Genomic DNA, 51,604 nt, shown 5'->3' on the forward strand with positions numbered 1-51,604 from the left:
CAACTGTAATATGATGCAAGATATTGGTAATAAAAGGGCAGTGAGGCTACATTGATATCTTTATTGTATCAATAAAAATTTTATCTACCATGTTGAAAGTATATTGTAAGTTTTAAAATATGCAAATGTCAGAGGTCACTACGATACCTGCTCCAATTGATTGAATTATAGAAGCCTGATTGCCTTTTGGCCTCAATAGCAAGCTTGAAACTGAAGAGGCAGGTAAGAGACTTAGTGTTAATTTCAATAGATTGTGTATTGAACATCCTTGTGCAAATGTAATATCAACAGTGTTAGCAGTGTTGGCAGTTTGAGTTCAGTATTAGAGTTTTAAGGATGAAACATTCGCTCAGAACCTTGCTGTGCTATGAAATTCTATGAAACATCTGTAGAAGTGTTTGCTGTTTTTATAATAAGTACACGACGAAGGACAGAAAAGAGAAGTTTTCAAATACTTCAATTGTTCATTACTGTGCTTATGTAATGCATTAAGTCAGTATGTTTTTTCTTTCTCTTACTAAGCCAGTACTTTTATCTCCATGTAATATTTATTACTTGATTGCTTTTATTATTTGCACGGCAGTAGATAGCGACTGACAGGATCTGACTCCAGGGAGCAAACAAGGAAAGGCCCTAGCAAATAGCAAGTTAGCCAAGGACATTTGGTGTCAGGAGGAAATTTTTTATGGTTTTAAGAAAAAGCTTGCTTTTTAGTAATCTTTATGAGACTTTTACAGATCATAGAAGGAGAAGATTGTTCAGCTAGGAGCCCTGAAAATGATCCCACTTGACTGGTGCAAAATTCAAAGTCAGCTGTCTGGTGTGTAACTCTGTCTCATGACATAGATAAGTTAATGTCTCTGGAGATTTTATGGATAACTTTTACCACCACATCAGCTGTTATAACTCTTTACCTCCACAAACATACATGCACAAACAAGCATTCTCACGCATACGCCCCCACGCACGGACACGCCCACACACAAGCACATATTGTAGGTTTTTCTATCTTCACAGGGACCTAACATGGACTTCTATTCCTGTTTCATTCTTTTCTACAGCCTAACTCTGATCCTACTCTAAACCTAACCCTAACCAGTAAATGCTTAATCCTAAATCTGACCTAAACTCAATTCACTTGATGGTCCTGAACCTTCTCCCTTTCCCCATAACAGCACCTTTTCTTATGGGAGTGGGCCCAATAAGGAACAGTCCGTCCTTACAACATTGTATTTGTTGGAAAAATGGTCCTTACACTGTAGCAAATAGAAGGCCACACTTACGCACACGCACACACACCCCCACACGCACACACACACACATGCACACACGCTCCTCTGTCCAGTTTTTTATTAGCTTTTTAAGGTGTATGACCGGGTCATTTCATGAAGTCTGACTCCTTTTTACAACCAAAGTCACATCATCTGCCTTACTGTCTCGTGCAGCCATTAAAGCACCAAACCCATGACTCCACTCTAGGATTCTATATAACTTGTGCAATTCTGGTTTTACTTTGAGAGCAGGCTGGGGATTTTTATATTAAATAATATGATATAGCTTAACTTATGAAGTTTGGGAAATTTGCAGTGTTTAGAATGGCACAGAATAGTCATCACATTTGGAGTTGTCTAGGTTTTTTTGTTTGTTTCTTTGTCACCATATAAAATTTCCTTACCCATCATATTTATTCAAAGACATTTCACGAGACTATAAATAACTCTAGAAATAACACTGAATAAACACAATTTGGACTGTGTAAAATGTGCAACTTCTATAAGAGATCACAAGCAATCTTGTCCTGTTGTCCTAGAATATATCAGTAAAAGTTTAATGAAAAGATGCTCAAATCAGAGCTTTTGTCTTATTTCCAATATGCAGCTTATCAACATTTGGACCTTCAGATACCTTTCTTTTTTCTTTCACAGCTGGACTTTGATTGACAAATCAAAATACTTTGATCTAAAATATTCTGCTGTAGCTCTGTCTATTAACTTAGGCTCGTTTCCCCACTGGAAGATGAGCTTCCACTTCACTCTCACGTCATTTACAGCCTCAAATTGGCTTTGTTCTGGGATTCCCCTGTATTTATCTTCATCCGTCTACCAATTAACTCTGACCAGCTTCCCTGTTCTTGCAGAACAAAAAAGTGTCCATAGCATCATGCTTCCACCACCATATGTCATGGTGTGTCCAGATGTACAATGCTTCAATATTTTTATTTTTTCACATTAAAATTGGTTGCTCTGGATTTTAATTAAGAGGTGTCAGAGTAAACCAGTATTATCATGTTTTGGGTTTTTTTTGTGCTATTTTTTCTTTTTCTTTTTACATGTGAATAATTTTTTTCCCCACTTCACAACTATGCACTACTTGTTTAGTGAAGGTGTCTTTTATGAAATGGAAAATTACCAAGAAACTGGACTTGGGTCTGGGGGGTAGTGAGGGTCATCCTTTGTGGTGTGAATTGAAGGGACAACCCCTGCAGATGAACCAGCAGGATTTCGTCGGGGGAGGGGAGGACAACTTGTGGAAGCACTGGCATCTGGCCATTCACGCTATTCAAGTCCTGAGAGCACGAACTGTGGTGGAGCTGGAAAGAAGGGTTTGTGACTGGAACAATTAATGAACAGAGAATGTCAAAGGTCCTCAAGGTTAATTTCAGATTCCATGGACGACGGATAATTTGTTTTAGTAACAAAGGAAAACAAAAGCACAAAAATGCCTGGTTGGCTGATTGCATTATTCAAAGGTTATTCAAGTGTAAGGAGTTTAAATTCGGCCCTGCAGTCCAAGCGGGTCATTGAAAACTGTGCCAGAACATGTAGTCTACACCTTTTAATTTTTTTTATCCTTTAAATACAGTAGATTTCCTTCTTCTCTTTACTTCTGTTTCACCTTATTTACTAAAAAATAACATGTCTATGATCCCCTTGTCTCTACATACCCAGAAACAAAGGCAGACTTTTTCTGAGCTGCAAGCATTGCGTTCAAAACTGTGTCACTATGTCATGCAAAACAAAGGACCAATCACAGCCCAGGTAGGGACGAGTGGTTTATCTCTCCCCTTATTTACAGCGTTTATCTTCAGCTCTGTCATGCTTTGCCTCTCAGCCAATCCGGATCCCCGTATCCTACAAGAATCTGTGTGCTTCATATCAGTGACTCAAACAGATTGTATTTCTTAAACAATTTGTTTCTGCTTTTGCAGACAGGTTTTTGTAAGAAATCACCAGAGCAAGTATGCATAGATTCAGTTTGGGTGAAAATACATTTGAGAATATGTTTTTTTTATTATCAGAGATTCAGCCTAAACATTTGTTTTCCAATTAAATAAATCCAACATTTTCTATTTTATATAAAACAGATTTGAACCCTAATTTAGGTATCGCATCTCCTTCCTGTTTTCTGCTCCGCGTCAGGATTCCTCATGCTTTTTATTAAGATGTGAGCCATGAAAAAGCCCCAGACTGTATATTTTTGCAAGAAAACAATCTGGAGACAATTTTTTCTTTCAAAGCTGTTCTCCAAATTTCATCACTCCCCCCATTCTCTACCAGTCATGACTTTACTGTGCAGATCTCCTCCTCTGTACGGTGTGCTCCAGAGAAGAGCCCATTCTGGTTTGAACCAGTGTGATTTGTTACACAACACAGCAGTTTCAAGGCAGGGACTTTGGTGGACATACACTGGCAAGGATGTTACAACACTTATGTAAAAAGTCTTTATTTAATCACATTTTTGTGCATACAATATTCACTATGTTTTGTCCAAAATTGTTTCATTTATATGCAAGATTTTTAAAAGATTATGGGTATTTGATGCAGCAGTGTGAATAAATGCAAACTAACTTGAATCTTAAAGCTGTATATGACCTAGGGGTGTATTGTGCAGCTCCACTTATTAAACCCCATTTCATGTTTTTCCTCCTTACATAATCTCAATGTTTTTTTTTTGTTTTTTTCAACCACGATCCAGCCTGTACATTCCGGTGGTTGTCATAGCAACAGGGCAGCATCCCTCTCCATCCTTTGTCCAGTGTCTCCCCCGTTCGTTTGAGCTTCCCAGGCAGAGAGAGGCTTGGATTCTGCATGCAAATAGAACCCCCTTATTTCGGCTTCAAAAGCGAGGAAGCGGAAAGATTTTACTTGGTGACTGAATGTCAGCGAGCCGCTTTCACAGATCGTCGCAGGGTGGTGATCCCCACATCCTGGGTTGGCGGTTACAGCACCCGAGTTGCAAACAAGGGGAACAGTGCTGCCAACAGAGAGCCAAGAGCAACAGTTTTGAATCTTGAAAAAGAGATGTTATTTGAAAGCTGACATTTCATACTTTCAGGCACACAAAAAACATGAGCACAGACGACATGATGGCTTAAGAAAAGTGGACACTGTGTCCTTCTTTTACCCTGTAAGCTTCACTGGGAAAACTGGCCTGACAGTAGCTTGTAGTGGTTAGATTCAAGGTTTGGATTCTGGATCTTACACACCCTGGTCACTTTGCTTTTAACATAAATGGTATTTCTGCCAAGCACACGGAACAACTTCTTTGCATTCAGGCATCTAGATGTAGGTTCTTACCAGGACTATTTAACTGGTAAGAAATATAAAATATCCAGAGTGGCAGTTGGTGGCAGACAAAATGTCTTGATAATATCAGAGATGAATAGGCTGGAGATTATAGAAACAGTAGCTCAAAAAACTTCCTGTCACAACTGAGTGGAAGTCCGTCTCTGAACACACACATTGAACTTTGAAGCAGAAGGGAGACAACAGAAGAAAAACACAACAGATGATGCTCCTGTCTGCCTGGTCTGACGAGTCTTTGACGTAAACAACATGAAAACATGGATCCACCCTTCCTTGTGTCAATGCTTCAGACTGACTGTGGTAGCTCAATAATTTGGAAAAATTATCTTAGCATATTTCCTTAGAACACTCGGTCATTGTTTGAATGCTTTAGTCATTTTATGACCACAGTGTACCCACCTTCTAATGGTTACGTCTGACAAGACAATGCATGACCTCACAAAGCTCAAATCATCTCAAACTGGTTTCTTGACATGTGTTCACAGTGGCCATCCTCACCAAATTTGCATCTGATAGAGCAACTACATCACTGGGACATGGTGAAACGCTGAATATGCATTATGGATGCACAGCTAAAACATTTGAAGCAATTAGGAGATAATATGTCAACAAGGACTTAAATAGATAAGACATGTTATAGACACATTTTTAATTATTTACTGCAAAGAATTGAAGGCAAAAGAGAGTCAAACCTGTAACTAGAAAGATGTGATCACCTAGAGTTTAATCTTTGTCAGAGTCTACATTTAATTTTGCTGTTTTTTTCCCTCCAAGGGTGAGTTTACAATCTCCACCATGACATCATCTGTTTTGAACCTGCACTGTAGAACGGTAGGCTATATTAGCTTGGAGCGCACTGTAATGCCTGTTTGTTCAGGCACATGTGTGTGCAGATAGTCTGGGAATTCAGCAAAGTCATGTACACAACAAGTGAAGGGTAGAACATGGTTTATGAGTTAAAGAACAGCAGCAACAAAAAAAAGATAGAGAACACTTGTTAGCTTCGGGCCAGCTGTCCAGATCCTTACACAGGATCCAGCCCTTCACTTTGAGATTGGCTAGCTTGTTCCAGTGAGAGCCAATCAGTGCACTGACTAACATCTTTATAGTGTGAAGCAGCTGGGATCTAGGTGAAAGGTCTCAGAAACAAACTCAGTGGCCCTTCCCCCTGGAAGGGAGAGCATAGCAGAAATGGACGTTTATGTCTCGTGCAAATATGGGAAAAAAATGTTCTGAAAGTCCAAAACCAGCTAGCAGATACAAGGACTGAGTACTCCTTGTATCCATTAAGAGTTTGTATCACTTGAAGGTTAGAGTTTGTATCACTCGAAATCCCATGTTAGAAATACAGATATCTGTAATTCTGAAAGTTAAAACCAGTATTACAGATGGCTCTGACAAAATAAGTCAGAGCCATCACCCATAACAATCAGTGTAAAGGAGTTTAACAGAGAACCGACAGGGAGATTGTGCTCCGGCCATAGCATTGAAAGAGCCTAATATGAGTGCCTCACTATCCAGTTTCCACCCACAGGAGATGGAAGAAAAACCATGAGAACAAAAAACTGCCGTTGAGCGGTTGGTTAGAAATATGCCAAGCTGAAACCACAAAATGTTTTGGCATATGAGAAGGTGCAGCCCGTTTAACTTGACTTGTTCCATTTGGGGGCATTTAATTTTGCTGTTCTGTGTTTAGTTTCTGCAAAATGGGATGTTTGAAGGGTTTGAGCAAATTGGAGCAGATATTCTGCAATTTGCAGACCAGCCTGTATCTCTCTAGATGGCTACTTGAAACCAGTTTTCTGTATGTTTGTCATGTCCAACAGTATGGACGCTTCACTCAGCTTTGCTAAAAAAAAAAAAAACTAAAAATAAAGTCTTAATTTTCCAAATCCTCTTCATTTAAAAAAGTGAATCTTGCCTCATTTCACAGGTTTATGCAATGCATCATTAAATCTTGCCATCGGCATGGCAAATCCAAAATAAAACAATTTGATACAAGACTCAAACACATGTATTTGTGATAAAAATAAATGTTTTAAATCTATCAATAAAAATCACCAGGTTCAGTAAACTTGACGTTTTACAAAATCAGGTGCATTACAATATATTGCAGTTAACAAAAGGATAAAACTCCTTGAGGAAACTACAAATGGCATTATGGAAAGAGCCACCACTTTATAACAACTCATGTCAGGGACATCTACTAGTCTTTACAAATTGACCAAAATGTGCCAGAATTTGAGGACATCAAACATCATTAAAAAACAGACATTTCATAGAATGAGAACATTAGTAACATTGAGGACTGGATAGTCAGGTCAACACATATCAACAGCACAAGAACTAGTCACATTTATACATTTTACACAAGTTGTCCAGCATTAACTGCCCTACTATGCAATGTCCTTGTGATTTAGTTTGTTTTAGTCTCAGACAGACAAAGAGGGAATGATATGGCATGGGCTAAGAACAGTGTTACAAAAGCCAATCCCTGTTTCATGACACAAGGAGAGGTGTACCCTGACATCACCAGCTCATAACTACCAAGTATCTCATTACCTTGTTTCAAGTTGACCAGCCAACTTTAAATTATTATCATTGCAAGTTAAAAATCATCCTAGTGGGAGAAAAACATAAAAATACAGTACTAGTACATTTTAAAGAAATTTGGGAGGGCGGCAAAAGTCAGTCTGGGAGTTGCAGGTTTAGTAATCCGTCGGTTCCTCGCCCTCTTCACTCAGCAGACAAGTGCGGATCAGAGCTTCGGTCACACCGTATGGATCACAGTTGGCTGACGGGCGTCGGTCTTCAAAGTAGCCCCTCTTCTCCTGGCCGACGCTGCGGGGAATGCGAATGCTGGCACCACGGTTGGCCACGCCTGCGGAGAATTCATGAATGTTTGACGTTTCATGGCGGCCAGTGAGGCGGCGGGCATTGTCAAGACCCCCTTTAGGATCATAGGCACGTATGTGGTACTCGTGACGCTTTCCAAGCTTCTCGATGGACTCTTCAATAGCTCTGGAAGCAGAACGGCAACATGAGTGTCAGATATAACAAACAAATGTACAACTACTCTTAGAAAGATACAAATCGTCTTTGCAACTCACTTTAGTCCGCCGTCTTCCCTCATTTCTTTTGTACTGAAGTTTGTATGGCAACCTGCGCCGTTCCAGTTTCCTGGGATGGGCTTGGGGTCGAACGATGCCACAACACCAAAATCTTCGCAGACACGATGCAAGATGAAGCGCGCCACCCACAGATGATCACCCATGTCAATCCCCTCACATGGTCCAACCTGAAACTCCCACTAGAACACACAAGCAAACAATCATTTCATAACTCGGTGGGAAAAACAAGACAAACATTAAAGCATATATTGGGCTCATATTATTACCTGGGCAGGCATCACTTCTGCATTTGTTCCACAGATGTTGACACCAGCATACAAACATGCTCTGTAATGAGCCTCTACAATATCTCTGCCATAGGCTTTGTCAGCTCCAACTCCACAGTAATATGGACCTACAAAGATTTTTTAAAAAAAGTGTTAAAAAAATATACAATGTAGCCTTCATGCAGACAGAACTAAGCAGACAACTTGCTCACCTTGTGGTCCAGGAAATCCGTTGGACGGCCAGCCGAAGGGATGTCCATCTGTGCCCAGTATGGTGTACTCCTGCTCCATACCAAACCAGGGATGCTGGTCTCTCACCATCTCCATCACCTTATTACATGTGATGCGAAGGTTGGTTTCTGCAGAAAGGAAGTTAGGTTGAGCAAATTATTCAACTTTTACATTCACACAATTCAAACAGCATTTAAAGACTGAGTTACTTAATGTTGGGTCCTCTAAATATAAAAAGATCAACTTTGTACAAGTGATTTTAAGTACTTTTGTGATTGTCATACAGGCTTACTAACCAGCAGGTTTGCGGTTGTACTTCTGGACTTCACACAGGATCAGCTTGTTGGGATCTTTGCGGAATGGATCGCGAAACATGGCAGCAGGAATCAGATACATGTCGCTGTTGGAGCCTTCTGCCTGGTAGGTACTGGACCCATCAAAGTTCCACTCAGGGAGATCTGCAAGAACATGAGAGCAACTATTACACTTTGTCATACTCTGATTGGGGTCACTGGGATCATTGTGTACAGCTGCTTGAATAGGTTCATGAGACTGACGCTTACCTTCAATACTTTTGGGCTCAAAATCAAGAGTTCTTGTTTTGCACCGGAGCCCCTCTCCTGTTCCATCAACCCAAATGTACATGGCCTGGACTTTATCCCCCTGGGGGAGCTCCATGTACTGCTGCTTGATAGTTTTACTCAAGCTGGCGCTGGCGGACGTGGCCATCTTAACTGATACTATAACACACCTGAGAGTGCGAGGAGGAGAGAGTAAATATGTGAGAGGAGCAGAGATGGATCACATGTTGCGTAACTAGCTGGGCTTCGGGGTGGGGAGCGCAAAAGCACAAAAAAACAGCACCATTGTTATTTTGGTTTTCTAGAAGGGGAGGTGGGCGCGGGGTTGAAAAACATGTTGAGGATGTGGAAGGGAAAAAAACATTTCCAGTTTTATCCGCCTGGTAAACAAAAGGAGGGGCGATTTTCTCACACAGATGCTGACTAATAAATTTAGGACCGAGACGAGAACAGCGCAAATAAGATAACTCGAGGACAATCCATTTTAACTGATTACTGCTCTGCGTCTTGTTGCTTTCAACATGGTTACTATTGTTGACTGCAAGAGAGCGGCACGATTACATCATTCCCTTTTTGGTTAGAACTAAATACTAATAACTAACAGATAGTGTAAGTCTAAAACACTGAAACGGACCCAATACCTTCTGCTACAGCACAGAAAACAAGTTGAGTAAAAACTACCGAAATAATACATGTAACAACGAAAGGTCTGCCGCAGTTTTAACTTCCCAGTCTGACTAATTAAACAAAGCTGCAGAATAAGAGAAAAATGTGTAGACATACCTGGAGAAACAAGGAAATTTAAATAAAAACTAAAGGACTGACAGGTCCAATGTGTGGTTCGATGATGGTTCTTTAGTATCTCTCTCATTCTCCGATACCACCGCTAAAGATCGAGCTACTTTTATAAGAGCAGGAACTGGGACGCCTCACTTCTTTGATTGGTCGACTGGGCGGAGAGAGCGCGGGAGAGGAGGGCACGCCGCTCCTTGATTGGTCAGCCTCAAGGCTCCCTAGCAGCACCTGAACTATTATCTCTCATCGGGGAGGGAGCTCCCGTCTTATGAAGAAACTCAATCTAAAGGGATAAACCGAGAACAAAAAGATAAGTGTCTGGTATTCGGTGCTAGGAACGTATCGCTGTGTGGAACAAAATGTCCAACGGCAGATGGACAAATCCTAAAGCGTGGTCCACTTCAGGATTTGATGAATCCAAGGCGACACCGTGTGGCAGATATTAGTATGACAGTGTTTTGCTTTTTAATTAAAGGTTATATAATGAAAACAATAGAAATGTACAGGTGCAGTTAACTTTTTTTAGAACACGAATATGAGAATAAAAAAAAACACAAGATGAATTAATACATTCCTTTAAAAAGATTCTGTCATGTACTTTACTTTATCGTCTTGTATAGAGATGCACTAGTGCATTAGTGTTTTCCCTGAATGATACCAGTTTCTGGTTGTATTTGAGGTCTTATTTTGACTTCTTCCGTTATATTTTTTGCCTACTTAAAATGAAAGACATGCTTTGTAAGTACTTTGATGGTGGTAGTAATTTTGTGTCTTAATTAGAATACATGTTAAACTATGTCCCTCACTTAAGTTTGTATTAAACTCAAAAGAAGCTATTAGAAGTGCATGGTCTTGTATGGTGCATTCATTGACATTCAAAAGGTTTAACCATTCATAAGGTATTTTTCTTACAAGACTTTATGATTTCCTGTGTGTGGAGATTTTTAACCATTCTGAAATGATTTATAGGTATTTATCTGTGCATAATAACTACAGTAGCTGTTCATATGAAGATACAAACTCTCCACAAGGTAAACACATTTTGTAAACTAATAAGTATTTTCAACACCTATCCCATTACATGGAGAAAATGTTGTACCTCAAAGTCAACAAACAAACTGCGCTTTCTGGCTGTTTTATACTGTTTAATCAGAATTAACGGACATTAAATTTAAATTGCAGACACTGTTCCTTTAAAAACTTCAAATGGAATATGGTCCTATTAGGAATCAAGAAGAAGCAGGTGTTAATGTTGCCATGTATCAGGGTGAGTAAAGAGACTTTGCACACATATTTTTGGTAAACAGTCATTTCTCATATGTTACATAATTGCTTTAATTTAGTGCTGTTTTTGGCTGAGGATTCACGTTGCCCTTCCACTAAAACTTGCTGCTTTTTCTTAGCTTACAAATACCCCCATAAATGGCAGGAGTGTGATTGTTGTAAAATAAATGTTTCCTGTAGACCACTGTTTCTAAACCGTGGTCCTCAAGGAACACTGACCTGCATGTTTTAGATGTTTCCCCCCTTCAATAAACCACATTCAGATGAATACAATTCAGCAAAAACCTGTGAATCAGCCATCAATTGAAATCATGTGTGCAGAAGCACGGAAAGCAAATTGCTTGACTGGTCGCTTATTGTACGTGATCAAAACCCACAGAACAAAATTTCTGAGTAATCTCACAAGTTAAACTTCTGCAGCAAGGCCATGACTCTGTTTAGTTCAGCTTTTTCTGCAACTGAAAAGATTGAGGTTAAAACTCAAGAAAGAGCAATTTGACTCCCTCCACACTGGGGATGAGTTGTAATGGACCATCACTGGTTCTGTGTTTGCTGTGTTTGATTAACACAGAACCAAACGTTTCTGGTTGACATTTCTGCTTCCTCTCAGTCTGTATCCCTCTGGTTGTACTCTGTCCTGGATTCAAAGTGGGGAATTCATCACACTGATTCCTCTTTTCTATTTACATGAAAGCACATTTACTTATTTTAAACAGAGGTATTTGTAAGCAAATCCTGACTGTCCCATATGTCATTATTTAATTTAAAAAAAAAGTGTTTTCATCCATGCTATACTTAAGTCTGAACCCCAATGATCTTTCTGTACATCAGACTTATTGATGTCTCTCAAAGGGGATTTTACACTTAGCTTTCCTTACAGTGCCACCTGCTGGACTGAGTGATTGAGCAGCGAAGAAGATAAGAATAAATTGCAGAAGTTGTCAAAGTACAACCTTAGATGAGTGTTTAAAAATAGCAGTACAGCACCTCTTTAACTTTTTTCAATTGTTGGGTTTCTTGTCTAAAATAGAGAAAAATAAGCATATAGGGAGCACAGGTCAGACCTACCACACACTACAGCCTCTTGGCTCTTACTCCTCCACACACTATCTAAATGCAAGGTTAAAATGACATTTCTTACATGTACTTTTAATTTTAGACTTGTTTGTCTTACAGCAGTACTTGCAGGTAGTACTACAGGCAATTGCAGTTGTCTCATGTTTGTACACATAAGTTTCAACAGATGTTTGTTCGAAAATATTTATCATTGCAAAAGAGTCAAGATGACAATGTGATTCACCTTTTTGATTGTCTTTGTGGCTTAGCTTTGCGTAGTAGTTCTGTGTACCAAACTTTTACCAGATTGATTTGAAATGGTTAACAGTTGACAGCACAATCTCTTGAGTAGCATGCTTGATTTCAAACTCTTCAAATACTGTTTTATAAAATCAAACTCTGCACTTATAGAGTCAAGGTATCATGAGAACAGAACCTGTCTGACAACATGAAGTTGGCTAAAAGACTTGAAAAGCAACATTTCGAGCCCTGACCTGAGGTCATTTATGGACATCTACAAAACAAAGCCACTGATATTTATCAGCCTGTAAAGAGTTCCAAAGTAATTTAGAAAGCATTGGGACTCCAGTAAACCACAGAAATATACTTTACTGTGTTTATGGTTTCATGTCATGAAACAAGGTGATTCTTCGAGTACTTCAGCAGGCCGCAACTGGACTTTCCTTTTTTTTGTTTCTGTGTAGAGGTTTTCCCTCATTTCTGACAATGAACTGTGTTGCCACTGGTTTATAATCCATGGTTGGAACAATGGTGCTGATAAGATCATCAGAGTGATGTAAACAGTTGACCTACTCTTCTGCCCTCTGAGTCATCTGGGTCAATCATCATTGAGCTGTTTTAAACTTTCACACAATGCTTCGTTCACCTAATCCCATCTTGTAACATAATACAAGAACTGAAGACGATTACCTAATTGAGAAGAGAAATGTCTTCATAGCACACAAAGGATTGTTTTATGTTTCCTCCTTTTAAAAAAATAAATTAGATCAGAAGCAACACATCACTGCTCTAAAACTCTCTTGTTGGAAACTGTGAGTTTTTGTGTGTAGTCACGCAGACAAAATATGTCGAGCTGACACAGATTAGTTAGTGTCAAATTTGCCTGAGGGCATGGTGCAAGCTGCTTCACCAGGCTGTTGGGAGTTTTCTGTCATGTGAAATCTAATATTTAAAGAGGATAACCAACCCATGCTAAAGAATTCATGTAGGAGGAAACATGGCAAACAAAATGATTTTGTTCTACAAGCTTGCAGATATTTTGTTCTATAAAATATATACATTTAAATAAAGGCATTATTGAAGAAAACATTCTAAATTATTAGGAAAAATACCGAGAGCATTTTATTGCTTTGGAAGGTAAAAAAAAAAAAAAAGTATTTAAAATTAAATATTAGCTCCAAAATTAATAAGGTTTTAGTGTGTTGTGAGTGTGAGATAATGTATCAAGTACTTTTATATATCTTTACATCTTATGAATTTTGATTGCTTTTGTGAGTGCAAAGTTAAATATTTCATCTGATCATTTTTTTTAATATTAAACCATCCATGCATCTCTACTGCAACCACAAGCAAGCATTTAGCTACATCAGATAAAACATATAAATCAGTATATTTTTTATACATGAAAAAATAACTGAACGTTTTCAACAAGCAGTCAGTGTTGCAAACATCTTAAAGCCAATAAACATTTCTCTGCAAAGCTGCAAATCTTTGATTATAGGTGAGGGAAGATTGTTGCTTCTAATTTGCTTCGATTGTTTAAAATCTTTCATCTAATTGACTAAGCTGAGAATGATTGTTTTATTAAAACTCCTAAACCGCCTCCCTGACTCTTGCAGACCAGGGCTGTAGATGTTTAAACCTGGACACATCACTGCTTAGAGAGGACCTGCTGATACTGCGAGAATCTGACGTAAGTGTTTTTACAAGTCTTATCACACAGTGTGCATGATGTGATTACTCTCACTAAGTGAAGGACAAAGTGTGTTTTGTGAAGCTGTAACTATTTAATGGTAACATGCTGAATAAGATTGCTCTTCCTGGAAATGTTTCACATGTAGCTGTCTTATTTTTTATGCTACAATTTGTGCAGGGTGCAAAACTGAAGTAATGATTGCACCAGCTGTCAGGATAAAGTAGTCAAGGCACATGAGGTTTAATTGAAATTATTTTAGATTTAACAAAAGAATTATAATCTCAAAACAGTATCCATCACAGCAAACATCAACACAGCTTTGTCATGATTAAAGGGGGATCGAGCCCTTTGGAAGCCTAATGTGTGTTTAGAAACCCTTCTGAGCGGTGAGCATTGTCCTGGTCTTCAAAAATATCTAATTCAACTGTTCAATCAATCATGTGAAAAGAATATAGTACAATTTCAATCTTATGACGATGTGGAGGTCCACATAAACTGAGAGGAAAGCAATAATCAGAGAAGGAAGCAAAATTATTTTAAATTTAACACATTCTAAATTTAAGGTAAAAAATAACACATATTCAGGTAATAGATAACAGAACCAAATGTACTATTTTAGCTGAGCTTAACATGACTGTTTGTGCAAATATTTTCATAGTTTTCTGTGAAAATGAGATTTCTGCTCAGTTTACTGTCAAGATTGTCAATGTGAGTTCTTTAAATATTAGAGAAACCAAAATGCAGTAATTTTATATTCCAGCAGAGGGCAGCAGCTGCTAATGTTAAATTTAACAGGGGACATTTTGACCATGTCGAGAAGTTTAAAGACTGAACTCCCTTTATATTAAGGGACTTTTGAAATACAAACTGTTTGATCCAAGTCTAACAGGGAGGGAACTCTGAATTGGCATGGTTCAGATTAGTTGTTTCCTCTGTCACTCAGGATTATTGATTTTTCACATTTTCAACTTTTTTCTTTGTAGTCCTGACTTGAATCTCTCACTCTGTGCAGAATGAGTGGTGTGATGATTACACCTCCACCCTACTCATCCTCTTAAAAAATAGACTCTAACCTCTGCACTCTCTCTACTGACGCATATCTTCTCAACCTCTAAGACACGACAGCACTCCACCTTAATATTAATAAAGCTAGAACACATACTTGTCACTATCTCAATGTCCAGAATGTCCTCTATTACTCATCAGTCCAGTTGTAAATAAGGCCGGCCTCAAGGGATCATGTTCCTTTAAAGCTCCTTCACAGAATTTCGTGTGGCATGTCAAGAAGTAAACAATTTGCAATAACACTTATTGACATAGCAACATTAAAAACTATTAATATTTTTTAAACAAAAATAAACGAGTAAAAACATGTACATTTCCAGATATTCTTGCTTTTATTCTCTCTGCCATGTAGCCGTGAGGTTGAAAGCAGAGCAGCGTGAAACATCATGGGTTATATTTAATCCAGACTTGCTGTTCTTTGGGGATAATAACTTTTTTGCTCCATTCCAGGACTTGTCTGTCATCTTGACATGGCAATATCTCCCGACTCCACTGTTTCATAGTCAGTTTCATTTATTTCCAAACACCATTTCACACCCTGCTGGCTTTAACTAGGTATTATACAGCGAGTGGGGAGTGTGCTGCAGATTGAATCGTGACAGAGACAACAATGTTTCTAGTGAAAAATAAGAGAATATTGGAACTTACAGACTTTATAACTAAAAAATTGAATATTTTGTGTCATTCTGACCCCATACGGCTTTTATTCAATGTGTGTATTTTTTTATTTTATTTGGAATGACTGGTGGATTTGTAATCACCAAATTCATGTCATGATTTTTTGATTATAATGCTGTGTTTTTCATCCTTGTGTCACTTTTTCCTTCCTAATTTTTAAATACATTTTATTAAATGAAGAAAGCAGTGATCAACTGGTAAGATTTTGTAGGTGCTGGAAATAACGAATTTAAAAGCAGTGTAAAAACCAGTTCAGAATTTGAATTTCCATGAAATCTGTAGGTATTAATTATTAAATAATCTTTTTTTTTCTCTAAGATGAAATTCAGGTTGTTTAATTTGGTAAATATTTAGTTGACTGAAACTTGAAGATCCTGTTTTGGGGGTATTTAGTAGAAAAGCAGTGGCACATAATATGGTAAAACACATTTATTGTTAAAACTGAGCTTTAATCGAGCAGCTGGGTCACGTTTTACGCCACACAATGAGTCGTAAAATATGAAAGTGAGTCACTATGAAGCTCTTGCATGTCGGTTTCCTATGGAACACATTAGTTTGAGCTTAAGCTAAACACTTAACACACAGTAATAAAAACACAAGTTGTTCTTCTTATTCTGGGTCCCTCTCAGTGATGTTGTTTTCTTTTCTTGTAAGGTTCTAGTTGCTAAGCTACGACATTATTCCTGCTGTAAATGGATAAAATTAAAAGGGTAGTTTGGGAATTTTGTACATAGATGTAATGGTAAATCTATTTCTACCAGTATGTATGCATTTACCTTGAAGAAAACTTATTTTTGTTACTTTGTGCTCAGTACAACAACATAAAAAAGTGAGCTGCTGTCTAAAGTAATTCTCATCAACACACAAAATTGGGATAAACAGTATTTTGTAGAGTTTCCTTGGTAATATAGCAGCTTTAGTAGTCCTCTATGGCAAGCCATTTGTGTACATATTCAATATCCTTGAAATCAGGCATCTTTTAACATGATACATGCCACCAGGAACCACCAGATGCTCAATAAACACCACTAAGTTTGCAACAAGCACTACCTAGTGTTCAATTATGAAATCTTCCTTGAAGACACGAGACATCAGAATAAAAACCAGAATAAACACTGTCAGTTTACAAATGAATAAATACTATTCAGCCAAAACATGCTTTATATCCCATTTATAAATAAAAACTGCTGGTTGCTTCGTGCAGCAGTGAAATTGACGTTTCTGTCATTTATTAACAACTTCTCCTAAAACAGCCTTCTGATGCCCGCAGGGGCCTTCATCCATGGATGTGTGTGTTGTGTTGCCAGCAGGTGGTCCTACCCATCGCTTGGTGGGTGAGCGTGGTACAGTCACCGCTGCCACTATCGCTGACATATCAGAGTTGTTTATTAAGAGGATGACAACTCTATCAAGCCCCATAAGCGGGCCCTCGTGCACAGGAGTTCTTTTGTTACTTTCAGCGAAGGTGTCATCAATCTTGCTGCCATGCTACTCTCTTGAGCTGTTGATGGCAAACACGATTCCTCCCTTTCTGCCTGGCCTCTCCCGCCTCGCAGCCTGGATTCAGGCGTAGCGAGAGGGAATCGGATAGATAGGAAGACTTTCCCCGAGAGTGCCTGTTCCTGACAGGCGACAGGGCGGACCGCTTGGACACCAGGGGTGGATATATGGGACCGTGTAATGAAAAGACGTTGACAGGACCTGCTTGCTTTGTAATGAAGGTCCTCTTCAGTATTGAATGGATACACACATCTTTCACACTTTTGTCCTCCTGTCTTTCGCACTGAATCTTTCTCAGCCATTTTAAATCTAAAATAGCGAGAGTAAAAGGAGCGTCCAAGACAACAGCTCAGGGTGTTAAGCAGTTATTTTGCTGAGACCTTTTTCATCTGCTTTTGTTTTTTTCTTAACACTAGAGTGGGTAATCAAACAAACTTTACTATCAATCTGTAGTAACCCGAGTAAATAAAAAACAGCAGCTTTTAAAGATTATTTCAATTATGACAGGAAAAAATGCTACCCAAACCAACCTGGGACTGTGTGAAAAAGTCATAAGACTAATTAAGATTTCAGGTGAGCATTTAGTGGCACTTCTCAAACTCACTCAAATTTGTTTGATAACATGAAGAGAGAGAGAGACATGATCTACACTTGGAGAAACATCCAACTAAAATCACTCAAACCTCATTTATGGTCAAATTACCTCCATGGAGAATTTCAAGGCCAAAAACTCTTCCGACCAAAAACAAAAACACAGATCTGACACATTTTTGCCAAAAAGCCTATTGATGGTCCGTTTGAGTTAATGACGGTCTCCAATTATTTGTGGTGTAAAACGAAAAGAACATTGCGCTAACAGGCAGCCATGGTGGTGGCAGTGTGATGGTTTGGGGCTTCTTCGTTGCTTCGGGAAATGGCAATCTGCCATAATTGATGGAAACACGAATCTGCCCTGCAGCAGAAAATCTTGTAGGAGAATGTTTGGCCATCGGTTTGTGACCATAAGGTCAACTAAGCTAAGGTCACCCAGTAGGAAAATGATCTAAAGCACAGCAGCACTTTCACCTGTGAATGGCAAAACAAATAAATAATCAAACTCAATGTTTTTGTTGATTGCGATTCTTCAAAGATAATGACAAAATTCCACTATACTGAAGTAAAAGACATCTTGCCAGTTATTGTCTATGCTTGATTCTGGTTGTTGGGTTTAGGCTTAGCGGGCTATCACTTTCTTACAAAGGGCCAGACTGGTTTTTCTGTTAGCAAATAAAATAATTAAACTACTCTTTTATTATTAATTCCAATTATATTTCTCTCATTAAAATTTGTTTAATGACATGAAATATTCAAGTGTGGAACAAACACTTTTTCGTTGTGCTATAAATGCAAAGGCATGCTATGTTTTTTTATCATTATTACTATTATTATTTATAAAAGCAACTAAGCTTGTTTTGCAGCTGGGATTAGAAAGTAAATCCCTCTCTCAGCCCATGAAGATGCAGCTGAATTTTCACCTCCTTTCTGTCAGTGTTATTCAAGACTCCGTACGGCTCAAAGTGATGGACTGTGATGTATGTACTCCACTTAAGCATCGACTGAGGTCACAGACTCCATAAATGTCTCAGACAACTCTGATATTTTAATCTCTTTTTAGTTGGGAAACGTTGGACCTTTGCCCAATCAATACGCAGGGCAAGAGCCTTGCCAAGATACCTCATGGTAACTTTTCATTGTTCTGTCTGGAAGCCGAAAAGTCAACCAGAATAGCACCGCTCAAGCTAAAGCTGAAATACGGCTGTCTGCAGTCAAAAACATCCCTCTTTTATGACCCAGAAGCTTCTGACAATAACAAACACAGAAAATGCCAAAAATGCCCGAGGAGTGAGAGAAGGGAGGGGGGGATTGCAGACTGACACCTGAAATTTCCTTTTTCTGCTCTCAAATCAAATCCAACCTGTTTAATTCATCAGTCAACAATAGCTCCCAAATGGTGGAGTGGGAGGGGAGGTGGAGGTGGGGTGGTGCGGTTCCCTTTGTGAGAAAACGCAGCCAAAAATATCAAGACGCTCTCTCACATTAACATTGCTAATTTGTTTGCCAATGGTTTCCAAGGCGCCGAATAATTGGCTGCGAGATATTGTTTGTTCAGGTGTTCCACATAATTGAATCCTGCATTGAAAATTCTGCAGATGAATGCTGGCGGAATAGTGAAAAGAAAAGAAATCAGGCAGTTTGTCGTACATTTCTTTTGAAACCAAGTGATTGCCGTAGATTAATTCTCATCCCAATAGCGACAAGTCGTGATTGCTGCACATTAATTTTCTGGCTAATGTACAATGAGCTCACGTTCTGAATTATAAAAAAAAAAAAAAAAAACTCATGTTCACCAGTTTCCAATTAGCGTCCTGTTGTTGAAGCTCCTTTTTGAGGAACCTTTTTTTTTTCGGAGATGATATGCTTTCCTTTGCACATGCTGACCTTTTGAATCTCACAGATTGAATTCATGAGCCCATTATTTCCAACCAAAAATGGTGCTTTTGTCAGCAATCTGCTGTGAGCGCTGTGCTGATAAGCATGTTAATGTATGTTGCTGCAAAGCCAGGCCTCATACGCACATATGGAAGCGATATGGCGTCCAGCTGGACACATGTGTTGACAGAGCCGGATGATGTATTTGATCATAGTTAGGTTGTGGAGAGGGTCACGCTGGGGTTTGATTTGGCTGCACGGTGCTGACCTAACGCCTCAGCTCAATCCGTCACCTTGTCCTCCCCTTGACTCCTTACCCTGTGATCCTCCTTTCCCACCCCAAAGAGCCCAAGAAAAACAATCCTGGTGTTTGAGACCCTCCCTGCACTCCAACTCCTGTCTGGACAGAAATAAATTAGACGTGGAATCAGGGGTTCTGTTTTCTTACACATTTCAAGCACAGATTTCAAACGAGGAGGGGAAAAAGAAAAAAATAAATACATTTTTAAGACGGCGTCTAAAGAAAAACAATTGGAACTGAAAATTGAATCAGATAAATTGACTTGTAAGTCAAGAATTCTATTGTTTATTTGAAAAAAAATCTAATAGAAATTTGAACACTATGTTAAAAAGACAAAAAAAATTAGAAACACATTTGCACTGCTGGATGCATAAAGCTAAAAACATGGAAAGAGAAATTACATCTTCAAGCCAAGATACCAAAACAGTCTCTAAAGCCTTGTGGTGCTACAGTTTACCCAGATCTGACTCGATGATTTAAATAAACTCATTTTATAGTCAACAGTTTGGCTGTTTTCTTGTTTTAACTCATACCTTTCTACACCTTTTACAGTTTTAGTTAAAAACAGAGCAGCTTTTACCAAGAGTGCCAGAATTATTTGTACGTTAACAAAAGATAAAACTAATAAAACTACTGCATTATCTTCAGTATCTTCACTTTTTAAAATTTGATCATAATGTCTCAGAACTTCAATTTAGTAATCCACGATTCTCTGTGTCCCAGGGGAATAAATTTGACGTGACACATAGGCCCATTTCTTTTTGCCTCTAACCACTTGGCTGGACAAGGACTCGTATTTATCTTGCCACCACACAAAGAACAGGGAGGGAAAAATAAGAGCCTTCAAAGCTTACTGCTCAAAGAGAACTGCAGCAAAGACTGGCATCTTAGGGTCACTAAGTCTTCATACCAACCATTAGATGCTTTATACATGCCAACAGGTTGAGATGACAGAAAAAAAAAAATGTTCTGCCATTGGAAACATAAGAAGCTTACAATGACTGAAAATGTGTTCTCTCTCTCCCAGAGCTGCAAGAACAAAACATCATTCTGTTCTTTCTGCTTTGGTTCAGGTGTTTTTGCAGCTTGTTCTTGACACATCATCTGAACATAGCCTTTTTTCTTTTGTGTCAAAGAAACATTTTGCCATTTGTCTGAAATTTTAAGTTGGCATGGTCTCTACACTATGAAGAACTGTCCAAGTTCTGCACTTGAATTCTTATGAAGAATGAAATGTCCTGGTTGTAAAGAACCTTTTTCTTGCCACCTGACATAGAAGAACACGTTTCTCTGTTTTACTGGCTTTAAGATTGTTTTGACGACAAACGCTCCAGATAGGTTTAGTGTGAAGAAAAAAATGACTTTGCGGAAAGAACCATTAGGACTGCTGCTAATTATGTTGGCGAAACTGTATGCTATTGTCCTGTTTTTCTTTGAAAAGGTACAGTGAATATTGTTATAGAGAGAATATTTTAAATATTATCAGAAAAATTCCAATTGGTCATTGTTGGGTTTTTCAGCAGGGTAGCAAACATAAGACGAAATAAGTATAGAAATTGTTTACATAAAATCAACCTTTCATAGTCGTCTCAGTTGTCAGACCAAAATCCTGTGGAGCGAACTAGAGAAAACGAAGCATTAAACAACAGCTGGGATTCTGGAAGAGCTACAGAGATTCTTCTAAAAGGAAGATCCTTCTCTCTGCATTGGCCAACCTTGTGAAATGTTGTAGGAGATTTCCAAGCACTGTCCTTTTTGCAAAATGGGGAAGTACTAATTATAACTACTACAATGTCAATAATTGTGGAAAATGATTGCAAGAAAACTGTTACAAGCTTTTTACATTGTTTTCAAAGGGGTAAAGGACTATATAAAGTTTTAAACTGGCACTTTTTCATGCTATTTCAGATTTGAAACAGGCAACACGGCTTACACAGATATGATGTGACACCATCTTCTTCTTACTCTAAACTTGTGCCAAGTTGTGCATTTTCCAACGCTCCCAATTCCCATTTCTTCCTATCCCTCTGGATTTGTTGGCAAGAAGCTGAGCTGAAAAATAATTTTCTTTGCCAACTCTCAGCTCTTTGCACATACTTAAAATTCAAATAAACAAAAGTGACAAAACTCTGTTGATGTCTCCCAAAATGCTAAATGAGAGATTCAGAACCACTAATATTTTGCCAGACCTTTAGTTTTAATTTGGCCTCAGATCCTTCATTTTGTGGCATTGTTTTGATAACCTGGAACATCATAACAATGATTTCCATTCAGAGATCAGTCGAGTTTGGAGTCTTTCCTGTACTCCCTCGGCTAAGGCATAGGCAGTGTATAGGTAAGAGGAATTTGCAGTGAGGTCAACACATTTTACTCCCGTTTCTCAGGGGTTATTTAAGTATTGGTGGTGTTTACGTTCCTGACTGGAGGCGGGTGGTTGTTGTCAGTGGGCACCGTTGCCATGGAGGGGTGAGCTCAGTCTGTGACAATGGTGAGGTGGGCGGTTCATGTCAAAAGCTACATCCGCATGAATGCCACAACACAAGGCTTTGCTGCAGAACATTGCATTATAATAAAGCATGGTGAAGTACAACATTTATTTTTATATTATTTAATTTTCATGACCATGGGGTTAGTAGGAGTTAAGTTTTAACTATGAATGAGTATAGATAATTGCTTAAGACAACTATCAGTAAAGCAGTAATTTACATCAAAATTGTTTCAAATATTTCTACACTTTATTGTGATACACATCCTGTACACATTAACAGAAACCAAAAGAAAACATAATAACATTACATAAGTGTGCACACCATTAAACTAATAGTATATTGGATCAGCTTTGATTCAGTTTCAGTCTACTAGTTTTCCATAACTTGGTTTAGTGAAACATTTCCCTCTGCCTCACATATGTCCTCCAAATCTCTCTGATTGTCAGGACAGCTGTTGTCCACAACTTTCTTCTGGTGATTTCACAACAGCACTGTCCAACTCAAATTTTGAAGATCCCAGCTCCAACATACCTGAATCTAATGGCTGAATTACCTTCTCAGCATCTCATCCATCTGCAAAGGCCTGGTCATGTGCCACTAATTAAATTCACATTTTGGAACAAAACTGCATTAAAAAAATTACTACAGTGGCTCATGAAAACCAACTCTGAATGATCTATTTTATTTTTCTCCTAGTACTGTTGTTGATACAAAACAATTGCCTATTTTGTCACAATAATACTGAAAAAAAGTAAAATCCCCCCTCATCTGTTGCTCTTGAGCAGAAATTTTAGGGTCAAAGCTAATATTTAGACCTATTCTGTCTTTCGTCCTCATATCCCTGACATATAGAGACTAGAGGAGGCTGCTGTCACATGTGGAACCCAACCAGTGCTAATCACCTGTGGCTCCTCCAAAAGTACTGTCAGGCTCCTGGCAGCCTCAGTCTCTGACGTCTTGTCTATTCATCGGTTTTGTAGAAATGTTCAGTTTTAGTAGCATCACTGCTCTCTGTTATTTACGTATATTGTACTGTGTAAGTAGTTGCACCTTCTTCTGACCATTTTAATGCTCATAGTTTACATCTCAGTAAACTATGTGGTTTTAGCTAAATAATGTAAATGAGCAAATTCTTCTTCTCCTCCTCCTTATTAACGCCGATATTACATTATCAATTGTTTCCGTTATCATTAAAATTAGTACTTATGACTATGTTCCAATTGTTGACCTTTATTCTAACACTTAGTCAGATGAAATGAAACAAAAATCAAAGCAAACAAAAATAAATTAAACCATCAACAAAAAAGACAGCAGACTTTATAACATATTTTATTATCAAATAAATTGTGTTTGATAACAATGAAATTTAATATCATGTTTCATCTTTTTACACTTGCAGTCTTTTTCTTTTGTTCAGGGATACTGCAGATAGTCTTTCTCTTTTGAGGAAAGAATTTTTTTTATCTATAGAAATTCTTTATTTTCAAATAAAGAATTTTAAATGCGCGTGCCTTTGCCAGAAAACAAACCCAATTCATTTTGTTGCCACTAAATTGGATACAGCTCACCTGGACTGTGACACCCCTCTCTTTAAACCAAAACACTAATTTGATTTCTGTATCTAGGTCAGTATTATCTGAGCTCTTCTTGTGCTTCTGTTTATTGAGCCAGGTGTGTCGGAGTGTGTGTGTGTGTGTGCATGAGAGATTGTGGGACTCTCCCGGTCTGATAATCAGTGACAAAGATGTTACAGCAGTGTGACAGAGTTCTATTTGCCATAACGAACGTCTTCATCTCATCACTTTCCCTGTGTTTTCATTTATATTTATATATCTTTTGCAACTTATCAACTACTAGCATCTGCGTTATTTCCAGGCGGCTACACCACAGTGGGCTGGGAATTTAGAGAATTCAGGCAAGGCCACGGCAGCTCAAGCAGGTGGAGAAAAGTAAGGGCTATTTACAGAAAGAAAGGATACAAAAAAAACAGAGGTAGTGTTGGGGAGGAAAAAAAGCGAGAGTCCTCTCTACTTGAAGTGTTTAGCAGACATGCTGTCAGACTCAGAGGTTAGAGGGGATGATTGTATCGACAGGCTTTATTTGCTGGTTATAAGTGAAAAAGAGTCAGGAAGCAGGCCGGAGCAGAAAATGCTTCTGATGCAGAAACACGCTATAAATCACCACATGCAGTTTGTGCTGAATGAGAAATGAAAGCAACAAACACCTGCTGAATGTTGCCAATTTTCTCAGCACTCTGTATTAACTCAAGCATATTTGCGCCATCGGACAACATGTCCAATTTAATTTGGCCTAAATGGCTTTGAAGTATATTTCCACTTGGTGTCATTGTCAAAAGGCAAAATCTCAACTCTGTTAAATTGTCAATAACGTGATCATGATTTATGTTATCATGTTTTAGCATTTTCACATGGCAGTGGAGTGCCTCAGTGTATGGGAAAGAGGACAAAACCACACAGGGTCACAGAATATGAACAAGGTTTGATTTAGTTCAGTTTTGTTTGCGCAAACGTCAGTTTGTGTTTGGATCAGTCACTTGGATTTATAGCATTCAGATTACGATGCAGTGAGGGGACTGACAGAAACATGTAAACTCTTCTTTGTGTATATGAAAACGTACAAACAATTTCATGCCACGTGTTTGAGCTTTTCAGTCTTCACTGCACACATTTGCACTTTCACAATTTATGCAGAGAATTAGAAACATTGTTCAGTGTGTACGGAGCTACATGGATGGGAGATTTTTTTTTTATTCAGTCCTTTTCAGGTTTTTCTATTGATATGGCAAGATTTAGTTGGCTCATTTGATTTACATCCTTTGATTTCAGGTGATTAAAAGAATATTTACAAACAGATGAAAAAATCCCGGAATGCATTTTTTTTTTTACTGTTATCCATCCATTTTCAGGCTGCAGTGAGTCAGTTGCCTTTTTCCAGTGGTCAATGGATAACAAGTGAGACACTTTGAGGTTCTTTTAAGGGTCCAACGACTCTAACAAGCATGTTTGTTTGGCAGTAGGAGGAAAATGGAAGATATAGAAAAAAGCTATGCATTCATGGCTTAGAAGATGCAATCTCCAGTACGACTGGGTGCATGCAAACTCATGATCTTCTTGATGCAAGTACTACTATGTCAACATTTATTATTCATTGATATGATATAAAGGCCTGATAAATAAATAAATAAAATAAATAAATAAGTAACACCCTGTGTCAATTCTTGGGTTTTATTGTATAAATTATCTTCAATTTATTATGTCCTAGAGGTATTTAAATTTGATCTTGTGTTCAAAAATACACACCACATGTTCAACAATTAACAGAAGAGGGTGCCAGATTTGAAAAATAGGTGGTGAAAAATTAATTACGGCTATCAAAAACTCAAGATAAATACAAACCCCCAAGAATTCAAAGTGAGTGTACATTGTGCTACTATGACTGCAGTTTGGATAAGGTCAAATCATAGGAGACCCCAGAGTTTCCCTCAAAAAACCTGCAATGTGAGGATAGGGGTGCTAGGGCAGCTGGCGGTGTGGTTTATTTACATAAACTTTGTCAAATTGTAAGGGCAGAAACAGAGCAAAGCATGTGCTAGAAACTGCCAAAGTATTTGACTTCACAAATAATTTCATCAGCAGATCTTTAACCTCTTTTCTCTAAATACTGAGAACCACACTATTTGCTTTTCATTGGATTGCACGTGTTTTACAGAGTATACTGGATTTTAACATAATGATAGATGGACAAATCATAATAATATAGCAGAGAAAATCCAGGCATTTTATAAAGTGGAAATTAAATATTCATGAAGTGTAAATTGTTCACACAAATCAGAAAATGTCTCAAATGAACATTTGAGTAACTTAGGATTGCCTTGTTTCAAGGATAAGTGTAAAAGACGTGTGCAGGGCCCGTATTTATAATTCTAATATAATAGATAAAGTTTTTAACTTTGCACATATTTATATATGTTATCTTTACTGAAAGAATTTAGAGAACATGACAGGTTAAAATTCAATTTCATACAACCAAGCAAGTAACAACACAAAATCATGGAATTCAGCAAATTTGGATCAATGAATAGCTGAAAAAACAGACACTTTTTTTAGGTCCAGAAGGTGATAAATGTATTTTTGCAAAAGGATATTTGCAATATTTGTTGGTCATGAATTCACACTTAGCATGCCAACAAAATATTCAGATATCCAGAGTGTCACTGCAGTCTTTGCTCACACCTAAAACACATAATAGTTGTCAAGTTGCCAGAGATCACAGAAAGCATTAATGTTGCAATTTAGTTTGTTTTACTGAAGTAAAAGGCAAAGTGGGAGCAGACTGCTGGTCTGCAGGAGAACAGCTTGAAATATATTTTCAGACTAAACTTACACTAATATACAAGAACTGGTACAGAACGTTTATTTTATCAGTATGTAATAAAACAGAATCAGTCATTTTTACCAGCAGCTGATAAAAATCCTATTCAGGGTCGATTATAATTATTTTAATAATCTGAGTTTAGTCAATGAACACTTGGCCGTCTTGAAAAAGAAATTGTCCATCAGTGTAATAGAGGGTTTTATACACTGATTAAAAAAAATAAAGCATTGGCAACATTTCACTAAAACAGAGTAATTTCTTCAGAAACCTCACATGTGAGTTAGCTGTTATTCTTCATTTGTCAACTGAATGGGTGCTGTAAGTATAAAGCATTTGTGATTCAAAGTAAGCCAGAGTTGTGTTTCTGCCACTTTGCTGAGGCTTTTCAGTTGGCGCTGCCTCATGATTTCTAACCCCACCCTATTGTCGCCACCGCTGATGCTGAACTCTGTTTTCTCTCATCTCTGTGGCAACCACAGCTACTTGCCTTTGTGAATATGTTTGTCCACTGTTAAGGTGTCGCCTGTGTGTTTAATGGACCTCCCAGCCTGCATCAATGTCCGTCTCAGAGTCCCTTTGCCTCCCCGCCCGGCGGAGTCGAGAGGCTGAGTCCTGCCACTGTTTGTCCCTGGTGTCAGCAATTGCGAATGAGATACAGCTGATAATGGCTGCTTTGTTCACTATGCTGGATGTGCTGAAGCTGTGGTCCTGTGGACCAGGAGACGCCTGGTCAAACAGAGGCATACAAAGGCTCTGGAAACGGACGGCCGCAGCCCATTCTCCACAGTCTGCTGTGCTGCCAGCATACGCCACCTTCCACAGCCATGCTGAATTACTACCCTCACAACCTTTCACTCTAATAAAAGGGTCTCTTTTACTCAGTGGGAACACTGACATTTGCTTTTTGTCACATACAAAGGGTTTTTAATGCAAAGTTTTTTTTTACATGATTACTCAGAGGTCATATACACTATACTCGGTATGGGGTCACTCTTTATTCACTTGGAAAAACCACACAAGCATTAAAAAATGCCGAACTTCAGTTAAAATTGATTTTCCTGTGGTATTTATGTGTAAGTGCTGATTTTTGCTTTTAGGAAAATTTTTTCTGTTGACTGACAAAGAACATAAAAAGCAGCTCTGATAATAGAAATAACTGAGGGGACTGCTCTCCATTATTGCACTTTTAGCACTTAGAATGCTGGGGAAATTTTCCACCTCACAGATTTCTTCTGGTTTTACTTATTTTGTTACACCTAAATGTTTCAGATTATCAGGCAAATTTGGTATCACACAATGATAACCAAAGTAATTATACAAATTTATGTTTTAAATTGATGATTTAGTTTATGAAGGGGTAAAATCATCAAAAACCAACCAGCCTCTATGTAATTAACAGCTATGAAACATTTGTAATGACTGCCAATGAGTCTTATTCATCATTGTGAAGGTTTTCTTCACTCTTCTTTGCCACATTGGAGAGTTGTAAAGTATTCAAATGAGGTTACATCCTAACATTTCAATCTGATTTAAGTCCAGACTTTGACTAGGCCCCTTTAATTCTTTATGTTTCTTTAAACCACTTATGGGTGGACTTGTTGCTACGCTTTGGTTCAGTGTCCTTCCACATAACCCAAATACGCTTTAGCTCAAGATCCTGAACTGACGGCTGGAAATTCTCCTTCAAGATATTAGAGCATAATTTTTGGTTTCATTAGTTACGGCATCTTGAAGGAGCAAACCAGCCCCCATAACTTCACACTACTAACACCATTTTCAGCGCTCAGTTTTTTTTCTGAAATACTGTTAGTTTTCCACCTTAAAAATAGGATGCACAGCTCCCAAAGAGTCACACTTTTTTCTTGCTAGTCCTAAGAATAGTTTTTCCCAAAGTCTTGGGAATAGCAAATATGTTTATTTGGAAGCATGAGACAGGTCTTTGTGTTATTTTTAGTCAGCAGTTGTCTTCTGCCTCGGAACTCTTTCACGAAGGCCAGTTTTGGTTTCTTTCTTACTCTTGAATCATAAACACTGATCTCAACTAAGGCCAAAGAGGCCTGCAGCACTTCAGAGGTTCTGAGATCATTGGAGACCTTTTGAATGATTCGAGTATATGCTCTTGGAGTTTCAGGTTTTCTCTATGTGAGTACTATATCATTATGGTTTTCTGGAGTCCTCAAGACTTAGAATGGACGTTGTAATCCTTTCCAGGCTATTTTTGTCTAATTTTAAATGTAATTCTATGATAAAGAAATAGCAGAATAATAACAGAATAAATCTGTCAGCAGGGCAAATTGCAAAGATAACATCCATGTGTTGTACCTTTTATTTTAAATGAAACACCTCACAGTCAACATTTAAAAATGCCAAGAAATAATCTCTGGAGAAAATGCAACTTTCATCCTCATCTACCAGATGCCTTTTCTGTGTCTTGAGTGTTACCCTCTAGAGGAAATGGGGGATATGATTGGGAATTTGTTAGCAGGCTTCTACTTTTATGATGATGGCATATATTCTGTTGGGCTTCTCGCTGTTTCTTGGGTCTTCATTTTCTCATCGCCTTCTTCTAAACTGAATCAGATGTAAAAACATGACAAGGTTCACTAACTAAAGCAGCTTCAAGCATGGAGCGCTGATATCACTATGGACGAAAGTTCCCCTGTCACATGGAATCCTGTCACCATTTAAAAGTCATCTAAATGCCCCCGATGCTTTGAAGAAAAGTTACTGTAGATGTAGCTGCTGCTTTTCACCACTTGTGCCAAACGCCTCAGCGCCTCAATGTAGAACACAAAACCAGTAAAGGACGCCCTCGCAGTTTTGTTGAATTCGGTGGTTTTGTTCACCCTATCATGTTTGGAGCAGATTACAGTGTGTCCACACGTCCTTGCTCCCCAGGGTGGCTCCTGTGTGCTTCAGGTATTGTGACCAGGCAGGCGGGCTGGTGGACGTGGGCCCGGGGTGCCTTGGAGAGAAGAGAGGACAGTGGCTGCATTTGTTTGCCGCTGAAAGGGATTACAGGTCCTGACGACCATGATTAATCACCCGGAGGCAGACATCTGAATACAGCCGGGGAAAAGGTTCAACTTTTTAATTCATCCCGCACACAATCTATTCACACCAGCTGTTGGCGCTGGTTTCCCTCATCTCCCTGCTCTTTCTTCTCAGTGACCATTGCCTCACGCCGTCTTTCTCTCCCCATTTACGCCACGTGTAATTATCTGGGGACGCAGTTGCTGTAATTGCGGGGGGTGCCTGGACAACGCTCTATTTTTATTGGAGATGGGTTTCTTTCTTCTTTGTGGGAGAACAGTTAATTGACTTTGTTAATGCTTTTGGGGATCAGTGATTTCTCAACAACAAATGACCTTTATGGAGCTCAGCGGCACATATTGTTTACTGTGTGTGTCCGTGCGTGCACAGATGTGTGTTGCTCCGCCGTGACCTTTTCTTGTGTCAGGTGTGTGTGCGTGTGTGTGTGTGCATGGGCAGAGAAATATTTCCCCCTCAAAGATCCTTTTTCCAAAACACTTCAAATTCATAAACATCTCTGCGGCGCTTCTGCGCTGAAAGACAGACAGCCCAAATCCTGGATTTTGAATAAATTTCACATCTCGCCATGTTCATATCCACTCATATGAGCAGGCCTTCTCATTAAGACTCAGCAGGTTATATGATGGTTTTGCTGGAATCCCTGGAGCAAAATGAACAGGGACAGCTACACTGCTTAATGCAAGGTAGCCTAGCAACAGATAGCGGGATGGCGATGGAAACATACCCTCATATTTATGTTTACATGAGAGAATGATTTGTCTGTCAGGCTGATGGATCCTAATGTTCTCCTCTCTCCAGGGCTTTTTCTTGTGCTGCACGCGCGGCCTGACACTTACCCTGAAGGACAGGCACCACCTTCTCCAACACGCATGAATACTTAATACTGTTAGGCTGCATTTATGCAAAGAATGGAAATGGCACAAGAACATGGGGGGAGAGGGCGACTAAAATGCATCAAAACATGACACGGTATGCATTGAAAACACTGAGGGAGGGTGTAGAAAGTGACGGCGGACATAAGAGAAGACAGAGTAGCGTATTGTTTCTTTTTGCCGCGCACTTCTTCTAACAGCATGCAAGTAATAAGATTAGAGCTGAATAGAAAGCTGCCGTTTGGTGTGCATGGCCACCATTGACAACTGACAATATAAACTCACGTCACTTCCAGCAATCACAGAGCTATATGATGGAGTCTGTCTTTACTGTATGTCCAGCTCCTCCAGGGACAGACTACATCAACTCAATTAGCCTGGCACAGCCTGAGTATCAGCACCATAGATTAGATTTCACCCTGCTTTGTTTACCAGAGAGCAGCCCACAGAATAATATCTATACTATTTTTTTATTTTTTTGCCCCTAAGAAAAATGATGATAGTCGGAGTGTCGATTACAAGCTCCTAGTGTCATGCAGCAGTGGGTGAAAGGCTAGAAGAGATATAAAGAAGTCTTTTTGTTAGCTGATAGGCTCATCCCTGTTCATCCTGGGAACTCGTTTCCATAGTTACATCAATGTTGTTGGAGTGAGAAGATCAGGTATTCCAGCGAGTGATCTTTTACATGAGCAGTGCTCCCTCTTCTATTGATTTCCATCCCTGGCTGAAAAAAAGAAGAAGCAGCTCACTGCACACTGGCTCTGAGATATTGTGGAAGCAATAAAAGGGTCAAAATAAACCAGTCAAAACAGAAAGTGAAAAAGTCCCACAAAACATATTAAACTTTCTCAGGTGTCACGTCCAGTTGGAGTTGGAAGAGGCTGAAAGATCCGCAAATCACAAAACGGTGCCGACCGAAATGTCAAACTAATCGCAGTCTGTAACTGTCAGGGATCAGTGTGTTGTCAGCCACATGCCTGTGCGCTTCCTATGAAATCCCCATAACAGTGTGCTGTAACGCTAATGACTCTGAAAAGAGAGTTAATCACTGCAGCGCGGTTAGCCACATGCTTGCCTCTTGCAGCGTGTTTGGTGTGTTCCAGGGGTTAGCAAAACACTGGCGTAACACATGATCGCTCTTTATGAGGCTGGGGCCTGCAAGAGGGAGAGGGGGCCCACAGACGATGCTAAAAAGACGGTAATGACAGCCATTCACCGCAATCCAATTATGCAAAAGGGAGTCTAAACAATTCCATCATCCCCTAAATTAGATTGTCCTAATGAGATAAAGGCACCAATTAATCCTGAATTAATTTCTACAGCTCATTTTCCCCAGAAAACACTCTAATATGCAAATGCCAGTGAGAGACAAGGAGGCATCTTTCTGCAGTGGTTCACAATACCACTGCATGTTGCTCTCATTCTTGTGAACTTGGACACATATTGTGAGAATAAATAAAGGATTTAAAGAAATTTAACAGCTGTGATTTTATACAAAAGACATTAAAACATCATAAAAATAGACCTTTTAGTAGGCTTTATAGAAGTTAACTCAGTGCATTCTTAAGTAAGCAAGACAAGTGTCTATATGCAGTTCAAAAGTTCAACAAAAATATTAGGTGCTATCTACATTTTATTGATCGGTTGCAATATATTCCTGAGCCTTACTAATCCCAGGGCTGTGCAATATCTCCCCTAATTTACTAGCAGATAAAACCAAAATTACAGCACAGCTGCTACAGCTTCAGGATTTTAGCAAAGCGGAAGTTTAGAAATGACTTGCGACTCTGTTGTAATGTGAGTTAATGTATTGTCTTAATGGGCCTGCTTTCAGGTTCTGACAACAGAAACTGAAAAATATGTAAATGAGAGGAGCATTATGGGAATTTTGGCTGTATTAAAATACACTATAGCTATGTGAGCACTCACTGTAGGAGAGAAGCAAACAAATGTAGAGGGCTGACACCAGCCGATACCAGGCTGAATGCAAATGGCATATGATGACATCACCTGGCAATATTAACCCAATTTTCTGTCCAGGTTTGGGTTGTTTTCCAATGGAAATGTGTCTCCAACACTCTTTGGAAGTGAGTCTATGCTGGCTGAGCTCCAGTAGGTAGCACATTTGCAAAATGCTAATGTAAAACAGAGGAAAACGTGATATACATATTTTATATGACTCAATACAATGAAACACATTTAGAATTTCAAACCAGACTGAATTTTATCGCCCTATCAGGTCGTCCCAGCGACTCCACTCAATCTTGGATGCTGCTTTAAACCACTATGTTTTTTCTCCACCCGTTAAAAAAACCCTACACAATTCCAATAAGAATTGTTGTAATACCAATGCCACACCAGTAGGAGGCAATAACATTAACAGTAACAGAATTAAAATGCAAATAAAGAGCAACTTGAGCATGACTAAGGCCCAGCACATAGTGTGATTCAAACTGGAACAGGTTACATTGTAGGAGCTCCATATTACATAATCTTGTCATTAACTCGTGACAAGATTATGCGTCATGTGATAGAAGTTGCCAGATTGCATAATGCGTTGTTGCAATAGAGTCACTTCAGAAAGATCCAAAAGACGCATCGGTGCAGCAATTAATAGAAAGCAAGTTAGGGGTGATAACTCTCTTATCCTGAGTCCTGTGCAGGAAAAGAAGAGAAGGATGAGAACATTGCAAAAGGCGTGGAAGTGCTCAAAACTATGAGAATTATCACTTGATCAAAGGAGCAGCCACACTGAACAACTCGTCAGGCAATTTCATATTGTTTGATATTTTTTCATAGTTCATCTTTTTGTGTCCAGAACTAATTTACGTTGAACATTCCCAGTTTATTCTTTCACATTAACTTAAACCAAAGCCTTCTCAAGCAGAAGAATATTACAAAACTGGAAAGATTAGAGAGAACACAAAGAATTTAACTAAATTAAGTAATATGGAAAAAGAAATGAAGACAAGGGATTTGAATTGATAGTAACATTTTCAGAAAAAAAAAATCAAGATTAGAGTCTGATATGGTATGTATTTTGGTGACAGAATAGATTTTGTGAAATTATTTTAAAATATTGATATAACCTGGTAGCATTGGGGCAGAAACATAGGATGAGCATTTGCAAAGAACATTTTAAAATCATTGACCCTAAAATACTTTCTTACCAAAACTGGATGTGTCAGAGCCGCAGCATTCTCTAATAAATACACAATGCCAACTAGCGTGACAAGTATTTTTCAAAGGTAAGCTGATATTCTATTAGTTTTGTCAGTTCATTGTTAAATAAAAAGTTAGGTTTTTGAATCAAATAAATCTTTGATACAATAAGCCCATAAACACAAACATAGTTCCTTCATTCAAAGACTCAAACTGACAAAGACTCAAATCACACCTGCAGCATTTGTTGCTTCTGTCTTTCAACAAGGTTGTTGTTCAGAGCTTTGTGGTAGTTTTGTCATTCCAAGTAAGAACTTTTTCTTTTCAGTTTTTAAGACTTTTGGCCCTGGATTTTGGACTGAGCTGGTTTGTTTCAAATTATTCTAATGCAGAAAATATTATATACCCTACTTAGTGTATGGAAATAATAGTTTTGATTCACGTGACTTTTTGTGACTAAAATTATACAGTGCACACGAACACTGCACATTTGACTTTTCAACTATAGAAAACATTTTTACCCAGATCTTTTAAAAATGGCCTTGCTGGACTTTAGGTCTAGTGAAAAAAACACCATGAAATAAATAACCTTGAAAGATCTGACGCTCAAAAAGGTTTTGTCTAAATACTTGTCAATACATATCAGTCTCCTTTCAATCTGAATGAATAATCCTATTTTGGGAACTCCATTAGCATGTGTTCCTTATTATTGTGGGTGTGAATATGGGCAGGAACATGGAAACGTGGTTGGGCCATGAGCCCACAGCAGCGGTGGAAGACACTCAGATGATGTTTTTTACAGCGACACTCAGAAATGGAGAACCTTGAGGCTGTGGTTTTGACAGACTCAACAAGAACCAGACATTTAATTTTGTCTTCTAGAAACGTATTGCTATCCCAAACATAATGAAAGCAATTTAGATTAGCTGACTAGTTTGCTAATCATAAAACTCTCTCTATAATGTGTTTTTTTTTTAAACATGCAGCTTTTAGATTTAGGCAAAAGATGCATACCAGAAGTTTCTAAGGTTCGGCCTTCTCTCATGCAGTGATGTAATTCCTGAGCCAATCAACGAACGCAGTTTGCACTTGGCGAGGCTTGTACTACTGAAGTGGTTACAACAAAACGAGCAAGAACCATGTAGGAGCTATTAATAGTGACGAATCTAGGTGGAGGGGACAGAGGCAAAACTGGTTCAAGTCACTCCAGTGAAGAAGGACCTACTGGGTGTTTTTATTGCTGCATGTCCAACTTGGCTTGGTAAGTTTTTCAAAGTAAGAAACCTGCAGAGACTCTAGAGCTGAAAGCCCACCAGTGGGAGAACCCGCTCTGACAGACAGAACCACTGCTGGAGCAGAACTGAATCTTTCACACGCTAGGAAAAGAGGTGGATCCACATTTGCAGACATGCAAGCTTGCTCTGTCAAAGTTGAACAATCCAGATCTGATGAAGCAGGCCATTCTTTTACTGATCTGTTGTGGTGATTCTGATGCTGAAAACTAACTGTTTAAGGCAGTTTCGAGACATTAAATTTATCCTTGTCTAAGATTGGAGGTTCTAAGAGGTTTTTACATCAACCTCTTAGATAAAAATGGATATTGCAACTCAAAACTAGGCCATACACTTGTTTTTATTCTCCTGAAAGAACATTAAACTCTTGATAACCATTCGATTTTTAATAATATTCTATAACAAGATGTATCTAAAGACATCTTTATTTTAAATTGACAAATATTTTCTGTCTTTCTTTGTGGTAAAGATCATGTAAAAGTCAAAAAGTCATTCTCCAAATAGATTTCTGATTCATTCATTCTGCTTAATCTGACCACAGTAATTATCTTAAAAAATGTCAAGTAATATCTGAGCAATGTATTTTACATACTGTTGCATTTTCAACTCTGAAGCACTGATAAAAGTGTCAGCTGACCTGGTCTAGGTTGCGACACATAATGCGGTTAATGAAAACTTATGGTTTCCAGTAACCACTGAAGCTTAGAAAAATCTGTTCACTGGAAAACAAAGCAATTAAAATATATTTTTTCATCATAATCATCATTATCATTTGAACAGTCTTAATTGTCTAGCTGCCAGCTGTCTTGAATCTGTATAATTGAGTGATCTGACATATTCTCTTGATAATGTCTCAGATGCTGAAATCTTGCATAATGAAATATCTATCTTTTTACTCTAAGCCTTTAAGATTTTAACTGTTCCAATACATCATTTGCAAAATGATTCAATATAAATTTAAGTTGCTCCTACACTAACGTATAAATATAGAAGTTTTTCTAGTTGTTTTATCATGCCAGATATCTGTATTTATCTGGTCTGGTTCCGGGTTTTGCTGTATTTTATTGATCATCACCACCTGTGCATGCTCCCCCACCCCTGACAGTGCTGACAGAAAACAACCAGGCTGTCAGTTGCCAGGCAATATTCACAACCACTGGCCCACATCAGCTAATTACCAGCAGAAATCACGTATTGACAGATGGGCCTATGCATATTGATCGGCCAGCACTGCCACGTTCTAAATCACCAAACGCTAATGAATCATTTTCCGTTTGGGAAAGGAAAAAAAGCATCGGTCTTCCGCCTGACATCGTACCTGTATTGCATAAAGCACATAACGTGGATACACACCCATCAACCTGAACTCCCCCAAGACTGCTCATATGCACACCTAGAAGCTCTCGGTTTTGCCCCTCTGTGTGTGTCTCATCTCTCTGTCTGTCTCCCTCCATTTTTCTCACCTCTGCCATCCCTCCCTGTGTGTTACATAGCAGTTATTTTTCATGGCGGCTGGCCGGTGGAGGCAGTAAATACCCCTCTCCTCAGACTGCGGACCCAGAGTGACCCTGCAACCCCTTCTGTCTCTGATGCCTCTCCCAAGGTCTCTCATTCCAAGGTCCCTGTGATGCAGCGCTCTGGTAGCAGCGTACACCCTGTAATTCACCAGCCTGCTAGATCGCCTGCCAGGAGCTATTGATTTTTGTTTCCCCAATCTCCAAGAGAGAGGGAAAGAAAAGATTAAAAACACTTTGTCAGTTTGGTAGGGAATAAGAATTCTGCACAGAGGGATACCTAGGAGGGCATGGGGTCAGGGCTGAGATACTGTACATCTTAATGGCTTTAACTATTTCTACACCAAAAATATCTCTGTCTCCAGCTTCCCTTTTCTTACTTTTTTGTGCCAAGGAAAATTAAAAGACGAACAAGAAGTTATTGATGACCTCTGCCTGCTTTATGTGCAAAACGCAGCCCAAATTTAAAAACAAGAAATAAATAATTCAATACAGACTCAGAAGATTACATACACGCACTTGGCATTAATGTAATATTAAATATGTTGCAACATGTTTGAAACTTTACATACAGGCTTTCAATATATCAATGCATCCCATTTAATATTTGGACATAAGTTGGTTAGCAACATGCAGAGAAACCAAATGCTTTTCAAAGCCATCAACAAGTTCTGGCGGAAATTTATCTGAAAATGTTAACACTTGACACACTTGACAAAATGTAATGCCTCAGTCATTGATTGAGGCATTACGAGACATTTTTGTTCGAGCAGCGTCTTTAAAATGATGTTCAAAATAGCAGGCGTACAAAATAAAATTCACATAAAAAAACAAAACAAAAATAATTTATGCATTTAAAAGAAATTATGTGAAATAATAATAAAAAAACCCATTATAAACATCCTTCAAGGCATTAAGGCATGGTCAGTTTGTGTTTTTATGATGTAAAGCACTTTGAACTGCCTTGTTGCTGATTGGTTCTATACACGTAAACATGACTTGACTTGAATACTTGGCAATACTACTCTTTCTGCTAGAAGAAATTGTTTAAATAAATTTTAAGCTAAAAGGTGTAGTCCAAAATTATTCATACCCAAGATGGATTTAGACATTTTAATTTTCAATAAAAGATTAGTATACTTTATGCATATTGTCAAGTTTTCAATGTATCACTTTTAAGCTTTTATTAATACAAATCAGAATTAAATTATACCTTTACTTTACTTTATTGTTCACGCCAAGTGAGAATAAAATTACAATAATGCAATAACAATAAACATTCCAAGGAGAAGTATAAATTTATTAAAACCCACCCCTTCTCCAGCAACATCATAAAATGACCTCATCTTGTTCATATGTATTGTATAAGTACACCTTCTTTCTACTTTACCTCTTGATTAATGCAATACATTCAATGATATGTTAATAATAGCTCTAACAGTATTAACTACAAAATATTGTTAATGTTGATGCCAACAGTGATGTAACAACAACATAATACATCAAGACAGTTTCTCATATTTAGTATAAACCATTTCCTCATACAAAATTTTCACAAAAAAATCTTAAAATTTACTGATTTTGAATGTTGCATTATGTGATTTTCAGATGAATTTATGCAAAACGTTTAATGGATACAGTCTGATCATTTAAAGCACATTGCAAATATCACGTTGGTCTCCCTCATGGTGTCAAAACAATAAGAAGGTTTCTGTTGGCTGTAGGGGGCATTTCCCATGAATGGGGTTTCTTTCAATGCAACCCACAGATGCCTGGACTAGTTTGTTTCTGGGGAACTTGTAGGCCAAGCAACGCCTTCACCTCCTTGTTTTGTTTGTCTTGATATTCACGGGCATCCTGCTGCGGAGGGCCACCATCATTGAGCTTTGTACTTTGACGGCATTAATGTTAAGGCAGGATACCCGTGCTAAAGTCATTTAAAGGTTTGAAGAAGAGTGCCATTTTCTGTTCTTGGTCAAAACCATAATTAGAATGATAAACGTAGAACTGTTGCCTCATCTAATTATATAGTGCAGCTTTAACACTTTATGTTGCCCAGTTTTCATTTATTCTTAAAACATTTTGCTCAATTTCCCCCCAAAAATGCGAATTGGCTAACAGAACAGTGCAACATTGTTATGGATAAATGATTCTTTGTTTTTCCTCTGTCTCTTTTAGTTGCTTGCATGCTCACATACACACATGCACACACATTTAAGGCATTGCTGAGACAGAGACCTAGAAAAGGTACCGGAAACTGTTGACCGGGGACTTTTTTGTGTTTCCCACAAGGAAGCACAGCGATGTAATGGTAAACTACTGTTATTCTGTTATTCCAAAACAACGTTATCACTTATTTGGCCTAAATAAATTGGACTGAGGATTTTAACTCATTGAGAAGATCCCTCCTAAGTAAAAAGTCCAGGACGACAACATCATAATAATACCACAATTACCTTTCTCTAGCTAAAATTCTTTGCTACGGCTACAAAAATGATCCCCTCTTTCTGAATGTTCATACAAGAACCAGACAAGGAGGCTGCATGCTGCTATGATTGGTGCTTGCAATTCAAGAGCTCATAAGCATTAAAGCTTTTTTGCCTAATATTTGTTTTATTAGATGAACCTTAAAAAAAGGTATTCTGAACAAGTGATATTGTTTGAAAGAACACAAAATGAAGGGGATGAATGTTTTTTTCACATGGTATATTGTAAATGACATAAGAGCGAAAACTGTAAAAAGTACATGTACTGTATAGTTTCATTTAGCCAAACTTGGTAAAGCTGAAAACCAGCACATATACTAAACATGGTTGCCTGGATAGTGATCAGAGTGAGGTGTTTTGAATGACCTGTCTTAAGTGGTTACAAATATCTTTGGTGTTACTGAAAATGCAGAGGTGAATTTTCTAACTGAACAGCTAAAAACTCCTAACAACTTTGGGTTGTACTTCAGCTCTTACTTACACTTCTTCACCAAATTTAGCTTCATAAAAACTGTGTAACATTGCCAACAATCAGCCAGACCAACAGTCAAATGAAAGTGATATCATACCTCTGCACTGGCTCCAGGCTTAGCTGAGGAAAAAGGAAATGACTATGTACCTTTATTGCTCCAAATTAGATTAGAGCCTGAAAGCACCAGATTGCTGTTCTGCATGTAAACGTAGTGTCTTGTCGTGAGTAGACTTTTTAAACACTTCTGACGATTGTTTCTTCTTCCAAAAATGAGTGGGATGATGAATTGAAAACCCATGTGCTCTGAGTTCTGCAGTGTGTCATTTGAATCATTTGGGGAAAACCTTCACACTAGCGATGACACCCGGTCAGACGCAGTCATGCTAATGTGATGCCAATACATTACCCCATCAGATTGTGTTATGCATGGACGACTCTTATCATTTCACCGTAACTTTCAGCTAAACGTGGAAAATGTTTTTCCTCAGATATTAGGTTTTGGTAATGGTGCCTTTCAGGGCCACTCTATTTTCCAGAATAAAATATTCATTCATTGGCGAGGACAGTCTTAGAGGAAGTCTGTCTGAAATGTGAATTCATGGTTCCAGCAGACATTTCTTCAATATTTGATAGGCCATCATATCTCTGTGTTTAATACTGTGCACTGGTTCCAAATGCTAATTTTGTCTGTTTCACTTATTTCTCTGTTTATTTTGGTTACACTTAACTAAATGAGACATTAAATTAGAATGTGGGCAAATAGACCTTCCAGGAAGACTTGTTTACATATGTTGCTGAAATTTCTGGGTCACAAATCACTCTTTTTCTTGATTTGTCTCTTCCTTTTCAACAGGTTCACATCTCCTAAGTTGTTGTGCAAAGCCATCAGCAAGTGTGCACTAAATCAGCTTGATCGCTTGCCAAGAAAGAGATAAAAGGCTCGGAGGTGGGCACAATAATCCAAAGAGAGAGGGTGGTCTGCTTCGAGGCATAGCGTTTTATTCTCTCATGCATATTCACTTTATAAGCCTCCGAGTATGCAGATTAGTCTTGTTTGAACAGTGATTTCTCCAACCAAATCCAAGTTGTTTTTCTTTTCTCTGCCTTCGTCTTTTCTTTTTCGCTCTCGATGCACCCTGCTGTGCTGGAGTGCTGGCACAAAGGATGTTACGTGCAAGGTTGTGCATGTGTAAGGGGAAGGGGGTGGGGAATTTTTTTTTTTTTTTTGCTTAAATTTTTTTTTTTTACTCGTTTGCAAGTTTGGGGACAGCCCGTTTCTGAGCATGCACGCATGGATGAATGGTTGGCTTCGTGTCCATGTGTGTCTGCGTTGTATGTGTGTCGGTATCCGCCTGCCAGACACAAGGCTTTGTCTAGTCCTGGCACCGTCCTCGGCTCAGCAGATGTTTTCCTTTTTTATCATCCTCCACTTGAACGGTGCTCTTTGAGGTTTAGGGAATTTGTGTTGCTGACATTCAACTTGCTGTGTTGTTTTCTCTTGATTTTTTTAAAGAGACAATAAGCTCCTCAAAGCCTTGTTTTGATTTCCATGTAGAACAAGCAAATGTGTGAAATCAAGGCTTCCCTCAGAAAAAGCAACCCCTGTTTTTAACATTGAAATATTGCTCTTTTGTTGAATTTCTCTAAAATGTACTCTTTATGTCGATTAATAATACTGATTCCATTACCCATCGATCCATGTGGTTTCTATGTCTGCTGCTGTGCCAATTTTTATTGGCCCATTTTTTTTTTTTTTTTTTAAAGAAACTAAGCCAAAATATTTGGTTCGGGTGTAACATTGCTGCATGCAATGTTACCAAAGACTGAAGGAACTTTTCTTTTGTATGTTTCGGATAGACCTAATGTTGGACATTTTCTTTTCATATTCATAATGATTTCACTTGCTAAAACATCCCTCCATTGTCTCTACTTATTCCCGCAGGGTCGTAGAGGGGCTGGTGTCTTTCTCCAGGGGTCACTAGACAAGAGGCACGGTACACCCTGGACAGGTCGGTACTTCATCACAGGGCAACACAGAGGAATACAGAACAAAAAACCACTAACACACACACATACTTAACTAAAGGAACCTTAGAGAGACCAATTAACCTAGCAGTCATGTTCTTGGACTGTAGGAGGAAGCCAGAGTACCCACAGAGAACTCAGACATACACAGGGAGAACATTCAACAACGTACAAAGACCACAAGCAGGGATTAGAACCCAGGACCTTCTTGTTCATCAGTATCAACAACTCCACCACTGTGCAGCCCTTCTTTTAAAACATTTCTTATTTTTATAACATACATTTCAATAAATATTCAAATACTTTTTTTATGGCAATAGCTTTCCTTAACTTTAACTACATGGAGTGGCGCATAGTAATAAAGGCAGCACTGCTCAATAGCAAGGATACTATTGTTCATTTTCATTTCCAGTCAAAGGATGCCAGACTGGGTTGGGCACATTGTAAGAAAGTATGGCTCAGCATCACATCTAGTTAATGACAAACATAGTTATCTGACCAACTGCATCGCAGCTGGTGCTGAATTGAGAATCTCTTTTTCATGGATACTAAACCTTATTTCACGATTTGTTGTTTAGGCAAGTATTTCCGCTGGTCAACCCTGAACTGAACTGATTGATATCATTCAAAATGAAACATTTCTGGACACCTTAAACATGGATAATAGCCCTTTCCTATGGTTACATTGTTAGATCATGAATACAGAAACTTAATGAAAACAATGTAACACGGTGCAAGCACTACAGAGTGAGTTGAAAAAAATTGCACACAGAAAAATGTTGTTGATTCTTGGAAATGAAGCATTTTGTTCAAGGATAGGCCTAAAAGATGTGAACGACTGGTCTTTGATAGCATGTTTGCATCCTCACGCTGTTACAGGTGATGCTTGATTAAAACGCAAGCCCGAAATGTCACGATTGAAAACCAGTTCACTACATTGCCACTCCCGCCTCCATAATATTAAATCAAGCTGTCACCTGGTCAGCGCCACCACCCACCAAACACGCAAACACATCAGCAGACACACTGCCTTCAACTAACACAGAGAGCTGTCAAATAAAGCAACACTTGTAATTATGGGCGGGGGCGAAATTCAGATTTATTTATTCCAAAATGAAGCCTGCCGATCGACGGAGGGACAGCTCTCCTCCATCTGTCATTGTTGAAGCCACACGCGTCTGACACAAGGATTCATTCGTCTTGTCGTCTTTGACAGTCAGATTTTCCCGGCGCACTCCCACCAAGAGTCGCGCGGGATTTTTTGGAGGCAGTCTAAAAGAGAAAACACTCTGTGACAAGGAGTAGGCTCTTTATGAATGCAAATGAGTCTGGGAAAATTCAAAGAGCAGCGAGCAGGCTCCGAGGCTCCGGCATCCGTCACATCTCCCCCCACCAGGCGCTACCCACGCTTTGCCAAGAGGTCCAAGGGCTTACAGGGGCCCTACAGCAAGAGCAGAGATACTCATGGAAATCCTTTAGCCGACACACACAGCAAGAATCACCAGTGACTGGTATTTTCATGAAAATCAGAAGCTTACTATTTTTACATGCCATGCACAGAATGGCTGCTGGGCTTTTGGTTTTATTATAAACCATTCATCTCCTCATCCCTCTCTCTGTGTGGATATGTGGTTTGAGGATGCATCACTTGTATCACTCGACATTTGGCTCCCCTTTTTATTATGTTCCAAGGATAGTAAGTCAAATGCTATGTGACAGGTCAACCCTTTCACATCAGTCATCCTTCACCCCAACCCGTCCTCAGCTGCACAGAGACGCACCGGCATCCTCCACACCAGAAACATGAATAAAAGTGCCGCTTGGAGGTTTGTGAAACCTTCAGTTCAGTAAACCTCACCTACAGCGTGAGATTCATTGAATATTTCATATCGGTGAGTATGCAAATCTCTTGGATTTGCACAGAATGACAATTGCGAGAATAACACAATGTTTTCTTTCAACAACTGACTGTTTTTTTTTAATCTTCACAAACTGTTTGTGGAAGTTTGCTGTGAAACTTCAGGCTGGGAAATGCTACAAAACAGTTTGAATGTTTCCACACCACCACCAACCAACAGTCCAAATAATTGGGCAATTACAAATATTATTAAATCTAGAAATTCACTTACTTTTCAACCATGTATTTGGCAATGGGGACATAAGAAATAATTTAAGCTTGTTCAACACTGCAATACCAATAACATTCATATGAAATACTCTAAACCAGGGGTGTCCAAACTTTTTGCAAAGAGGGCCAGATTTGATAAAGTGAAGATGCCCGGGGGCCAATAGTTTGTTCGGACATTTTTTAACTACAAACGTTTCATGCAAATACACACCGTTATAAAACAATTTTCATTGTCACAATTATCTTTATTTTTCAAATGGCAAAATAACCAAATATAAGCCACTCAGGCAGATGAGAATAACTCTAAAAACCCAAATTCTGCCTTTCATTCATATCTGGAGAGTCAGATAACATTGAACAAACTGTATGAAATACCTTAAATTTACATGAGTTTAAAAATATCTTTGCCTCAAGAACATTTTAAACAGGAGTTATAAGTAATGCAAAGTTGTCTGTTATTATTAAATCTTAAAACAAGTGAATTTTGCTCTTGTCATTTACAATATCTTTCAGAAAGTTTAGTTTGTATCACATCTACAGGTTCATAACATCAACAGTAATAACCAAATCTTACTCAAGAGTTTAATAAAATTAAGTGCCATAAATGTTCGTTTCGCTCTTCACTGCTGATAGTGACAGACGTTGCCGTTCAAAATACTCAGTTTCATGTCCTCAACTCTCAGTGCCACACTGTTACTGCCAGGCAAACATTCGCAAATTCTTGCTTCTTCTCAGGGCAAAATGTTCTCCACCATTTTCATAACAGTCTTTGATAAATGTACCTTCAGTAGAAGGTTTGCCATGTTTAGCTATTAACATTAACTTCGTATCTTGCTTTTTTGGTATTTTCTTTTGACTCACAGGCCCGCGTGAAGAATCGCTGTTGTGATGCCAGTGCAGCTTGGAGCTGCTTTAGTTTTTCAGCACGGTCACTTCCTGTTAGCTTGTTGTATGTGTTAGCATGTTTAGTCTGGTAGTGTCTCTTTACGTTGAAATCCTTAAACAAGGCAACCGTCTCACAAATTAGACAAGCACAATTGCCTTGATTTTCAGTGAAGAAGTATTATAATTCCCATCTCTCTTGAAAGCGGCGGCCCTCACTGTCAACTTGTTTTCTTTGCAGTGGCCATGGCAGAAATGAACGGAGAGCGGTTCGCTGCACGGAGGCAGAGACTGATAGTATTAAAGTGGTGCTGCCACCATTTGGTGAAAGGAGGAATTACAGTTTCAAGTTTTATGATTTATTTATTCTGTTTGACAGTGGAGGCGGGCCATAAATAATACATTATAAGACCGAAGCTGCGGGCCGTATGAAATCTGACCGCGGGCCGTGATTGGCCCTCGGGCCGGACTTTGGACATGCCTGCTCTAAACACAAATGATCAACTTTTGACGCTCCAGAGATGACAATGTGAAGTAGGCAACCATGATTCTCACTCAAAGTCGGGATGAGACAGATGCTTGGAATTATCTTATGAATAATTGGAATCTACGGTGGCCCTGAAGTGCAAACCTCTACAACATTAACAAAAGCACTACAACATTAACGATGCACGATTATAAATTACAAAAGCACTGCAACATTAACAAAACGGAAAGGGTATGTCCCAGTTGGAGACCTGAGAGATCGATGATTAGATGAGATGACAGTGCTTTTGATGTAATTGTTGTGCCCCAAAACAATGGACCTTACCACAGGGGCCGCTTTTCATTGGTTGATGCCCATTCTACGTGGTCACGTGCGTGGCCGTCTCACAAACACACTTAGCTTCCCGTTAGCTAAGTACAGCATAATGGCAGAACTGATACAACTTCTACACCTTGAAGCCTGTCTGCTGCACAGTCTTACGTTAGCTAAACAGACTAATATCCAATGTGTCTGTATCTGACATACACTAAAGATTTTATTTTAGCAGAAAAGGCTTTGGACTAAACTGTCACTCGTGTTAGCCACGTTAGCACCAAGTACAGCTAGTCAATCAACCATCGCTGTGTTCAGGGAAGCGCTGATTAATAACCGAGAAATAAATATCAAGCCTGGAAACTTGATATCGTAACGGACTGAATGTTATGTTTTTAACGTAATCTTTGCTCGGCTTGCTGGGCGCAGGCGGTTGCCACGGTAACAGGTGTGCTTAAACTACAAAGAGAGAGAGAGTAAAAAGGTAGGAGTGGTTTATTTTACCTTTGTTTACCTTTGCTGTGGCGCATTACAGCCGCTGTAGTTTCTAAACGTTGGACTAATTACCTCGTTTACGTCATTCACAACAAATATCAAATAGAACAAATATATTTCACAAAAGTTTAACAATCAAATAGCTTCTACCGTGGTAATTATGTGAAATTAAATTAATTATATCCCAACTTCAGAAGATTTGCCTTTACCTTTACAGAGCTCTTTGGTTCCTCCTATCAGTCTGCAGCTTCTCACATTGGCTCTTTTCACCTCAGCTTCCGCGTTCGGGGAAAAGCGGCTCAATCGTTTCCGATCTATTGAAAATAGCACTTTCCACTGGGTATTTGCAGGGCTTGTCCAAGGTAACAATTAATGATGAATATTGATCCGAAGCCCCAACAAGTAAGCTGGAGAAAGGTTTTAAGATGTTCGCCTCATTTTACGTTCACAGATACGAAGGTGAGTTTTACTTTCTTTAAACTTTGTGGCTAACATTAGCTTTAGCTTATGCTAGTAGGCAATATTGTGGGACATTTGTCTTGTAAAAATGTGCTATTTAAGTATCTAAACATTTTTCATCCATTCTAACGGACAATGTTTTTACTTATGTTCAAGTATATTATGTGTGTTTATTGTCGTTAGTGTCAGAGACCAAGTAACAGGGGATTTTACGGTTCAGGCAACAACCCCATAGCTTAACAGTAGAGCAACTCTGGTGTCTGAGTTCTAGTTCAGCTGACTGTTCAGGTTCAAAGTTGTTGCTTTTAGAAAAGTATGGCCGTGTTCCTTAAGGTCTCCGTGTTACTTCATTTTATTAGTTTTGCATGCTTCTTGTGAAGCAGGACGGTGTTTACAGCGGTTTGTACAGGCAGATCAGTAGCTCGGCTGTCTGGCTCTGGTCTGCTCTCTCGTTCCCACAAACTCGCTCTTTCAGGCTGAATACAGAAGTGATTCCATGGAAATAACACATGAGGCTCCTTTACCTTCTTCTTTAGGCTGAAGAAGTTGATCCGGAGTGAAGTGAAGGCTGTAAACTTTGCTGTGCAACGTCATCTTTAACTGGTAGCAACGAATATTTACAAGCCACCGTCTTCTTAATTCAGGACCGCTTGGAAAGCCAATAAAAACTTAAAAGCCCATTATATTAGGAAGACAACAAAGTGCATAGTATTGTTTTATTTGCTTCTGAAATAGGACTTTGTCTTTTCTAGCTGTCATGGTAACTCACACCAGAAAAAAGAGAGCCGCATTTGCTCATGCTGTTGTGACGTCAGTGCGGCAGGTGCAAAGAGCCTATTGAGGTCATCAAACCAAATTTCAGATCTACCATAACTGACCGACACCTGCTGGCCTCAGGTTTGCAACCAGCTTGTGACTGAGAAACCAGTAACCTCCTCCCAGATGATGACATGAACTTGTTAGTTCCTCTGTCCATTGTAGTAGCTGATATATTGTGAAAATCTGGTAGAAATGATGCACTAATGGAGTCATGTTTACATAGAAACAAGGGGCTGCAAGGCTTTGTTTGTGAGACTTGCGGTCACGTGGGTTGGTTGTGGGCGGAGCTGGGTAAGGTCCATTAAATAATCACATCAAAAAGTTTGAAATGTTGTCCTTTGTTTTGTTTTTTTTATTCCTATATATAATAATGTGTGAGAGATTGTGTCAGTGGCATTCATTAACTTGAAATACTTTGCAGAACGGCACTTTACAAAGTTCGGTCCATTTACTTGTGTTAGCTTGCTGGTAGATAAGCCACTTTCAACATGGTGGACGCTATAACGTGTCACAACAACGGGCCGACCCGCTCAAGCGATAACTTCCGGTTCAAAATCCCTGTCGTCCAATCAGCGATCTCTCAGTCCTCCAACTGGGACATACCTTTTCCGTTTTGTTAATGTTGTTGTGGTTTCGTTAATGTTGTAGTGCTTTTGAATTTGTAATTGTGCTTCGTTAATGTTGTAGTGGTTTGCACCTCAGGGCCACCGTAGGAATCTTCCCTTAATGTAAAATTATTGAGGGGAAAATCAGAGCTCACAATCAAAATGGTTGTTACCTACATACCAGTGCATATTTAGCCACTGTAATTAACCTGCTATACTAGTAATACACAACCTCTGCTGGTAAATGTGCAAGTCCAGTGTTTTAGTGCACCAGATTCTTATAAATACAATGTTATTGGTTGTATCACAACCAGTAGTTTTTCTGAACAATATTGAACAAATCCCACAGTTTTTCCCCATTTTCAACTGGAAACAGGAGTGAATTCCTTTCCAGACGGACTACTTTTGCATTGCGCAAATCACACTGTAAGATGACACAGTTGTTGTGACCATTGCCTTGATCTGGGACTAAAATGTAGCCAGGAACTTTATGCATGAAGTTTGCATGTTCTACTGGATTTTCTTTGGGTACTAAGACAAACATTAGGTTAGTTAGTCTGCTGCATTTGTATTTAAGTATGAGTGTGAGTGCACAGTTTGTCCTGTTTCAATCTCAGTAATGTATTGACATTTTGTCCAGGAAGTATGTACTCTGCTGGTATAGATGGGTGGATTATGGCAATTTGAATTTTTTTTGTTTTATAAATATGTTTTGCTTGTTTTAATCTTATTGCACAGTGATTTAGTATGACTTTTGTAATTTTAGATATGCTTAATAAATAATCAGCACCGACACAAAAATACGTTGTGAAATGTTTAATAATCAAACAACAGTATTGTCTTTTTTCACTTTATTTGAGTAATACTTCATGTCAGGAGTTTGTGTCTGCACAGTTCAACTGCTCTGGCCTGTTGTGGTGGGGAAAAAAGCAGCTGAGACAAAAAGTGATACTGTTCATTTGTTAGTCCATCTATGTTTCATCAGTGATCCTCACCTATGTATGGATTTATTGATAGTTACTCCAAGAAGAAAGGAGAAAACTCATGATTTGTTTATCATAACCTTGGAAAAGAAGAGTTCTTTTCTTAAATATAAATAAGACTGAAATGTGTTCTTCATACAGATCTTCAGCCACATATTATTCATACTGGACATACTTTCCAGCCAGGAAAGTATGTCCAGAAATACATATCATTTACACATCTTTACAAAACAATTTCTTTAAATGCAAAATTGAATTGAGAGGACGGTTAGGGAGGCAGATTTCAGTTTCATTTTGCAAGAGTTCAGAAGTAGATGGACAACCACAGAAAAGTAAGTGTATGGAAATGCTGACTCGGCTGCTGTCGCTTAATCTATTTGAGGCGTGATTAAAGTTTAATTCATGCCCATCTCCTAATGCTGGCCGCAGCGTGTGCTCCTCGGCAGTGGGTCAGTGAGTAGTTTCAAGCTGAGCCCAGGTCTTTTCTCTCTGTCTGGGCCCCACTTTATTCATGCCTGAGGGACAACAGGAGCTACAAACAACTGAATTTTTCATCAAGGTTACTTCCTGGAGAGCTGTGCCAGGCAGTCGCTGCTTTCTCCCGAGGTGTGTTCCTGCCTCATACATAACTTACCCTGCTCTGACCTGCAGCTCTCTCTGGGAGGAGCTGTTTGACCCCGCTCCGGCGGCTAGAATAGGAACTGTGGAGTGTTTTATTAATCCTGAAGTGTCAAGGATCGCTTTCGGTGTTTGTGGTTAAGTCACGCTTTATCCTTTATAAACAGCTTAAAACACATAAATATGCATTTGATACATGTTATGGTGCAACCACAAATTTCAATTTATTATTACTTTTTTTTCAAGTTTCATTTTACGGAGAAACACAAAGTGGTAAAGTAGAAGGAAAGCCAAAATATTTTACAAATAAAGTTTGAAAACAGTGTGGTGTGCAGTTGTCAGTATATGTGGAACCACCTTTTGCTGCAGCTACACCTGCAAGTCTTTTCACTATGTAGCGTAAGCTCAGATATACTAGCTGTAGAGAGTGAAGATTAATTTCTTGTCATGGATTCTATGCTGGATTTAGGTCTGCCCTTTGATTGACACATTCCAAGACATTAATAAGCTTTTATCTAAACTGTTATTGGCTTTATGTTTAGTGTTGTTGTATTCCACTGGAGGGTGGTCCAAGTGCAAAGTCTTTTGCAATCTTTGTTTTTTTAATTCCTTCACCCATTTCCTGTCATCTCTAAACAACTTCCTGTACCTGATGACGAAACGCTTCCCCTCAGAGGGTGATTCTGTCGCCGCCATGCTTCACTGTGAGGAGAATACGTTCAGATCAGATCAATCTGCAGTTATAATTTTTTATTTCACTCTTTAAATTTTTGAAAATACCTTTGCACTAATCTGACCAGAGCACCTTCATTCACAAATTTTCCATGTCCCCTAAATAACTTGTGGAAAACTTCTCTCCCATTCCACGTTAATTTATTCAGGAATGTTTGTATGGAAAATTTAAAATTTCCAAATTTAATTGTAAACATTTTTTTAAAGCCATGTATCCTTCCCCCCACCCCATCACATAACTTTTAATTGTTCTGACACAGAAGAACCCAATAAAATACATTAAAATGTGGGTTATAATGTAATGAAATGAAGGAGTGTGAATATGTTTGCAAAGCGATGTGTATATAATGCTTACATTTTGTTGTTTTCCAGTCACAAATGCCTGATTATGCTCGCTGCATCCTCTTTCTGTTTTCATCAGAGCAGCCTCGCTGGATCCTGGTAAACACAACTCCACAAATTCAACTAGTTTGCGTTTCTGTTGGGAATACCGACATGCTCTGCATTAACATTTTTATTCTCTGAAGAACAACTCTGGAGCTTCTGGAGGAAAAAAACATGCACTATTTATAGGCATATTTTTTACATCAAAATTCATTTGCAATTAAAATCAAATCCCACTCTTTATCAGAATATTAATGCTTCAGCAACACATTCTGTTTTAACGGAGAGAAAATATGCAATGTCAAATGATTTTTTTTCCTCCCCTTGCTCATTAAGGGTGCAAGTGCTGCTTTCTCTGAAATACCGCAATCAGAGTCATAAACAAGGTTTTATTTATTCTGCTTGGAGTTTACTTTTCCGCCAACATCCAAGTAGTAAGGTCATTTCTGTTTATTGGCTTACACTGGAATAAATTTGAATTTAAAGTGAAAAGAACAAGCTCTTTAGATCATATTTCACAATAATCAATGCTGTTTTGATTTTTAAATCAGAACTAAGAAGGCAGGGTGAGCGCTTGTTGGAGACGCTTTCACGGGTCGGAACCTGAGGGAGCATCACAAAGCTGGGTAAAATGTATCGAGAAATTTCTCGTCATCAAGTCTGTAGCGCGTTTTTAGCACATTTATATCTCTAAAAGACCTACAAGACAGCCCTTTTCACATCGTGACCCTGCAACACCTAGAAGAAGATAAAGCTAGATGGGGGTTGGACTGCAGACTGCCATTTCAGGGCTGTGCTGCACCGTCTTCCCACTCCTGAGTGTCAGACATTATCACCACCACTACCCTCAACCTCACCCTGCCCCTTGTGACAATTACTGGCCTACCTCCCTATTCAGCACGTAATGAGAAAACTGACTGATCGATTTCTGTCGGCCCAGTGAAAGAAGGCGCAGGCCGGCATCTGAGGCACATAACTGCACTGTGCCCACATTATGAACTGGCTTTTTTAAAAACAAAGGCAAAAAGATTCCGCTATATGTGAAAATTGACGTTGGTAC

General features: G+C 38.8%; 1 protein-coding gene and 1 long non-coding RNA gene across 2 annotated transcripts; one reads left to right on the plus strand and one right to left on the minus strand.

The window, feature by feature from the left end:
* Positions 1 to 3,734: 3,734 nt before the first annotated feature.
* Positions 3,735 to 6,854, plus strand: LOC114146654 (uncharacterized). The gene is made up of 2 exons (XR_003595937.1): positions 3,735 to 6,200; positions 6,329 to 6,854. It is a non-coding gene; the product is annotated as an uncharacterized LOC114146654 (long non-coding RNA).
* Positions 6,604 to 9,743, minus strand: glula (glutamate-ammonia ligase (glutamine synthase) a). Its single transcript, XM_028020942.1, has 7 exons — positions 9,579 to 9,743; positions 8,778 to 8,965; positions 8,511 to 8,672; positions 8,196 to 8,342; positions 7,984 to 8,111; positions 7,697 to 7,896; positions 6,604 to 7,607 (listed from the first exon to the last, which is right to left on the minus strand). Exons 2-7 carry the CDS (start codon positions 8,941 to 8,943, stop codon positions 7,295 to 7,297), a joined length of 1,116 nt encoding a protein of 371 aa, XP_027876743.1. The 5' UTR covers positions 8,944 to 8,965; positions 9,579 to 9,743; the 3' UTR covers positions 6,604 to 7,294.
* Between the last annotated feature and the right edge of the window lie 41,861 nt (positions 9,744 to 51,604).

The sequence above is a fragment of the Xiphophorus couchianus genome, chromosome 6, assembly GCF_001444195.1.
Source record: "Xiphophorus couchianus chromosome 6, X_couchianus-1.0, whole genome shotgun sequence".
NCBI classification, from domain to species: Eukaryota; Metazoa; Chordata; class Actinopteri; order Cyprinodontiformes; family Poeciliidae; genus Xiphophorus; species Xiphophorus couchianus.

Bases quoted from the DNA above. Each gene is read 5' to 3' on its own strand.
- glula (XM_028020942.1), bottom strand. From the start codon at position 8,943: ATGGCCACGTCCGCCAGCGCCAGCTTGAGTAAAACTATCAAGCAGCAG. The intron at 8,673-8,777 runs GTAAGCGTCAGT...ATGTTCTTGCAG, and splicing joins TGAGCCCAAAAGTATTGAAG to ATCTCCCTGAGTGGAACTTT. The intron at 8,343-8,510 runs GTTAGTAAGCCT...TCCTTTCTGCAG, and splicing joins GTACAACCGCAAACCTGCTG to AAACCAACCTTCGCATCACA.